This window comes from Rhinolophus ferrumequinum, chromosome 7 (genome assembly GCF_004115265.2).
Source record: "Rhinolophus ferrumequinum isolate MPI-CBG mRhiFer1 chromosome 7, mRhiFer1_v1.p, whole genome shotgun sequence".
Lineage (NCBI taxonomy): Eukaryota > Metazoa > Chordata > Mammalia > Chiroptera > Rhinolophidae > Rhinolophus > Rhinolophus ferrumequinum.
In genome coordinates, this window is record NC_046290.1 from 35,382,161 (window position 1) to 35,443,108 (window position 60,948).

Consider the following 60,948-nt stretch of genomic DNA (forward strand, 5'->3'; position numbering starts at 1 on the left):
CAGCCATACCAAAACCACTTGCAGTTCCCAGGACCCCTCATGCTCTTTCTTTCCCTGTCCCTCTTCTCCTCACTCTCTCCCTCAATCTTGTCTGCCCAACGTCTACTCTTTGTGGGGACGTTTTTCTCAGAAAGATCCTTGGTCATCACTCCCACCCACAAGGCTATACTAAGAATTCCTCCTCGGTACTTCTGGACAGCAACCCCCCTCACCCTCCCTTGGAACCAGCCTGCCCAGCTTCAATAGTCCTAGATACTCCACACTGTAAGGCAACCCATTCCATAGCTAACATCTAGAACATTCTACCACCCTCATTCCAACCGGAAATAGATTTGAAAATGCCTCCACACAACTTCCACTCAGTGTGGTCTTAGCTTTTACTCTTGAACAACCCTCAAATTATTGGAAGCTTGAGTCAGTTATCCTCTCTTCCACTTCCCCAAATCTACCTCTCCATCCTCTTCACCAGACCTCAGAGATGTGATTCAGAGAACATTCATCATCTCATAACATCCTCTAGCTTGTCTCTATTCTTCTCAACGCCTGGTACTCAAGCGTGAGTCCAACTACCACTTCCCTTGTTGTGGATCCTACAAACCTATACAGCCTCAGACTGAGTGGCTTTTTCACTTAACTGAGCCACCTGCCCAGGTCCTGTGGAGCGTCTGGTCAATCATACCCCCTCCAAGTCCTTATTATCTGACCTGCTATCATGCCAAGTCCCATCTCTCCCCATCCCCAGATTTACACAGGTGACTGATGTTATACAACAAGCCAAAGGCAGACACCAGGCGCCATCTTGAGATTTATGATTGCTAGTCTAGCACTGTTCAGCAATTCATTTGTTCACAATTCTTTTAACTGATGGCCTTCTATATGTTAATAATAACAGTAAGTGTGCCTGACATATACTGAGGGTTTACAATGTCAGGCTCTGGGCTAGCAATATACATGCATTTTCTCATTTAACTCTCACAGCAAAGTCCCTAAGGATTTTACAGATAAAGAAACTACAGTTTAGAGAGATTAAGGAATTGAACCAATAGCTCAAGAGAATGGAGGGTTAGGTTAGACAACAAAGCAATAAGATCTCAAAATACCAGACATGGCAGGTGTAGAGCCCCATATTTTTGCCCAATAATTAGGATTTTCCTAATTTTAAACCCCTAAGTACCTAACTTCACTTAAATAGAGGAGAAAGAGGACTCACACTAATGAAGTGAAGCCTCAGGGTCCAGAGTAACAGCTCACTTCTCAGCTATTCATCTTCGCAGCTGTTCAGACCCCTTCTTACAAGATGGTTGGAAGCTATACAGCTGTTGTCCCATCCACCCCCTTTTATTAACCTGAATGTGGTGTGAGAAAATGTTTTGAAGGCTTTCAAAGCTTCTGTGGGCGTTTGCTGTCTCTTTTACATTTATACAACAAGGCTGCATCTCTGCTTACTTTGATGATCTCCAGTCAATCTGATATCAGGGTTGCAAATTGTGGTAAACTCTTGTTCATTTAACACAATTCCAAGTGTTCCTTACAGTCCAAGAGTTCCTTAAAAGGTAATAATGACTTCTTTTTATAGCTAACCCATGAAATGATAAACTGGCATTGGTTGGGTTGATTCCCACATAAAGAAGAGCTCTTACGCCTCGTGGCACTCTGGTGACACTGGTCAGCTGGACTGGCAGGTAGAGAAGTTCTCAATCACATCCTTTCCCTTGTAATCACTGTATAATGAAAAGAGCTTTGTCCATCAAACCTTTCACCCACTCCTGGAGCTCAGGGGGAGCAGCGGCTGTCAGCCAACATCCTGGGCAAAGGCTTCCCATGGAAATTTCTGCTGGTTGAACTCAGAGCTCGCCTTGCTTGCTCTGAAGCAGGATCAGACATCTTGACTGCTCACTGTGTGGCTTCCCAGAAGGTTCGGAAACATGCTTGATGTGGGTATGGGACAGAGACAGGGGAATTCTTGTGGCCAGGGCGGGGGTGGGGGGGCAGAGGAGGGCTCCAAACACAACATTAGGGCTTGGCAAAGCCCAAGAACATCATGCCAAGACCTTTTCCCTTCACTTTTAAGCCCATATGCACTTCAAAGGGAACTTAGTCCTCATTTCAGGAGTGAATACACATTAGTCATCAATATCCAGTGATATTAGTGCTAAGGACTGATGTCTAAAATGTCCCATTTCTTTTGTTTTCTCCTATCCAATTTCTACATTTCCATCAGAATCTAGTTTCTTCCCACCGAGACGTTTCTATCAAGTCTTCCGTGAACACTCTAGCCCACAGTAACCACTAGCCTATGACAGCTCATTGCTAGTAAGGTGGCTCTAGACAATGGGCAGCCTTATGGCATCTTTTGAATTGTTTTAATTATTGTTTTAACTAGGTATTTCAAACCAAAATGGATTTAGTATAGGGAATGGAGTACTTACAAAACTATCGCAAGGGCTGAAGAGGAATTCAGGGGGCCACCACTGACAATTCATTTTGAGAGCATACAATTCTGACTTCCATCCAGAAATAGGGAAGATGTCGCTACTGTTGATACTGTTATCTCCCCACAACCAACACACCCACAGAGCTGAGACTAGACGTGGAATGCTGAGTCTGTCCACCACCCCTGACTTGAGCACCGATATGGCCTTCTTACCACCAAGGGAACTTTATACATATCTTCTGAATGTCAGAAATGGAGGAAGAAAGAAATGAGTGTGACCCCAGATCTCTGTATTCTAGACAGTCAGGCATGCACTAAGCACATAAAACCAAACAGCCCTCTCTGTGCTGCAGGAGATAGATTTTTAAGCCGGGTAATAGTCCACAGTTGATATCTGTCTCCTAGGCTGAACTTTTCAGTTTTTCCCACAATTTTTTTCAGTTGAAAAACTTCTATTCCTCTTTGAAGATACAGCTCAAACATTGCCCTTTCTATAAGGCTTTTCTTCATCCTGCTAAGAACCGGCCACTTCTTCCTTGGGCCCCCCATGGAAGCAGACGTAGATTTTCATCACCATGCCTGCCATATATCTTTGTAATCAAACCAGTCTCTCTGCTCAACTGTGAGTGATTTAAGGCAATTCTGTAGCACATGGATAGACACAGAATTAATGATCACTGAACGAATGGTAAGGCTGGGACTCTTACCACAGACCCAAGATTCAAGTAGGGATTTCACTGCAGCCTGTTACCTCATCCAATCGAAGAGTAACTGAGTGAGTGAGTCCTCCTCTTTTTATCTAGGCTGAAGTTATGACAATATTAGTGCATCTTAGCTCTGGTACCATTTGGATCAATTGCAAAATACTGTAGCAAATAAGTGAAAAAGGGTAGCCTGAGCAGGGAACAGCAAACAAACAAACAAAAAGTTTAGTATCTGTTAGGATTCTTTTAGTTGCAACTAAAAGAGTTAAGCTAACAGAAACTCAACTCAAATGATATAAAGAAATAAAAGGGAATATTCCATGTACTGACCAGCACAACAAAAAGGTTAGAGTGCTGGCTTCAGGCATGGTTGGATCCAGTCTATACCCTATGTCATCAGGGGTCTGTCACTTTGGCTGTTTTCCTCTGTGGCCTATATTCTCACTCTGACTCTTCTCATGTGGTAGTTAGCAAAGGTGATCTCCACAGCTGCCAACTTATAATCCACCCATTCAGCAACCTCAGTGAAAATAGTATTCCAATATTTCCCCCAAATCCAGAATTGACTCTGACATGGCCCAATCTGAGTCCCAAATACCCTCCACCCAAAGCCAGAAGGATAGAGTGCTGGCAGGAGAGCTGTACCCACCATGAAACCAAGGGACTCTGTGGTCAGGTTAACCCCACCAAAGCCCATGGGCTGAGTGTAGAAGGGAGTGGCCCTCAAAGGGAAATCAAAGTGGTGTTATCAGAAAGAGGAGTATGGATGTTGGGTAGGAAAAACAACACATGTTTTCCACAGTGGGTATCTAGTACTTTGCTATATCCAAAGTCCCACTCTTTTTTTGAAAGAGACTTTGAACTACACCAGGCCTAGTGCAAAAGCAAATGCAAAATTGCAGCTATTTGCAGGGTGTTTCTCTGTTGGGCTGCCTAAGGGGATTGGTACAAAACAGAAAAATTTGACACCATTTCTAAGTTTCCGTTGAGATTGGGGAGAGAAAGGAAAAACCCATCAGTTTCAGGTCTTGAGTAGTAAAACGAGAGTGAGAAGGAAGAGGAAAAACGCTTGGGATGTAAATGTAATGAACAACAGAAAATAATTGAAGAGGAAGTGGCTTCCTCTCATGTGTCAGTTGGGCCTTGTGAGGAACAAGAGAAGTACCTTTTCTGGAGCCTCAGCTGCTCTGCTGCCTTTCCAGCCGCCTCCTTAGGAAGAATGAGGCTTTAACAACTAGCATGGTGTCAGGGCTGGCTTCCACCCAAACTTGAACAGTGCCCCCATTGAAGGACCCCAGGGCCAGAAGGGGATGCCTCTCCCTTCTCCTGCTCCCTTCAATGGACTATTTGTGGGATGAACAAGGCCCGGGAGACACACTGCCATCTCCTACAAGGCCCCAGCAGCTGCAGGATTCCTTAGGAACTCCATGGGCCCCTGCAATCTCTCTTCGCAGAGACCAACAGGAGGGATGCCAGATTCAGAAAGGGGTCCCCAAGAGCCTCCTGGATGGGAGAGGAAAATGCTCTTCTCCCTCCCAGGCCTCTCTCCCATCTCCTGGGGAGCCATCTCTTCACCACCAAAGTTTTTGGTATCCTGCCTTGCTGTGGCTGATACCCTCTCTATTCTACCCTCCTTGATGGCTGAAAGAAAGAAGAGAGAGGAGGAATAATCATCCTCTAAAGCTGAGAGTTTGTGATTGCAGCCATATTCAAATATTCCATCTTTATTGCCCACTTCCTCTGCTGAGATAAAGTGACCTAGAGAGGGAAGTAGTAATGGCTAAAAAATTCTCATCAAATACCAAGATCACGGCTACTGTTCTTATTGATTATTTAATCCCAAAACCATGCAAAAGAACAGTAGTCAGTAATATTTTATTTCTCCTGTACCCATTAAGTAATCATTGCTATTGCTCTGGGGAAACAGGCCAGCATACAATCCAGAACAGACAGGCAAGGACGCATTTTCACTGACTTCCTACTTCCGTAGAATATAGAGACTTGCTTATATGTTTTGATTTAAGAGATGCAAGTTGACCAATGCCCAAATATCTCTTTTCAGGAGCTTGTCTTTACACATGAAAATTTCCCAATCTTCTGACATTTCCTTTGTAGGTTGAAGAAGCATGCCTATTTGGGGAAATTTAGTGAAGTATAAATTTCTCTGGGCTCCAGACATCAACTTTATAAGTAATTAATATCATGGTGGGATACAGGTGATCCTGTCTTTGCCCGAGTAACAGCTGGGATAAAGAGCAGAAAGGATAGCTCCAAAGACTAACTTTGCTGACTTGACAATGGATGGAATCTGAAGGGGGATGTAGTACAGCTTCACACATCAATCCCTCCATAACCACCTCGCCAGAAGGTTGCTCTCTGGCCTCATTCTTTAGGATCGGGAGACTCCCCTCCTCCCAGGCCAGGCCATTCCACTTCTGAACAAGTTTTACTGTTGGAGAATTCTTCTCTATATCAACCTCTAAGCGATTTCCCTGCAATGTCCAGACATTGGTCCTGGTCTTGACCAAGTGCTAGACACTTTAATTCCAGGAAACCCTGACCCGTCAGATAAATATTTCCACCCAGCAATCACTCATGCCTCCTGCTGACCTTTTCCTCTTTGAGCTAAATCATAGCTCCTGCAATTCCTACAACAATTTCCTATATGCTATAGTTGCCTGATTTTTACTGCTTGGTTAACTGTCTCCAGACAAACTCAGATTTATCTTGGATTTTTTAAAGAAATGGAACTCAGCTGAGGTTTGGCCAGGGTTAAAATACAGGCCCATTACCATCCTTGCTCAGAGGAGTCTCCCTCCATGAATGCACTCTAAGAGTTCACGTGCATCATGTGACACTGGACTCCCCCTGAACTTCCTGGTGATAAAGCTCATGAACTTCTTTTAAGCCAGTCATCTCCATTCAATTGATTTTTTAAACCTAAGATCTAATATTCATTATTTATTAAACTTTACCCCCCTTAGTTTCGGTCCATCAATCTAAGATGTAGAGATCTTTTAGGAATATTAATTCAGTTAGTAGAACCTCCCAAATTTATGTAATCTCTAAATACCCGAAATGATTTCTATATTTTCATTCAAATTATTAATAAAAGTGAAGGTAAAACTCAAAAACTAAGATAAAGAACCCTGAAACCTAATGTCAGAGACATTGCAATGCCATGTTCAAAGCCTTGTCCACACAATAAAAACAGATGTCAGAGCACTAAGAGCTCAATCCTGCTTTTTAACCCAGAGACACCTCACATAAAAGAATACCTTATTGTTGGACCTAAGGAAGTATTTTTATGTTTTCCTCAAGTTGATTTTGGATGGGGGTGGTTAGTACTGTTTTTCATACTATGCAAACATAAGATTCTATGGGTGCAGCAGAAGTAATGCCCATTTAACCTAACTTATACATTAGGCAATGGGTCTCTGATCTTTAAAGATTAGCTTTTATCAAAACAGCCTTCTTGCCAAAAACCTATGTGCTCTTTCTAAGACATATTCCCAAATCAAAGCCTACCCAATCTATATGACAATAAAAGCCACATCAAAAGTTTACCTCTGTATTTTCCTGATGTTCTTTAAACCCTGCCCAAAGAGATGCTATCTTTTATTTCCCAGGGAAAAACAGAACCACTCTATAAATTATTCACAGAAACTGGATTTAATTTCATAACCAAATCCTTGCAAAGCAGATTTGAATATTAAGGCAGCTCTCAAGGTGGAAGCTTCCCAGTTTGAATGCAGAGACTACATTTGGCAAAGTCATGTGAAAAATGCAAGCATGTCTCAATCAGATGTTTTTCCTAAGCCATTCCCCAGCTTCATGTCTAACAGAAGTTGAGTGTGACCTGAAAAATGGATTCGATAATAACATGAGAATAAATAAGTCACTTATTATTATTGTTTCTAATGGAAAAAAACTTCAGTGAAAAAAAAATAGTCCCAGCTAAGTTTAGAGTTTGAACTAGTCTAATCATGAAATGAACAACCGGGGGGTGGGGTAGGGACGGGGGACAAGTAATTCTATTACTTTTAGAGCTCAAGCCCATTGGAATATTAATCCCTTTCCTATAAGGTCCTATTACAAATAAAAAGATGGGTCATAAAAAGTTTAAAACCAAGAGTACTCTAACCAGCAAGGCTATCATTTAAAGTTGAAGAAGAGATAAAGAGCTTCCCAGATAAGAAAAAGCTAAACGAGTTCAGCACCATCAAACCAGGATTACAAGGAATCTAGAGGGACTTCCTTAAGACAAAAAAAAAAAAAAATCAAAAATATGAGTAATAAAATGTCACTAACTACATATCTATCAACAATTACTTTCAATGGAAATGGATTAAATGCTCCAATGAAAAAACAGGGTGGCTGAATGGATAAGAAAACAAGACTCTTACATGTCCTGCCTACAAGAGACTCACTTCAGATTGAAAGGCACTCACAGACTAAAAGGAAAGGGATAGGCAAAGATATTTCATGAAAATGAAAAAACAAACAAACAAAAAAGCTGACATAGCAACACTTATAGCAGACAAAATAGGCTCTAAAACATTGCTATAACAAGGGATAGAGACTTAGTAATCCCACTTCTAGGTATTTATCCAAAGAAACCCAAAATGCTACCTCAAAGGGACATATGCATCCATATGTTCATTGCAGTGTTGTTTACAATGGCCAAGATGTGGAAGCAGCCTGGGTGTTCATCGATGAATGAATGGATAAAAAAGGAATATTGCTCGTCCATGGAAGGGAGAGGGTTCTTGCCATCTGTGGTGGTGGCATGGATGGGCCTGGAGATTACTGTGCTGAGTGGAGTATGTCAGACAGAGAAAGACAGATGCAATGTGATTTCACTTATATGTGGAATCTATGAACAAAATAAACAAACAAAACAGAAACACACTCATAGATATAGAGACTTTGATGGTTGCCGGATGGGAGGGGTGTTGAGGGTGGGTGAAAAAGGGGAAGGGATTAAGAAGTACGAATTGGTAGTTACAAAGTAGTCTTGGGGATGTAAAGTAAAGCATAAGGAATATAGTCAATAATGTGGTAATAACTATGTATAGTGCCAGGTGGGTACTAGACTAGTCAGGGGGATCACTTCTTAAATTATATAAATGTCTAACCACTAAGCTGTACACCTGAAATTAATATAAAATAATACTGAATGTCAAATGTAATTGAAAAATTAAAAGGGGGAGAAAGGTGAAGGGGAATAAGAGGTTCAAATTTCCAGGTATAAAACAAATAAGTCATGCAATGTACATGCATGTAATGTACAGCATGGGGAACATAGTCAATAATACTGTGATAGCGTGGTACGGTGTCAGATGGCTGCTGGACTTATCATGGTGATCACTTCTTTAGGCAAATAAATGTTGAATGACTATGATGTACAGCTAACTGATCCGATGTGGTATGTTAGCTATTTTTTTAATAAAAATCTTTTTTTAAAAAGAAAGTTTATATTGAATCATTATGTTGTATACTTGAATCTAATATAATGTTATATGTCAATTAGTTTGCAATAAACTTTTTAAAAATAGAAACAAAAGGAAATTTACCTCTCTCCAGAAGGGGTTTACCTCTTTCCCTTTCCAAAAACCCTGTTCAAACTACCATGTACTCATCCCAATCATCGCGCAGGAAGCGTTGTAAGAAAATTTTACTTTCCTTCCTCAGTTCTAATGCCCAATACCTTCCCACCCAGGTCACTATATCTTTCCCTCATAATATCTCCCCGTCCATCATCCCCTTGGTTTTCCCTACGCTTCCTACTGGAATGACATGACCTGAGCCCTTCAGGCTTTGGAGCCACCCTTCCCTTTAATATACAAATATAATTATTGGAACTGCAGGAAGTCCAGTACCCATTTCAATATTTCAATGCTTCTCCTGGGGCGTGGTCAGTCACCTCTCCCTCCAAGCCCCTCCTCCTGGCTCCTCCTATTCAGATCTGACCCTCGTGTCCACTCCTGTGGACCTTTGTCCTTCACACATGTGCTATTCTTGTCCCTTCCTTCCACGAGTCGCTACCAAGACAAGGCTATGTTGTATGACTTACACTGAAGGTTTGGAAATTTTGGAACAGAACCATAGCACAACGTGAAATGTAACTCAGGCATCACTATGGCTGTCTACACATAAAGACTTCCATCCTGGCCAAGCTACTGCATCTGCCCTCAGAAGGAGTCCCAGACACCATTTTCTCTCTTCCTCACTCACCAAGAGAAAATTCAATCTTCTTTGACATTAAAAAAAAAAAAGGGGGGGGGGGGAAGAAGAAACAAATAAAACCACCAACCAAAAATCTATGATAATTCAGCAATCCTGAAACGCAGATATGTCTGCAGCCAGGTTTTTTTAGTAGCAATTTTTAAAAATTAAAAGGCAAAAAAATTGTTTTAATGACATAAGGATACAAACTTACTGGAGTTTTTTTGTTTTTTTTTTAAATCACAGTACACCTATACGATGTAATAGCATTCAGTTCTTTAAAGTTATTCTGCTACCTCGAAAAGAAGCAGACTCTGAGCAGATATTTGCAGCTTCTTTCAGTTGTGGGAAAATTGTTTATTATGTAATGTTAAAGAAAACTAGGATCTGAAATTGTATATAGAGTATAATTTCAATTCTGTAAAAACTCTGGAGGAAAGCATGCCAGATTATCAACAGGGATTACAGAAGTATGGGTGATTGCTATTTTATTGTTTAAGCTTCCCTGTGCTTTTTAAAGCCCACTGGATAATCACTGTCATTTATGACCATGCAGACCACTGAGATTTACTACAGAGACACCTGCCTGGCAGATGCAAGACTATTTTCAGGATGAGGTTTACCCTAATTCCGTGGGTATATCTCATTTCACAAGATTCAGCTTAAACATCACCTATGAAACCCTCTATGCCTACTCATCTTCCCTTCCCACTGGACAGTTTGTTGCTTCCTCCATCTCCAACCTATAATACTCTGTAGAAGCTTTTCAGCGCTTCTCACATCTGTATCTCAGAGTCTCAGCAAGAGACAAACAGCACCCTTATATTGAAAAGAATTTATTACAGAGATTCTACAAAGCAGGGTGTAAGGAAACCACAAAAGATAGTTCATACCCCAGGGAAAATAAGAGGGAGCTCTGTTACCACCCCTATCCTGAAAAGGCAACAGGAGGGAGTGTTTCCCAGAGCCTGGAATACAAATGGGAGAGATGCTTGACAAGAGCCACAACCATTAGCAGAGGGATGCAAACAGCCTATAGCAAACTCTCAGGAAAGCAGTCAATTCACTCTCCTCCCTCCTTCCAGTTATCTACTAGTGCTGATCATTGGCCAAATCTGCCTGGGAGCTAGGGAGCAAAAGGGCCCTTTGATGTGATCCATTGAGGGCAGCTTCCCAGGAGGAAAGCAGGGAGAGGGAGAAGGAAGATGAGTGGATCTGGAAGAACAAACCAAAGATTGAGCACAGTAACATAATTATTGATTTAAAGGCATGGCCCCCTTGTCTGCTGCCTGAGGGTCTCTGTTTCCTTTAATATTGCAAAGCATGTAGAGTTCAAGCTCGCATCCCATGCACTGCAAAGTCCCCTTCCATCTTCCACCACCCCTTCCAGCTTCTCTCTGAAGGATTTCAGAGAATGAGGCTTCTCCTGGTCTGAGGCTTGCTACATCCTGTCTGGTTCCTTCATTTACCCTCCTCTCACTAAACCACTTCCTCCCATGCTGGACACCACCCTCCTTCCTTTCTTTTTCTCAAATCAGCATAAATTCGAGGGTTATTGTACATATCAGACTTCTAATTGAAGAGTAAGGGCAGAAGAGGGTAAGCACAGTACAGCATAAGGAACAACTTCAAAACCCTTATTAGGTATCTGTTTCATAAATATGCATTACCCATTCTCTACCATGAATAATTTCTCAACTGTGCTCACCACCATCTTCCAGGGACCCCATCTTCCTCAAGGGTGTTCTCTTCTCCCTCTGATGACAACTCTCCAAAACCCTAAACTCTGTTACACTCTTCTTTGTCTAAACCGTTAGATATTTTAATGTAATAATTTTTAAAAATCAAATTGGCAATTCTTAATTTTAAAAACAAAGTTTTATTGGAACCAGGGCCAGAGTTAAGGTGAGGAAAGTGAGGCAAGGTCATACATGTGCAGGATCATACCTTCTCTTTATCAGATCCTCTCTTTAAAATTTTCATACTTCGGTCAGCATAGATTTTTGCTCCTCAACTTTGATTTTTAAATATTACAATAGTGTTTATCTTGATCACTAAGTTTGTTGGCATCCTCTTATTTCTGGACCCAAGGTCAATACCTCATATCACCCTAGTCCTGGCCCTGCCAGTGAGGGCTCATCTTTCTATATTAAATATGTCCACTAAGGTGCTTTTCCAAACTGAAAGATAAGTTCTTTTCCCAAGCAAAATTTTGCTTTCAAACTCCTGCCAATTTTGAGAATAATTTTTTCTTGCAACCCCCCCCCCCATTGGACCATGAGACCCTTCAGGACAGAAAATGATGCTTCATCTGTTTCTATATTCCTAGTACCTAGACTTAGCAGTTGAATTATAAATATATACTGAATATAAGGATCTAGTGCAAAAATTTGTAAGCAAAATCAGCTTATTAATTGTTGAATCTATTTAAGGCTTTTCTTTTATGTGTTAAAATCAAAAGTCTTAGAAAAGTAGTTGTCAAGGGCCTGAAGAGATGATTTCATCTTTTCATTTGACACATTAGGAGACTGCAGCCTACATCCATGGCTATGTTTGCAAGCAAGTTGCTCAGGGTTTATCCAGAATAATTAATATTTCTCACTGTCAGGGTGTCACCCCATATGAATAATTTTGATAGTATCCCATGGTGCAGAATAGAGTAAAATTAAAATTCTCTAGGGGGTGCAGGAAGCTCCCACATGACTACAAAGCCATTCTTTCTCCCACCAGAAATCTTGGGGTATGGAAAAGGGAGCTCAACATGTGAACAGACACAGAGATATGAAATGGGTTGGGTCAGTAGACACCCAACTCAATAACCTGAGTCAGAACAACGTTTTTCAGAATGAGATGCAGAAATACTAATGTCAAGGAAGAGCTGGATTTCTAAATCAAAGCCAGAAAACGTATTTGCCCAAGATAAAGGCATGAGTGAAAGATTTACAGAGAAAAGGACAATAGTGGTAAGGAAAGCTTGCTTCTTTACAATGAACTCATTGTGTCAAACTTGTGAGACACCCAGAAAGCTGACAAGGGTCTCTTTACCCCTGCGCCCAGGACAGTTTGGCCAAAGGACATTTAGGGTGACATGCCTCAAACAGTCAACCCTAATCTCTTATCCCGGAATAGCCCAAGAACCCGTCGAACCTGACTGGCTGCCTTTCAGAAACGCCTTTGGAATTCTTTGTTCAGTTCTGCTTGGTTTACGCTGGATCGTCTCTTCTGGCATTTCTCTGGTGACCTGATCTTTGTCCACAATGACATCCCCCAAGAGATCCGCCAATCCCCAGATTTGCTCAGTGGGTGACACTAATAAGATCCAATTAGAAGTAATACATTCAAAACAGATGAGGCACACATTCACACAAAGCCAGAGTTGCCACAAAGTCACTTCTCCCTCACAATGTCCCCCTGGCAGAAAAGAGGTCAAACTGACCTTGAAGGAGAAACATCCTTTTTAGATCAGTTACCATGGCAACGCCAAACCCTCTCTCCCCAAGGCACCTGCCCACGGGTTCGCACCTGCCAGCTAGTAGCAAGAGTGGCCCAGCAACTTTAGCTCCCTGTCACTGGGCTCATTTCACCAACAAAGGTGCCAGCAGTGCCAGTTGGCTTCATGATATGGATACCTGCCCACTAAGCATTGGCCCAGAGATCAGGGACTTTCACAAAGGCCAGCCAACAGCTGGCAGGCAGACACCGCCAGGTCATTGTCATCCTGGGCTGAATTGAAGACAAAGGCTCTGTCTGTAACATAACATCCCTCCCTCCCTCAGTGTTTTATTTTCAGCTCCAGGTCCCTTCCTATGGGAGGGCCATGTGGCTGAAGTTGCCTTTCTTGGCTTTTGTTGTTGTGACTTTAGCATTCCCCTGCTTGTGCACACTCGTGTAGAAAAGCTTCCCCAGGCCTGTGTCTCATCTTATTGCAAATCAGAAAGCTCGCCGTAAGTCACCTCAGGCCAGTGGGTTCAGATTTGGAGCTGGTAACCAGAAGCCGCGTCAAACTTCCTCCCCTGGCTCCACACCAAGGCCTCCGAGGATTTCTTGTCACATGAGGTTAGTGTAGTTTCACATCCTCTAAAGCAAAGCTCTGTCGAAACTCACTCGTCTCACATGGCTCCAGCTCAAAACAACCGCCCCACTCAGCCTCCTTCCTAACCGTTTGGAGCAGCAAGTCAGGAGACCCAGATTACAGTTTCAGCTTAGTCTACACGACACTGAGCAATCACTGGTACTATCGCTTCTTATGGAAAATTAAGAACCGATATAACTGTCACTAGGGTCCCTTTCAACTCTCCTTTAAAAAATAAATAACATCATATTCTCCACGGCTTTCTAAAGAAGCTGCTAACCAGAGAATCTCTGAAGACTAATAGAGATTATTTTCATCTAAAAAAAATAAATGGATACACACAACAACATGGATGAATCTCAAAAATATTATTTGAGTGAAAGAAGTCTCATGCAAAGTTCTAGAATAGGTAGAACTAATCTATAATAAAAAATAAAAATAAATTGAAAAGTCGTTGCCTCTGGAGGTGGGGTGGGAGCAGGAATTATCCAGGAATGGGCATGAAGGAACTTTCTGAGATGAAGATTATATTTTATATCAGGATGGGGTTTGGATCACATAGGTAAAAGCCTTTGTCAAAACTCATAGCATGCTCTGCTTAAGATAGATTGATAGAGCGATGGAGAGAGAGGTACTAATATAATTATAGCAAAATGTTCCTTGTAGAATCCAAGTGGGCATATGGGTGTTCATTGTGTAATTCCTTCAACTTTTCCATATGTTTGAAAATCTTCATAATAAAATATTGGGGGGAAATTTTGTAATAAATTACAAAATTACAAAATTACAAAATTTCTGCCCCATCCACTCCCTCCGTCTTTCTTGACATGTGATCTTTTTTCCCGTGAAATGTGTCAATGGAAATGGGAATATTCATTGATTTGAGCAGATAATGACTAATTACTTTATCACTGCCCAAGGCCTTCAAGGGAAGATACAAGTTCTGCACATCCAGAATCCATCCTTTGGCCTTGCTATCCTCAGCACAATTATTAGAAACAGATTTCCAGAGAGGAGTCTGGCCACCATCAGTGGCGGGTCTCTCTTCATACCATGTGTACCTTTGCTCTTTGATTACCAACATCCTTAACAGCCGTACAATGGACACATTCTAATTAAGGCATTTAATCCAATCCCAAATAAAGGGGACATACATTTTTTTAGAAACACTCTGGTGGTAAGTCAATTACCAAGGGTCAGATTACAAGTGTATCTTTTACTAGACTGACTACCCTGTTATCCCATAATAAATATAAATATCATAAATATCTCCCTGAAGTATTGACTTTTTTGACCACTTCCCTTTAAAACTCCCAAAACACATTCCTCCCCAATTTGATTTCTTCTCCCTGAACATCTTCAAGGCAGACACACACAAAAGAGTGCATGTTACTGTGGTCTATGCTGGAACCAGCAGAGACCTAATTCACAGCTAACTTCTTTTCGGGGGGAAAATTAAAGGAAAGAAGCAATTACCAAGAAGGCTGAGTAAATCTATTTCCTAGAGGTAGAATTCATGACTCCTGTCAGTTTTTCTCATTGGCGAGTTCATCAAACCTAACAGAAAAACACATTTACTGAGCACCTGACATGTTCAAGGACTTGAGCTATCCAAGGAATTAGATTACTAGTTTCTTTACCCCAAACCAGTATGCAATCTAATCTAATGAAGGAGATAAAATATAAGCTTCTGCAAGGCTGAACAATGAAATATCTAGATAATTGTTCCATAGATCAGTGGAAGAGTTCTCCTAGCTCCATGAGCAATGAACTGATGCCTGAATGGTGGGAGCTCTGGGAGTTTAGGGAAGGACATGTCACCTCTAACAGAGTGGGGGACAGAGGACTCTCAAGGGTGAGATTTCAGCTATGTCTGGAAAAATAGGTAGAATTTGAGGAATTCAAGATAGGGAGAGACAACCTTGGGCAGAATCATTCTTAGATGCCCTAAAAACAAACCAAAAGACCGGTAAGTAAGAGAAGTGGAAATGCACAGTTTAAAAATACTGCAGTTTCCAATGTGAATTGACCAGAATTGAGGTTAAAGACAGATTTCAGCAATTTTTTGTCACCAATTTCTCAATGGACCATTTCCTGTCCTCTTACTGTCAAGTTTAGAGCATAAAACAAACCACAAGGATACATCTCTGTTCCACACTCTGCCACAAGCAGAGTTAGTATTCATCAACAACATGTACACTACAACAATATGTACACTACATCTACAAATATGTGTGACGTAGCCTCACCCTTGGTGTGTGTGACTCCAACCTCAAAGACACCAAAAAAGAAAAGAAACGCAACAACAACAACAAAAAAGTGGGAGTTTTAATTTCAGAGGAAGGAGGGGAAAATTAAAAAGCACAATGGAAGTGAAGAATGCTCGACTTAGAAATAACCTAAGTGTCCGTTTTAGCCAAACTTCTTTATTTTACAGAAAAAGAAACTGGACCTCAGAGAGATTTCCAATTTAAATGGAAGTTATATCTGCGAGTCCGAATCTGAGACCTTTCATGGTACCACCCGAAGATAGGGTTGGAATTGACCTTATAAAGAATGTATTCGAAGTTCTTCATGTCATTGGTGAGGAAACTGAGGCTCAAAGAAATTAAATGACTACTTTGATGTCATATACCTGCTTAGTAGGACTGAGTCCCATATGTTTTGCTTCTCAGAGAGAACTCTGGTATTTTCCTTCTCTGTCTCAAACCCCATCCAGCAGCCTTCACCATTCTTCCATTCTATAGGGTGGGCAATTGATGTTTTTCATCTGTTCTTATATAAAGAACCATATCAATATGGTTCCAAGGCCCACATCTCCTTTACATCCAGATTAATACGCCCTTATATAAATTCAGGAGCTAACAGTTAGGTCTAGCCCAGTGCAAACATGGTTAGCTAGCATTCAGGCAATTTTAAATATCTATCCATGTTTTATAACCATCCAAAGTCAGTCAGCCTCAAGGAGATCAACTAGGAGCGTTCAGCATTTTCCCATGTTGTATTCTGTCTCTATTTACCAAAATAAACAAATTAGGGTACTGAAAGACTACAGTAAACAAGATATTTTTACCCATGGTTACAGTGGCTATGTTGATTTTCTGCTCTTAGTGGTAAATATACAGAGAAAATAAGATTACTGAAAATTAATCAAATGTAGGAAGCTATATAAATTCTACATGGTCCTGTAGAAAACTATTCCATTAATGATTCAGGAAAAAACTCAACCTTTAGAGCCATTTTTTTCATTCATTTAACAGTTTGACAAAAATTGCTTACTATGTGCCTGGAACTTTCTAGGTGTTAAGATACAGCTGAGAATAAAGTTCCTGCCAGAGAGAGAGAGAGAGAGAGAGAGAGAGAATAATTTGTTAGATGTTTATATGTGCCGTGCAGAAAAAGAAAGCAGGGGAAGTAAGACTGGTTGCCACATTGAAGAGGTAGGGAAGAGTGATCGCTATATATTATATTTAAGAGCCTTTCTGATAAACAGAGATGAAAGAAATGAGAAAGCAAGCTTTGAGTATATCTGAAGGACGTGCTTTCCAAGCAGAGAGCTACACAACTGCAAAGTCCTGAAGCAGGAGTGGCATATTCTTGGAACAGCAAGAAGGTCAGTGTGGCTAGAGCAGAGTAGTGAGGGGACAGTGAAAGGAGATGCTATCTGAAAGGTGGCTGAGGCCAATTGTGTAAGAATATTGGAGGGGATTTGACTTGTATTCGAAGTGAGTTGGAAAGGCAATGAAAGGTATGGGACAGAACAATGACATAATCTGATTTCCATTTAAAAGAATCACATTGCCTATGTGTTGAAAAACAATTGTAGCCTATTATTGGCTATTACAATAATTCAGGTGAGAGATAATTGTGGCTTGGACTATGATGTAGTGGTAGATGTGGTAAGAAGTAGTAAGATTCTTAGAGGTAGAACCCACAGGATTGTATGATGAATTGGATGTGGTGTATGAGAAAAAGAGAAGAATCAATGACTTCAAGATTTTCCATTTGAGCAACTGTGGGTAGAACTGCCATTTGCTAGAATGAGGAAGACTATGGGAGAAGCAGGTTTTGGTTGCAAGGGAAGGGGTGATGAATCAGGAGTTCAACCCTAACCTTATTGGGCCAGTGATTCCTATTAGATATCCAACTCATAGACACATCCTATTAGAGACGTGTCTCATGAATGTAGTTGAATATACAATAGAGTTCAGAGCAGAGATCCAGCTTGGAGACATAAATGTTGATGTTGTTCACATATGGATGATAAATGGAAAACCATGAGACCAAATGAGACCACCAAGGGAATGTAGATTCCAAAATGAAAAGAAGGTCCCTGAGACACCCCAATGTTTGGGGGTCAGCAAGATGAGGAGGAACGAGCAAAGAAGGTAGAGGAAGGGACCAGAGAGGTATATGAAGATGAGAGACCACCATTCCCAAGTCAAGTGAGTGATCAGCTGTATCGAATACTGCTGATTCTGGATGTAAGCTGAATTATACTGGGTTTCCTGCTCTCATACCTACAGCCTCCTGTTAATAATAGCAATAGCAAGAATACTAAGAATTAAGAACTACTACCTATTGAGTGTCTATCAAGTCCGGAGGATTGTGCTTTGGCAAATCTCATATGCTACCTCTGACAGGTTGGTAGTGGCTACCTCGAGCATTTTGTTGAGAAGGAGTCTGAGGCTGCCTTTTAGCTGAAGGAAAAAGATTGAGTTATGTGTGATTTCTGCCAGAGACACAGAATGAGAAATTGGCATCACATTTGCCAGGTATTCATGATCCTTGTAATAGGACTTATATACATTATCTGTAGGGCTCACAACATATCTGTGATGGTGTAATTAGCCCCACTATACAAATGCAGAGAACTAGTTCAACGACGTTTACTAACCTCTCTGTGGTGCCACAGCTTGATGTGGAAAACGGGAAAGTTGGCCCAGATCAGCTGGCCTTTGCTGCACACCACACAGTTTCTCAGTCTATCCCATCAGAAAAGTGCACAGAATTTCAAATACACAGGGGTACCTCTTCTGATTTAAACCCATGACACAGAAAGTATATAATCAAAAACATAAACTTCTAAAATAATGGTTCCTTTATACTCAAAGAAAATATGGTACAGCAGGATTCATGAACTGATTTGGAGAGATAAGTTAGCAAACTTAGAGAAAAATAAACAAAACATGAAACAAGAGGAGTCAAAATGAATCAAATAGAAGCTTTTCAACCTAGGATAGTTGAAGATGACCCAGTAAGAGCAATCATTAAAAATATGACTATTATTTTGTCTTCATCATTCCCATAGCAACCTAGTACTATTCCCTGCCAAAAAAATAACTCAGTAGGCATCAAGAATTCTCAGCCTCTCTTTTAGCACCAAGCCCTTCCCACAGTCATTTGTATTAACATTTGCAAAAGATTTATTTCCCTTTGATTCAAATAATTCCACATTCCCAAGAATATCTGGACTGGAGCATAGCCAGCGGCCTGCAGGGCCTGCAGCCGTCTCCCCGGTCCTGGGTGCCCATGAATAGCTCATTGTTAAGGACAAACCCACTGCAGAGAACAGAGAAAACACAGAAGAGGAATCAGTGTCATGCTCTGAGGACTGGTCTGGAGTTTGAGCAATGAAACTGAATGGGAGTCGCTGCACCTAAGGCCGTTACAAGGCATTGGTTGATGCCACCGGGGCAGGGCTCCTCTGATCACCATCAATAATCAACCCACTCTAAACCAAGTCCTTCCCTGTGGCTGAGCAGAGGGCTAGAGCAGGCCCCAAACTGAAAACCAGCTTCATCATCCCAAGCATCTGTTAAGCACCGATTGTATGCAGGAATAAACATACAGAGAAAAGTCCAAGGTCACCTTCAAATGGTGTGTATGGCTGGAGCAACTAGCCAAAAACCCAAGAAAACTGTGATCTCTAGACTCGTATATGATGAAGACTGGGAAATCATTATCTTGCTCTGATTTTTGCTAACCGTTTTCTGTATATATTCTGTATATATTCTGTAATATCTATCCCAGATATTAGGGCACTTTGGAGAAAGTTCCAACTGCTCACTTCAAAGTCCATTGAAATCAATGATAAAAAGTACTATAATTTTAGCGTTTCTTGGGATTAATCAACCTTTCACTAAATTCAGTTACAGAGTGACTTAAACATTTTCCTGATGTAGATTTTCCACATTTAGACCATATTTATTATTTCAGAGATATATTGATAAACCACACAATTAATGCTTGATGAGTATAATTTAGTAGCCACAAGCTTATAGTTCAGAATATGGCTATTTTCAAAAAGTTATACCTTCTGGTAATTATTCAGGTCTCTTATTATCCTTATTTGAGCTTTCACTCTCTTTTTTTATTAGTTTCAGGTGTACAAAGCAATGTAACAGTTAGACATTTATACCCCTCACAAAGTGATAACACCCCCCACCAATCCACTACCCTCTGACATCATATATAGCTGTTACAGTTCCATTGACTATATTCCCTGTACTGTACTCCACATCTTGTGGAATATATACATATATATATATATATATATATATATATATATATATATATATATGTATGTATTTAATTATAGTTGACATTCAATATTATCCTACTTTAGCTTCAGATCTATAGCGCATTGGTCAGGTATCTACACAGTCTATGAAGTGATCCCCCTGATAAGTCCAGTGCCCATCTGGCACCTTACATGATCTTTACAACATTACTGATTATATTTCCCCTACTGTATTTCATATCCCCGTGACTATATTATGACTACTAATTTGCACTTTCTAATCCCTTCACCTTCTCCCCATCCCAAACCGCCTCCCATCTAGCAACCGTCAGCTTTTTTCTCTGTATCTGTGAGTCTATTTCTGTTTAGTTTGCTCATTTATTCTTTTTAAAAGTCAAAAATTACCATATTTCAAGATAAAATTCTCATGATGCATTAGTTCTTCCAGCTCTCAGAAACCCACCAAAACCTATCAGAGAAAAGCAATGAAGTGATCCAAGAACAATAGACTAATTTAGTCATGGTGATAATTAATCTATCTGCAAAAAAAAAAAAAATAGCTATATCTACTCAAGTGCAAATATATCTGAGTTACTGCCATGGAGAAAAATAATCCTCACTTGTTAAGGCATGCCTCTGTCCTTCAACTGCCCTACTTATCATTCCACAAATAAGGCAAAAACTATATGGACTCTGAACATCTACCCTATGGACACATCTCAGTCTTCACTGAGGCCATTAATATATTACAAACACTGATGAAGGGCTATTGTTGGGGAAAGTCATTTTTCCCTTGACATTTATTATCAGTAGAAAAGTTTTTCTGTGTTAATACCCACATTCTGGCATATAATTACTGTAATAAAGTCTACTTCTCCACTCTGGGTGACTGCTGCCAGTATTATGAAATCATGGCAATGGTTGTAAAAATAAGGGAGGTCACAACCTTTCCACACACACACACACCCACTCCGCAGCTGATATTAAATAGCTTTGGTGGGAAAATGCAGACCTTTAAACTTTCTCTACCAAACTCAATGCATTCTGTATTTAACTTCTTCTTTAAAACAGTTTGTGCTGTAAGAATTCAAAAACTGCATATGGCCATGGAAAAAAAAAAAAGAAGAAGGAGCTTATACTTAATTAGCTACTAAGTCCGACTTGGACGAAGCACAATAACAACCGTTTCTTTGTGCTTAACTATTTTTAATGATATGCATTACATGCATTGGCCTGTCTACGGCCCAGACTGTTCCAGCGTCAATCCTGCTTCAGTGTTATGTTTTTGGCAAAGGATAGCATTGAGAAAAGTCTCCATTTCGATGTTTTGCCATTTTAGTAGGATAATAACTCCTCACAGCATGAATTCCCTCTAAACCTTAAACCACCATCATGTTTTTTTACCACAAGATAGTCAACATCCAACTACGTCAGATGCTGTACAAATATTCTACTTACACCTCCAGCAGTACTCAATATTTTGATTTATCCTCTCTAGACTTAAACTGCTTGAATATTCTAATCCAGATGCTTTCAGCCATTCTCTTACATAACTGTTGGATATCATTTTTCTTCTTCTACTGTATCTATCATTTTAGTGTCACACAAAGTATTTTCACAGCCCAGAGTATTTTCAAGCCCCAAGTCAAGCTAATTCAGGATCACAAAAAGGACAGATAGGCACAAAAGGGTGTATCCTGTGCATTTTTTTAATCTTCTAGTTCTTTATGCAATAGGAATTTCCTTAGGGAGGGTCTAAGGAAATACTTATTTTAAAAGTAGAAACTTGGGTTTCCAAATTAAAATAATCCTGAGCAGAGATACTGTTGGGGAGGTCAGAAAGTCTTGACCTTGAAATAAGAAATAATCAGAATTCATCGTCTTCCAAAACAACGCAGAGAATACAGAGGCAAATAAAATGCTGAAAAACAAGGTGTGTTAGGCCCACAAGAAAGCACCAGCATAGCACAGCACAGAAACAGCCACGCCCTGGGACTGCCATTACTTTCTTCCAACAGAGCAGTTCTGCTGTCACCTACTTTATTTCCTGACTTTATGCATCAGGTTTTGTTTAGGGCAGAAAAGAGCTGCTATAACCACTTTGGAAAACAGTTTGAGGTATGAGTACCCTGTGACCAGCAATTCTGCTCCTAGATATGTACCCTGGAATCATTTGCAAATATGTGCCCCAGAGTGCACATATATGAATGTTCACAGTACCGTTGTCCATAATGGCTCCAAACCAGAAGCAACCCAAATGCATATCCTTAGTACAATGGATCAATACACTGTGGTGAAGTCGTACAATTTAAAACTATACAGCCACAAAAATTAATAAACCAGACATTTGTGCCACAGATGGATAAATCTTGCAAACACAATTTTGTATGAAAAAAGGCAGGACACAAACAAAAATACAGAATTACTCCGTTTATATAAAGATTAAAAACAGGCAATATTTTTTTTTTATTAATTTATTTTTAATTTATTGGGGTGACAATTGTTAGTAAAATTACATAGATTTCAGGTGTGCAATTCTGTATCACATCATCCATAAATCACACTGTGTGTTCACCACCCAGAATCAGCTCCCCTTCCATCACCATACAAAAACAGGCAATATTAACCTAAGTTGTTTAGAGATGTGCATATAGGCAATAAAACTAGGGGGGAAGCAAATAAATTATCATAAAAAGTCTGAAGAATATTTGCTTTGTGGGGCGAGAAGGTTGCAATCAGGATTCAGGATAGAAACTAAGGGAAACTTCTGGGATGCTGCTAATGTTTTGTCTCTCATCCTTTAAAATTTTTCTATATGAATATTTTATCTTTTATTTCAAAATTGCCAAAAGCAAAGAGCACCACTCCTAAAAAAGAGAAATTTAAAAACTTACTGCTTCAATTTAGCTTCTTCATGGGAAAAATGAGGAAAATGGAAGACAAGGAGATTAAGCCAATTGCCCAGTTCTCTTCTCACCCTCCAGTGCAGCTCCTGGGTCTAGGACTCAGACACAGAGCCTTTTCTCCAGTGCTTTAGAGAGTTTAAGTTTGGGAGTCTCAGAGGGCCTGTCATTGTCCCCTCAGGCTCTTCAGTCCAGCTTACCAAGTGACCACTCCTCTCCCTCTCTCACTCCACCACCCTTCCCCCTCGTGTCCAGCCCCTGGCATCTCTCCTTGTGGGTTCGCAGCTAAGTTCCTCCTCTGCGGTCCATTGGACATATACATGTACTGTACATGCAGCCGTGGACAGATACACACGCCCACTTGTATCTTCTTTTGATTACATGTCCACCTGGCCTGTCAAACCTATGTCGACAATATCTGATAGTTAATCGACACTTTAAAACCTACTATATTTTGCATTTTACAGCTATTTAAACCCCAAGTAAAGTTTATTAACTAAAAATATTAAATCCAATGCTCACAGATTCTTTTCAACCATCCTTCCAACAAACAACGGAAATGACAGGTAAGCTATAGACTTGTACTTTGGCCAGTGGGGTTGCGTGGGGGAGTCTCTTCCTGAACTCCCACTCCTTGAGCTGTGCAGCATATATTGCTATTATAATGAAAAAAATTAATATCTTTATTATCCCCCTTCTTTAAAAAAAATCGGTTTGTAAGAAACATCTAGCCAGCAGTTTGTTTAGAAGGTAAAATTGTGAGTTAAGAAATTCCACCTGAGACATTTGTGGAAGCCATCCCATACAGACATGAATTTCAAAGACTATACAGGAGCATAATCTATTTGTTAGATTTCTCAAGTCAATGGCATTCTTGGACTTTTTTTTTTTCCAGATATAAAGACTTTTTGGCAATATTTTAGGCTCACAGCAAGATTAAGAGGAAGCTTTAGAGATTTCCCTTATATCCCATGTCCCTACACATGCACAGCCTCCCCCACTATCAACACTCCCCACCAGAGCGGTGCATGTGGTACAGGTGAGGAACTTACAGTGACACGTCATTCTCCCCCAGAGTCCACAGTTCACTGGGCTCACTCTTCCCTCCTGGTGTTGACATTCTATGGGCTTGGGTAAATGTATGATAATATGTACCCACCATTATAATATCACACAGAATAGTTTCACTGCCCTAAAAATCCTCTACGCTCTGCCCATTTATCCACCCCCCCACTTTCAGCTCCTAGCAACCACTGATCTGTTTACCATCTCCATAGTTTTGCCTTTTCCTGAATGTTGTATAAATGGAATGATTATAGCCTTTTCAGATTGGCTTCTTTAACTTAGTTATATACATTTCCGTTTCCTCCATGTCTTTTCGTAACTTGATAGCTCCCTTCTGTTCAGCACTGAATAATATTCTATTTTCTGGATGTACCACAGTTTATCCATTCACCGACTAAAGGTCTTCTTGGTTGCTTACAAGGTTTGGCAATTATGAGTAAAGCTGCTATAAACATCTGTATACAGATTTTTATCTGCATATAAGTTTTTGATACTTTGGGTAAATACAAAGAAGCGTGATTCCTAAATTGTATGGAAAGATTATGTTAAGTTTTGAAACAAACTGGTAAACTGTTTTCCAAAATGGCTGGACATTCCCACTAGCACAGAATGAGATTTCCTGTTGTCCACATCCTCGCTAACATCTAGTGCTGTCCGTGTTCTGTATTTTTGCCATTCTAATAGGTGTGTAGTTATATCTTATTGTTTTAATTTTCATTTTCCTGATAACTGATATGGAGCATCTTTTCTTGTGTTTATTAACTCCCTGTATATCTCCTTTGGTGAGGTATTTTAAGATCTTTGGCCCATTTTTAAATCAGTTGTTTGTTTACTTGTTGGAATTTCACGAGTTCTTTGTACAATTTGGATAACAGTCTTTTACCAGATATGTATTTAGCAAATATTTTTCCCAGTCTATGGTTTGTCTTCTCATAATTGACACTATCTTTCACAGAGCAGAAGTTTTTGATTTTAATGAAGTCTGCTTTTCAATTATTTATTTTATGGATTGTGGTTTTTCTTTATATCTAAAAAGCCATTGCCATCCCCAAAGTCCTCTAGGTTTTCTCCTATGTTATCTTCTAGGCGTTTCATAGTATTGCATTTTACATTAAGGTTTATGATACATTTTGAGTTAATTTTTGTAACGAATGTAAGGCCTTTGTCTAGAATAATTTTTTTTTCTCACGTGGATGTCCACTTTTCCAGCACCAATTGTTGAAAAGATTATGTTTACTCCATTGTATTGCCTTTGCTCTTTTGTCAAATATCAATTGACTATATTTATGGAGATGAATTATTGGCTCTCTATTCTGTTCCATTGCCCTATTTGTCTATTCTTTCCCCAGTCCCCCACTGTCTTGATTATTGTAGCTTTACGGTAAGTCTTAAAGGTGGGTACTGTCAGTACTTCAACTTTGCTTTTCTTCAATATTATGTTGGCTATTCTGGATCTTTTGCTTCTCCATTTAAACTTTAGAATCAGCTTGTAATATCCACAGAATAACTTGTTGGGATTATGATTGGAATTACAGAACTGACATCCTGACAATATTTTGTCTTCCTATACAAGAACATGGAATATCTTCTATTTAGTTCCTCCTTGATTTCACTCATCAGAGTTTCTTAGTTTTCTTAACATAGATCTTGTACATATTTTGTTATATTTATACCTAAGTATTTAATTTGGGGGAGTGCTAATGTAAATTGTATTGTGTTTTTAATTTTAAATTCCACTTGTTAATTACTGGTACATGGGAAAAGCATTCAACTTATTATTATTATTTTTTCATCCTTGTATCTTGCAAACTTGCTATAATCACGTATTAGTTGCAGGAGTTCCTTCGTTGATTTTTTTCAGGCTTTTTTTCTTTTTTACATAGATGATCATTTCATCTGTGAATAAAGATAGCTTTATTTATTCCTTCTCAATTTGTCTTTTCTTTTTAAATTCCTTTTCTTGTCTTCTTGCATAAGCTAGGACTTCCAATATGAAGTTGAAAAGGAATAGTGAGAGGGTACATTCTTGCCTTGTCCCTGATCTTAGTGGGAAACCTTCTAGTTTTTCACCAATAAGTATGATGTTAGCTGTAAGTTTTTTGTAGATATTCTTTATCAAGTTGAGGATTTTTCTCTCTATTCCTACTTTACTGGGAATTTTTATCATGAATGGATGTTGGATTTTGTCAAATGCTTTCTCTGAATCTATTGATATGATCATATGATTTTTCTGTTTTAGTCAATGGATGTAATGAATTATTTATTGATTTTCAAATGTTGATATAATTGATTTTCAAATGTTGAACCAGCCTTGCATAGTTGGTTGTGGTGTATAATTTTTTTAATACTTTTTTTGGATTTGATTTGGTAATATTTTGTTGAAGATTTTTACATCTATTTTCATTAGTGATATTGGTCTGTTGTTTTCTTTTCTTGTAATGCCTTTGTTTGATTTTAACATTAAGGTAATGCTTTCTTCACATAATGAATTTGGAAGTATTCCATCTGCTCTATCCTCTGAAGAAAATTGTAGGGAATTAGTAAAATTTCTTAGGTGTTTAGTAGAATTCACCAGTGAGCCCATCTGCATCTGGTGTTTTTGTTTTGGACCATTATTAACTTTGATTCAATTTATTTACTAGATACAGGTTTATTCAGTCAATTTCTTCTTGTGTGAGTTTCGGCAGATTGTGTCTTTCAAGACATTTTATCCAGGTTATCAAATTTGTGGGTACAAAGATGTCCATAGTATTCCTTTATTAACCTTTTAATTTTCATGGGATCTGTAGTGATGTACCCTTTTACATTCTTCATATTGGTTATTGGTGTCCTCTCTCTTTTTTCTTTAGTTAGCCTGGTTAGAAGTTTATCAATTTTATTGACCTTTCAGAAAACAAGCTTTTGATTATCTTGATTGTCTCTATTGATATCCTGTTTTCAGTTTCATTAATTTCTGCTCTAAGTCTTATTATTTCTTTTCTTCTGCTCAATTTGATTTTAATTTGTTCTTCTTTTTCTAGTTTCCTAAGACACATGCTTGGATTTTTGAAAATCTTAAAGAAATTGAAGGGGGAAAAAAGGAAATTTAGAATTCAGAAGACAGAATGCAAGGTGAATGAAAGGATAAAAGCAAAAACCAAGAAGTGCTTGTAATTTTATTTGTTTCTTCTAGGACATTACACCAGTAAGAAAACTGCAGAGCAGAGCTTGACCTTGCAACAGAAGTCTCAGCCACTTTAAAGATGCCAACTCCAGTCTAGTCCTACCTGTCAGAGCAATATGCATTGTAACAAATTTGCAGGGCAGTAAAAGAGGCTGGATCGTCCCTGCATGTTCGGGGTAATGGGATTTAAGCTGCCTCCCAGCTCTCACATCGCTTCTCTGAAGCACGTTGGCTTGGTTACAAAAATCCATCAAGGCATCTTTATTCCTGGACCAAAAATTTGAGGCTTGACAAAGTAAAGGTAGAAAAGCGAAGCTATCGCCAATAAGTGAGGAATTCTAAGACCATTCTTCTAAAAATGGAATTACAGAAGGAGCCAAAAATCCAAGGTAGCTTGTACCACCATGGAGCGCAAACATATAGAAGAGAAGAACAAGTGAAAAGGTGGGCAACGAAAGAAAAATATTATGTAAGAAAATCCAAATAAAGGGATAGAGTTCTTAGCTCATAGATAACTTATCTCCAAATAAACTTGCTGTCATTCTCGAAGAAACCCATATACATGTAGGAGTTTTCCAGTCATGTATAAACAACAACAAAAAATGTCATTTTAAGAAGAACTGGCCCTGGGAAAAACTGCTTTTGTCAGGAGAATAGATATATTTCCAATCTGCCACCTTATGTGTGGAAAGCCAATGTAACCAAAAACACCTGAAAAGGCCAAAATCCTCTGTGTGTCATGTTGGCATTATGCCAGTGGCAGATTAACCAAAACAGGAGGGATGATTTTTTTTTTTTTAATTGAAACAACCTCATGCACAAAGATTTGCCTCCTGGTGTGCATTTTCAATACAATGGACTCATTTAGTTACAATCCAGACAGTATCACTTCTTTAAAAATCATACCCAAGGAATTTGCTGTCTGGTCCTCCTATCTATGCCTAGCTGTCTGCTACCCATCCTTCATGACACTGTTTGAGCCCAGGAGCCCACAGTGAGAATCTCCTGTCTGAATTCCTAGGATACTAGCCACGTGTCACTCATTTGGACTCAGTTCCACAGAGCACTGCATGGGGCTTAACCACTCCCCAAGTCTGGGTGGTTTGTTTCCCCACCCAGATTCTAACGTCATGGAAAACTTACCTCTTCTGCTTTCTTATCCATCCCCTAGCACTGTGCTGAGCTCATAGTACATTCTCAAATCTCCCCCTTTGGTTCATTCACTCCATGCTGCCTTCCCCTCACAGCTCAGGATTAAATTTCCTTATAGCGCTACCCGTCATGACAGCCACATCTTCCCCTTCCTCTGTGACTTCAGTGCCTTCTCTTTCTGTTTTGCTTTAAGTAGACGGTGAACAGAAACTAAAAACAAGTCCAGATCAGTAAGTGAGCATTTTACGGAAAACAATGGCTCTCAACATTAGAATAAAGGTCATGTCACCACTAAATTTTAATATACCATGGTGGTAACAGAGTTTATAAATGGGTGATAAACACAGGCAGGATCACTATAAACAACAAACAAATGCAGGGACAAGACTGAAGCATTTAAAGTACTTTGGAACTAGGCTCTCAAAGCTTTCAACAGTACCATTTGTTCTGCTATTACGTGACATGTGGCTTCTTAAAAATACCTGCTTTGTCAAAAATTGTGATATTAAAATAGTTGTTTTAGTGGAAGGGGCAGGTGTTGAGGTTAGGATTAGGGAGTTTCAGACTTGATAACCAACAGTAGAAGGGTTTCATAGTTTTAAGTAAATGTTATCATAAACTAAAATGTATATATCCATTGATCAAAGTTGACAAAACAAACCCAAATGTTTCATTCCACATTCTCAGGAATTTTCCATTCTTCTCCACGTCCTTTGGCTTTTATTTTATGATTGTATTGGTTAAGCCCCCAATCTTAAACCAAAGAACAAAGGAATATCAGCCAAAGTGCAGAACAGCCCACCAAGAAGACGAGCAGCAGCAGCTCCCCAAGCTTTGCACGGCCATGACTTTTCTCTTCCTCCTTGGGGTCCTAGATTTTCAGTCACTCACTATAACCAAGAGCGGTTGCATAATGCAAAAATACACCTGAATCAATAGAACACCTCATATCTAATTTCCATTAGGAAAACTGCCAATGTAGGGAAAATGGTTTAACTCCAGGTTCAAAATTAAATTTGTGCTTTTCAATCTCTGACTTCCTGTGGCCACATGAGTGATGTTTCTGCAAGGGTTCTACAGTCACAGAGACATAAACCATGCCCACTCCCAACCAGCCCCTCCAGATTCATTTTCCCCCATCAATGCAGGAAATTGGTTATTACACAGTTAACAAAACCAAAAGATCTGGTATAAAAGGCCAGGTGCACTTCCTGAAGGTATAAGCACCCCATCCATAGCAAGAATGACTTTGGACGCGAGACTGAAGGGGTCTACGGCCATGCCTTCAAGAAAGTTCTTCATGTCACCTGGCTCATTGGGATATGGTTTTTTAAAGGAGTGTCATCAACAGTGAAAACTAGCAGATTCCTGTGGAAGGTGAGAATAAAAACCTAGTAAAAAACAAGTCATCTAGTATATCATCTACAGAATCCACCAAATCCATTCTAGATGACAAGATGAAACATCTTAGTTCCATGTCATCAGTTAAGACCATCAGTCCCTTTCAGTACTAACATATAGGTCTGAACTTATTTGGAATTTTGACTAAAAAGCTTATACAGCAGCTTTTCTGATGAACTCATTCTAAGTTATTCTGAGGTCCTAGGAAAGTCAAACTTGGACACTAAGTGCTCTACCTAGATGGTATAGTCCATTCTTACAACATTTCTAGGAAGATTTCAATAGCCCAACTTCACAGATGAGATAACCAAGCCTTTGGGAGGTTAACTTGCTCAAGAACATGTGCCTGGTAAACCTGGTGAAATCAGGATTCAAACCCAGGCCCTCTGATATAGATCCATGGGCTTAATAACTACCTGACACCACTTCTCCTGTATAAGCCACAAGGACGAAGGGTAGAAAGGATGATTGGTGATTTTTGGTGCCCATATCACATACCCTCAGCCCATCTCTGATTTTAGCTACAGTTTAGGCAGAAAGTTCCATGAATCACAGGCCAGTTTTCTGCTTTCCTGCCTCAGGAGCTCCGCTGAAAGTGCAGGAGCCCACTCAGCCCTTGGTCACGCCGGCTCAGAAATCCTCAACCAATGGGTGCATGGGAACCAAGGGAGAAATGCCTCGGCCTTCCAAAGGACAACCCTGGAGATACCCCCTGTGCTTCTCAGAATACCAGCATAATCAAGCTCCCATTGCCCACAACAGCAACCATGATAACGCACCCTCATATTGGCTTTTTTTCCTTCTTGCCATTGTCTTCCACTCCCACCCTCACCCTTCTTGGGTTCATTTCCCAAAAACACTACTTGTACCTGAGATATTCTCTCAGGCCTGTTTTGGGGGGTCACCAAAATAAGATAGCTTATGACTCCCCAATGTATTATTCAGGGACTCTTAGATCACACACAAAATTTCAATGATCTTATACTTCATTGGCCCTAAATGAAATTCATCAAGGAATACATTCCAGAAGGAGCTACTGTCACTGTAGGACAGTGGAGACACAAACATGGGACAGTTCCCCCGTGTTACCGTTTACCAGGGTGTGCACAGCTAGATCTGCGTTCCCACCTAGATTTACAGAGAAAAGGCCTGTTTATCTGGGAAGGCTCATTCTACTCACTAGTTTGTACAGAAGGCTTGGCATAATTCTGTATTCAATTATTGACAGCTCCAGTCCTTCATACTATTTATATGTGTTTGTGTCCAATCCAGACAGGTCTTGAAGTACAATTGACAGGTTCTCTTCACCCAAGTAAAATTTTGTAAGCCCAACCCCTTTCTCATTACAAGACCTTATGGGCATACCTATGACCCTAGGGATGACAGTCCATAGAAACCCCTGGGGGTATCTTTAAAGAAGGAGTAGGGACAGGATAAGAAGGGACACAAAGTTCATTCAGTCCAACCCTATCTTTCCACAGATGGGAAAACTGAATTGTTCAGAGAGCTTTGAAGCTGGGCACCATGCTTTCCAGCCAATAAGAACTGGAAAGACAGCCTAGGCCTCCCCACACAGGGCTGCCTTCTCCATGGAAAGCCAATTGCTGACAAAGGCCAGCCTAGAAAATGATTCATAGTTCTTGTCTCGAGCTGCTCTAGAATCAATATGGTATACTACCTTTTACAAATAGTATAGGCTCCCAGGCTGCCTGTGTGAATAGTAAGGAAAAAGCCAGTCTCTCAGAAGCATACCAGGCAGTCCGCGGTGGAGGCAACAGTTATATAACTATCTCAGGTTGCAGTTTTAGAACTGATTCTGGTTGATAGCTGTCACTGTGAGGTGTCATTAATTTGGAGAAACTACATGTCTATCTAAGAACTGATAAATTGCTTCTTTTTTTCTGTATTTCTCTAAATACTTCATTTTTCAAGAGAGCAATAGCAATAATGTATTATGTGATTACTATGCTAAATGCTTTAAATGTGTTATACATTCCCTATGTCACAGGTATAATTCTCATCCTCTTTAATCCTTATAGGTGTACTATAAACTCAGAGTATTAACTTAACATTCGAGAAAAATAAAATCTACAAGTATATTTACAATTCCCCATATAAACGAGACTGTAAACATTCATTTAGAGTCCTGTGACAGTAATGTTATTTTGGTTAAAGGCCTGTTTTCGGTATACTGATCATTATTAGAGAATGTTTGCTTTGATAAATATACGTAACTTGAAATTTACCATCTTAACCAATTAACACTTAACCAGCAGTGTCAAGTATACTAACATTTTTGTGCAATCGATTTCCAGAACTTTCTCATCGTGCAAAACTGAAACTCTGTACCCATTAAACAAAAACTCCCCGTTTCCCTCTCTCCCAACCCCTAGCAGTCATCATTCTGTTTTCTGTTTCTATGATTGACTATTCTAGAAACTTCATACGAATGGAATCATACAGTATTTGTCTTTTTGTGACTGGCGTATTTCACTTAGCATAATGTCCTCAAGGTTTATCCATGTTGTAGATATGTCAAAATTTCCTTCCTTTTTAAGGCTGAATAATATTCCTTTGTGTAATATATACCATGTTTTGTTTATCAATTCACCTGTGGATGGACACTTGGGTTGCTTCCACATCTTGGCTACTGTGAATAATGCTGCTATGACTATGGGTGTACTAGAAAATTGCTTTTAATTAAAATAAATTGACTAAATTCTGTAGTGTCCCTTCCAACTTATCCTCTTACATTCCTGTTCGCAAAAGCTAACCTCAGTCCCTCTTATTCAGTTATCCATAGTCACAATAAGCTTTATTAACTTATTGGCCAAATAGTCATGACGAGGTGTAGCCATTCATCTCACACCACAGATGAAAATGTAATCTGCCTAGGAGGATATAGGCTCACAGAGGGCTGGACTTGCAAAGCACATTTTATGAAATGGTGGCAAAGTTTTTTAGGGAGATAACATAAGCATAGTGATTATGAGTATGGGTCTAGAATCAGAATCCCAGCTCCAGCACTTACCAGCTGGGTGACATTGAGAAAGTTATGTAACCTCTTTAAAACAGGGGCAGTGATAATAATAGTACTTACACCTGAGAGTCACAGTGAGGAACAAATGAAATAATCCACATAAAGAATTCAGCATAGTATCTAGCATACAGTAAGAGCTTCATAGATGTCAGCCTTTTGCTGTGGTTATAAGTCACCGGTGCCAACCGGCTCGATTGCAGGCGAGGCCCTTGAAGTAGTTGAAGTAGTTTACACTCTTGGCTTTATAGCCACGGAGTTCTGGACAGATGAGCAAGGACCCTTCGTCTGACATGAAAACCCTAGTGATCAACTATTCGCTATCTTTTTAATCACAAAAGTTGGGTTTGTTTCAAAATTTTGATTAAAAAAAAATACAGGCTTAAAAAAATAAAAGAAACAGGAACTAAAAACTTTATTAAATCTGAGCAAAACTAAATAAACATCACAGACACGTTTCTACAGAGAAAATCCTTGACCTTATACATCTTAACTCTTGCTTAAAACATGTTTGGTTTTCTTTTGCTTTTGTATCACAACGTGGATAATCACAGCCATCAGGCAAAGATGACCGCATTTTAAATAATGATCCATGCTTTCCCTTGGCCTTTTCACACACTATACCAAGTTTCTCTCCCCTCAGCCTTTCTGCCCTTGTAATTCTGATTTACCTAGAGTTTAACACATGTGGCATTTCATTGGACAACAGTCCAAGGCTTCAGGGGAGCTAGGGGGTCACATTAGAATAGAATCCAGAACTTTCAGCCTGCCTGCTGAGCTCTTTCCCTCAATTATCTCTCTGCTGAGCAACTCCCAGTCCGAAAGGAGCCTCCTGTCGCAGGTGTACTCTATAAGTCCCTGGATAATAATACTTTTCAAGTACATGGTGTGCATCCTCTAGCAGTCTTCAACAATTTAAGGAACTTACATAGCCTTCCTTCTTTAATCAGATTTACATTTCACAATATTCGGGGTTCACAATGCAAAGCAACATTAAAGATTTCTTTCTTTCTCAGGCCACCCAGCTTTGCTCCTGTTCACGACTGATACCCTCAGCCTAAGAACCATCCAGCACACGAGTGGTTCGCACACGGGGAGCTGTGTTATAAAACCGTGCCTGCCTGGATGTCACCCCAGACCCTCTGAAACTGAATTTCTGAGGATGGAGCACAAGGTTCAGCAGTTCTCAGAAGTTTGACAGCTGACTATACTGGACAGTGAGGGTGAGAGCCTCTGCTCTAACCAAAATAGGACGTCAGGGTACAGCATCTGGCACTGCGCTCCACAGGCAAAAATTCCTTCATTAGCTCACCTAGAAATCAAACCTGCAAAGTCATTTCTACCTGGGGCTATTGACTGCCTGATCCCTCATTTTAGCCAACATCACACCCTGCACATCTTATCTGGCTGCACTGTTTCCGTCAGTCTGCCGTGACTCTATGCCCACACAATTCAACTTGACTGCAGAGTCAGCAAAGTTGGAAAGAACCATGTACTGTCATGCCTCTACGAGATACCCGCCGGGCTCCCTATGAGCAGCAGGACGAGTACACGTGAAATGGTCAAGACCCAAAAAGCAGGCAGACCACTGAAATGGACATCATTTTAAAAAGATGGAGATCATTTAAAAGGCAGATCACTGAAGGTATTCAACAGCAGGGCTGAAAGGAGACAAACATACAGGAGGTCCATCCTAGTACAATCAGAGAGGCAGGCAAAATCCAGGACGGAGACTGAATATAGAAGCAAGGTGGAGAAGCAAAGGGGCACAGTGGGTACATAACCGGGCTCTGGTAATAAACGCCTGGATTGAACCCTGGCTCTGATCCGTGATTAGTTGCAAAAAAAAAAAAAAAAAAAACATTCTAAGTCTGTTTTCTCACCTGCCAAATGCAAATAATACGATCTTTCTTGTAAGGTTGCTAAATAAGACAGTGAGTGTAAGTACCAGCACAGTAGTTAGTGTGCAATTAAATGGTAGCAATGTTATTTTAAGAAAAGGAGGCAGTTCCTGGAATCCAAGACAGAGGTTTAGTCAAAAGTAAGTAAGGCAAAAGGCCACTTACAGCCTGAGCAGGCCCTGCAGTAGAGCTAAGAAGCCAGGCCACTACGAAGGTAGCAGACTAGAACCCTTGGTTCTAGTTTCTTTGTAAAAACAGGTTGGCTCCAGAATTTTGGGCAGACTGGGCAGTTGTGGCCTTAGTTGCAAATGTTAGAGGCCTGGAGGCGAAGGGAGCCAAGCCAACCATTCCAATGATTGGCTTGGCACAGGTTCAAAGCCAAGATCACTCCCTGGGACTCCTAGAGGCCAATTTCCTTCCAATCCACAGGTCCTTCCCATCCTTCCCAGTGTGGCCCTTATGTTCAGGAATTATTTTTTCCTTTATCATTATTTTTAAATAACTCCTAGTGTTTTCTTTCTCCAGGATCTCATGTTGGCCCAACCAGTGGCCTCCCTCCTATCCTCCAGCTCTCTAGTTAGCTTAGTTTCTGTAGCATTTCCCCCATTTTGCTCAGTCTCCCCTCCAGCCTTCATTCTAGGCCCTTTATAGAGGCCCACGGAGTCTCCAGAGACCAAAAGAAGTCTTTCTTCCCTACCCTTTCTCCCCCACCCCACCCGGTCCCACACCCTGCCCACCCCCAACCAGCCAGGGTCTTATTAGCCTCCAACTCCATCCTATAAAGCCTTCATTTAGGAATTCTCATGCATATTTTCATGTTAATAACACCCACCATCTTCCCTGGAAAGTTCCCATTAGCTTTTTGTTAAGCACTCAAAATACAGTAAGACTTCACATTAATGTCCTAACACAGAAAGCTCTGTCCTGCTAGCTCTTCAGTTCACTGTCATTAGGGGGAAGGGAAGCCCTCGACCATACTGTGAAAACCAAATCAAATCAGGAAGTGGATAAATGGGGACATTTTTCTAAACGTGTTTGTTTCTAATCGTCCCTCCTCTTCCCTACAACAAACCCCCTCCCTCACCCAGTCTTGTGAAGCTGATAAACCCATCTGATTAGACCAACACTCTGGGGAAATTCTGCTGCTGCTTCTCATTTCAGCAGAGAGATATTTGAAGTCGGTTCCCAGCACAGACCAATAGAGCTGTTCTCTTTTAGGGCAAAGCTTGAACGTTAACCCTGTCCAGCCATTTCACAAATTCAGTTATATGTCAGTTAGAGATCTGTGATAAGGGGGGCCAAGCAAGAGGGCCCACATGGAGCCAGAGAAAGGCGTCAGTGTGGCTGAAGAGCAACAGGCCCAGGTGTAGAAGGCCAAGAGGTAATTACCCGCCTGGCAGAAAGTATTCCTATTTGGGCCTGCAGGGTTCTGTCTTCTGCTTATTTCCTGCACTCATGCAGAAGAACCGAGGGGAAAAAAATTGAATAATGACACTGTGGTCAGCTGCAGTCTCAGGTTAGCCAGTATTGGAAGAACATTCCCATTTTATAAAGATACCAACTCTTAGAATATTTTCAGAGCTGGAAGAAACCTTCGGAATAATCTCTCTAACAGCTTCATTTTAGAGACGAAAAAACTGAGATCTTGAGACGTAAATGGATCCATCAAAAATCATCAGAGCACTGGATTAAGAAACTGTGGTACATTTATACAATGGAGTATTATGCAGCCATAAGGAAGAAAGAAATCTTACCATTTGCAACAACATGGATGGATCTAGAGAACATTATGTTAAGTGAAATAAGTCAGACAGAGAAAGATCAGTTCCATATGATCTCACTTATTTGCGGATTCTAAAGAAAAGAATAAGTGAATGAACTAATCAGAAACTGTTTGGGAGACAATGAGGAAAAACTGAGGGTTGCTAGATGGGCGGGGGGAGTGGGGGGTGGGGGGGTGGGTGAGGGGATTGGAGGGCAGTCGGTGACCACAGGATGGCCACGGGGTTTGAAAATTAATCTGGGGAACGTAATTTGGTGGTTACCAGAGCGTAAGGGGGTTGGGGGGTGGGGGATGAGGGTGAGGGGGATCAAATGTATGGTGATGGAAGGGGAGCTGACTCTGGGTGGTGAACACACAGTGTGATTTATGGATGATGTGATACAGAATTGCACAACTGAAATCTATGTAATTCTACTAACAATTGTCACCCCAATAAATTAAAAAAAAAAAAAAAAAAATCATCAGAGCAGAATAGGAACCAGCTTCTCTCCTCCTGTACTCTATTCACTATTCCATAAATATCTTCACCTTGGCTATTTACAAAATGCATTTTTTTTAATGTAAATGTATGACAGGGACTGAAAGGAAACATATGAGTGGATTTTTTTTCTTTGAAAAGTATTTGTAATGCCACAATCTTTTAAGAAGTAATATAGATACCTGAATTGTTCTTAGAGAATAAGAAGTTCTGTGCTCGCTTCGGCAGCACATATACTAAAATTGGAACGATACAGAGAAGATTAGCATGGCCCCTGCGCAAGGATGAGAATAAGAAAGTTCTAAGGATCAAAGAAGAGATTTGGTTGAAGAAAAGAAAAAAAAGAGCCAGGTGGGATGGAGAAAACCACGATGGGAAGTTTAAACAGTATTGAGATTGAATACAGGATCAAGGAGGGGGAAAAAGAGGCTGAAAAAGGATATCCATGGAAGAAGGATATGAGAGATCAGAGGGGAAGAAACACCCTAGAAAATCCTGAGAAAATATTTTTAATGGTAAAGTGTGAAAATTCTTAATGTTAGAGACTTAAAATACTGTAAGTAATGGAAAAGGACAATGAGAAAATGACTTCTGTTAAGCAGATGATTTACATAATTTCTCATTCAATTCTCACAAAAATATCCCATGAGAGGTTATCATTACACCCATTTTACGTATGAGAAACTGTGTTTCAGAGAAGTTAACTTGCCTAACTGTCATAAAACTAAAATGTACTAAAACCAAGATTCTATTCAGGATTGACACCAAAATCCATCTAACAATCTAGGTCACGACCTTCCTTTCCACTGGGCACAGTCACATAAGCTATGGTAGACAGGTAAAACGTTTTCTTTTAGCTACATTTAAAAAATAGCATTGACATGTTATATTAATGCATCTAACATCACAAGCTGCACGTGCTCTGTTCTACATACTTTTACATTAGGCCAGAAGAATTACCTCCAAGAATTACAGGAACTTGCACTTAGGGTTTAGGCCAATTACAAAGTGATCGATGTGGGAGATCCTTTAATTTGCCCAACTGATAAAAAGAAGATTGTATCAAGGATTCAACTCTCCATTTTAAAATAAGACAATGTGAGTCCTCACCTAGAAACCATATTTGTTTTTCTACCGCATTTCAATTCAGATTAGTTTTCAGAAATCCTAGTACATATTCAGTTTCAATTCCTTCATTCTTAAATTTTTGTTAATTAAAGTTTAATCATATTTGCATTATAATTTTGCTCTAAAAATTCTAATAGTTCCTTTACTAAAATATATCACTAGATAGTTATATGTTGGGGAAATGCCAAAGAATAGATTAAAAGTTCAGGTTCCCTTGCTAGTGTATTCTATTCCAAGGAAATTGGTTGGACATCTGATAATAACTTCTTTAGGAGGTACATTTTGCTTTCTTTTATGATTACAACAGAGCTGGAAATTTAATTTTTATGATCTCTTATAAAGTTTCTTCTTTTGTTCTATAGATCATTTCCTAATCCTCCATCTCCCCCACCAAAAAAAATGTAATATCAAAATAACTGAACTGATGCCATTTTTTAAAGTCCTAACATGAGAAAATAATTTTAACAGTTATCAAAAGTTGATTTGAATAGATTTTAACAGACTTTGTGGATTTCAACAGATTGGTTATCATTTTGAATAACAGTGGAAAAGATGGGGAAGGAAACGGAGAGGATAAGAAGAACATCAGTAAGAAAGAAGTTTCCTCTGAAAGACAATTTTTTGTTAAAATTTTTAACCCAGGATTGAATTCACTTTTTATTTTCACATTATATTATAAACAACATGTTTTGAGGTATTATTTTTAGATGTTTTTAATTTGTCTAGTCTAATATACAACCTAAGAAAATTCCACTTAGGGTGTGACAATGCTTAAAAACAAAACAAAACAAAACCTTTTTCCTGTTCTGTTTAATGTGGGTGGATCAAAGAATGTCTACGTAGATAAGAGAGCTTCAGACTTTGGGCAGTTCTAGTTACTGAGAATGAAAAAAAAAAAAGGGTTCTTACAGTCATGGCTGTAAATAGTTTCTTGCCCAAAAAGGCAAGAGAATTTTCCAAACAACTGTTGGTAAATGTTCAATTCAGTTTGCTACATTTCACATCTTCTCAGTCTTCAAGGCTACAAATTTGAAACATATTTGGGTAGGAAGGTTTTGAAACTCAAGTTCCATTTATTCTTGGCCAAGCCTAGCAGTCTGGTGCCTGGGATTGGGACAGGGAGGGGGTCAAACTGTTGAAATAGCTTCTGATGATTTCAGCATCACTTAAGCTCCCCAGAGAAGAAGTTTAAAAAAAAAAAATTAAGTATGGGTCTAAAGTATAACAAAAAGAGGTGATTTCATTTGTTTTGTTCTGATTTGTATTTCAGCAGCCAATGTCCAAGGTGTTCTGATTCTGTAGTTTGAGTCCCACCTTTCTTCTTGGGTAAAATCTTTGGTTGGTTGGTTGGTTGGTTGGTTGGTTGGTTGGTTAGTTTTGTTTTTATTCTGAGCACATTGCTGCTTTGAAAGAAATTTAGTAAGGGTGAAAGAAAGAACAGATTTTGAGTTATCTATTAGTTATCTATTGCTATATAACAAACTACTCCCAAAAACTTCCAGTTTTAAGTAATAAGCATGTATTATCATCTCACACAATTTTTGAGGGTGAGGAATCCAGAAACAGCTTACCTGGGGGTTCTGGCTCAGAACTACTCTTAAAGTCACAGTCCATCTGTTGGCCAGGGCTGCAGTTCCCTCAAGGCTCAGGATATACTGAAAGGACACTCACGTGGTTGGTGACAGGCTTCAGGTCCTTGCTGCCTATTGGCTAGAAACTTCACATCCTTACCATGTGAAGCCTCCATAAGGCTGCTTACAACAGGCCTTGCTTCCCCCAGAGTAAGTGACTGTGGAGGAGAGGGAGAGAGAAACAGAGAGAGAGAGACGGGGGGGGGGGGGGGAGAGAGAGAGAGAGAGACAGAGAGACAGAGAGAGATCATGCCCAAGTTGAAAGTCAGTCTTTTTATAACCTCATCTTCAAAGTGACATTCTGTCACTTCTGCTGTATCTTATTAGTCACACAGACCACATCGGCACATGCAAATATGAGTACCAGGAGATGGAATTGTTGGGGGCCATCTTGGAGTCTGGCTACCACAGAAGGCAACTAATAATACCAGACATAGACCCCTTAATTTATATTTTATATACCATTATTGAGATTTCACAAAGCCACAGTACCTGGGACACTCGATAAATATTGAATGAGTGGGTTGAGAAATGAATGCTTCAAACTATCAGGCCATGCTGCTATCTTCCAGCCAACAATTAGTAGCATTTTATTAGGATTTCAGCACTTATTTCTGCAATTAATTGAATATTTTATGGGACTGATTTTCAAATGATGCTCCAAAGGTTTCCAGGTGGAGCCCCGAGAAGGTACCTCCTCAACTCTTCTTGGGTCCATCAGAACAACTCCCCTGACATCTATTTTTACATGTTGGGCTTCCTTCGAAAAACAGTTATTTTGCTAAAAAATAAAGGTTTGAAACTCATCATTTTATTGCATTTTGCATAGGTTATTTTATACAAAAATAATAGAAAATGGAAGAATGAAAGTGTGGATAGTGCCAAAAAGTATTAGTCTCTAGATGTAGCACAAGTAGAGAAATAGAAATCCTCAGGGAAGCCAAAAGCAGTAAACCCTTACTGTCAATTCAGACATTGGGTTCAAGATGGTTGACTTTGGATTCAATTATACAAAATGTACACTCACACAAAAACAACAAGAAAAAATATGTAAAAATCTTGAAATATGCAATTCAGGATTGTGTCTTAAAAGAAAGGTAAAATTAGAAATTTACTATATTTTTTTCTAGCTCTTGAGGAACGAGGACCTCCTCAGAACATATGAGTCTATCTTTTGGATTTTGTGTCTGACTTTCCTATTAGTTTTTGGGTACAAAACATAGAGAAGAAAATATTGCCTGCCTGCATGCACCAAAATTTATCTTGATTTATCATCCCATATATAAAATTCACCACATTTCAAGGGCTAACCAGACTCTAGCCAAACACTGAAAGTAATTCTGGGGGCCCTTAAAAGTCATTGGGCCCTTCTCCTCACCTTCAGCCAAACAGAATATTTGAATTTCTATCAAAGTAGCCCTTCTTCACCCAAGTTCTCAAAAAGCATAAATCTCTCAAGTAGCCATGAAATTGTGAAGGAAAGAGAAATTTGTGCTAGTTTGCTAAGAGAGAACACATTCATATAACTTTTATTATAGCATATTATTATAATTGCTACGTTTTATTATTAGTTATTGCTGTCAGTCTCTTATTGTGCCTAATTTGTAAATTAAACTTTATCATAGATATGTATGTATAGGAAAAAACATAGTAAATATAGGGTTCAGTACTATCTGTAGTTTCAGGCAACTGGGAGTTTTGGAATGTATTCCCCCAGGATAAGGGGGACTGCTGTACTTTGCAGCCCTGATAAACTAATACAGTGCACTAGTCCCTTACTGCTCTAATCCGGTGTCCCAATGCCTCTAGGTAAATTAACTCCTGTACCATCCTGAGTCAACCACTAAAGTCAACATGCTTTGAGTCAACATGCTTTCTGTTGTCCTCAGCAGGGCTCATAGGTTGGCACCAGCCTTACAGACAAGTTTCATTTTGCCGGTTTATTTATTTATTTTTATTTTATTTTGGCTCCACATGTAAAAGTGGGAGATTTCCCCTTAAAACCTGGATGCCCAGCTTCTCTTGGAAAATCAGAAAACCTGGTAGCAAGCTCAGACTCAGTAGGAGTCTGATCCTCCTTTCTGCACATTATGTTATCTGCCTTGAATTGTAGTTATTTTTACTCCTGCTTTTCCCTCTTACAACCTTAAGTCTCACTCACCTATTCATCCCCTACCACAGTGGTTCTCAAACCTCAGCAGGCATAAGAATCACCTAGAAAGCTTGCTGAAACCCACCTCACTGGGCCCCACCCCAGAGTTTCTCATTCAGCACGTCTGGGGTGAGGCCAGTGATTTGCATTTCTAGGATTTCCCAGGTGGTGTTGCAGCTGCTGGTCCCAGGACCACACTTTTGAGAACAACTGCTTTACAACACGGTGTGGGACCTTGCACTTAGCACATGCTCAGTCAGTTGTTGGATTATCATTGTTACTGCAGAGAAATTGATAGCACACAAATGCCTTTTGCAAATTTCACTTTCACCACTCACTAGGACTTTATACAAGTTACTTAATCTCCTTGCACATCTATATCCTTGCCTGCATAATGAGAAAAATAATAGAATCAGTGCACTTCAAATGGCTGTTATCACTCTTAAATGAGATAATACATGTAAAATACTGCATCTGAAGTGCTCAGCAAATATTGGCTATTATTACTATTTATTAATTCTCTCCTTTCCTAGTCTGTGCATTTGAAGCCAGAGTCTTCCTTTCATTTTTCTTTACGTAGCCACCCTAACCTCAGGACCCTCCCCAATATCTAAAGCTATGCCTCACACATAATAGGTACTGAATAAATATTTCCTGAATGAATAAAGAAAGAAACAAACTAAAACACATTCGAATTGTATGGGTCAAACACGTCAAATAGGACTTCCAATCTCAGTCAACACTTTTATAGAGACCTTTTAATTACAACACAAAGCTGAATTACAATGGGTATTCTACATTAGAGTATAAACTCAGGGATGATTCGTAAATCTAATAATTCCCCGAAGAGGTATTAACAGCTAGCCTTTAGGCACACTTTCTCAGTGCCAGGCACTGTTCTCTGTCCTCTGTGTGTATTCACCCATTGAATGAGGCCTAGAGTAATGTTAAAACTCAGGTCAATAGATCAGTTAGAAATTACGTTTGGCTACTCCTGACAGAAAACCCCCAAATAGTGACCTAAACACACAAAGGTATTTTCTCTCATAATATATATATATACACACACACACACACACACACATATATATACACATATATATATATAATACGTTATACATTACTATATGTATGTAATACATTATACATTATTATATATGTATATATATATATATATATATATATATATATATAGAGAGAGAGAGAGAGAGAGAGAGAGAGAGAGAGATTGAGAGAGAGAGAGAGAGAGAGAGAGAGAGAGAGAGCTTGCAGGGACTGAGGCACCTTCCATCTTTCTGCTCCACATCTCAGCACATGGCTCTCTTCAAGGTCACCTCAGCCTAGGATGGCTAATGGGGGCACTAGCCTCATACCATCTTTATAGCCAGCAGGTAGACGGGAACGACTATGGGCAAAAGTGTCTCCCTTTCTTTTAAGAAGACTTCCTGGAAGTACCACAGAATACTCTGCCCAAGTTCAGTCAGCCAAAGCCTGGCCACACAGCCACATCTATCTCAAGGGAAAGGGGATCTTTGAGCTGAGCACATCACTGCACCAGGAGAGCAAGCTTCTTACTAAGGAGAGAGCCTGTGTAGTCTGGGGGATTAGACATGTCTACACCAGCTAGTGTCTGTCTGTCTTTCTGTCTCTCTCTCTCTCTCTCTCGCTCTCTCTCTCTACCATCGAACAACAAATCTCATATTTGGAACACGTTTCAATATTTGTTAAGTAAGCCACTGTGAGTGTAGTTTTCACTCACACATTTTTGATGAGGCAAAACATGAAACTTAACCATATCTCAGCCTTGGGGAAAGCAGCTGGCCGGGCAGCAGGGCTGCGTGTATGTGGAGTGTAAATTTGGATCACACACATTGTGGTGATGCTGGCAGTTGGGATAAAAATAAGTATCTCCCAACACCCTCTGCATTGTGATTATAGTATACAAACCTTGAGCACAAGGGTGGTGAAAGCAAAAAGCTGGAGAATAAATATACTGTTACACTTTCTTCAAGGGAAGCTGCTGGGATCTGAAAAACCAGGACACATCGTTTAGCAGGAATCTCTCTCTCTCTCTCTCTCCCCGCCTCCCTCTCCCCTGTCTCTCTCTCTCCTCCCTCTCCTCTCCTCTCTCTCTCTCTCTCTCTCTCTCTCTCTCTCTCTCTCTCTCTCTCTCTCCCTTTCCCTCTCCCTCCCTCTCTCTTTACCCCCTCCCCCTTCCTGCTATCTAAGATGTGCCAGGACTGACATTTTACTTAACTTTTGCAAACTAAATTGTAAAGCACCTATATGCTAACCTCCAAAGAGAGCTTCCTACATTGAAACACTCCAAGCAATCAGCTAACCTGGATTTGCCGTTCCTCCCTGGTTGGAGCTTTGCAAGACAGACAAAAACTCCTTTATAAAGAAGCTCTGAAAGAACTGAACTCCGAAACGATAGGGTCTCTGTGTTCTTTGTGTAGGTAGGCAATTTCCCAGCAAGGTTTCGGGTTTTTCAGTTAGCTTTTGTAATTACAATAAAAGAGAGATAGTAACCTTTATAGTGAGTGGCAGCAGCACCCTAACTCTAAGCTGTGTGAAAACAGATCACGTTACCTGGAGCCTCACATTGCAGCTGGGGGTTATTGTGCAAAATTGGGTTCTGTTGTAGGCATCCAAGCAGCCTTTCTTTATCCAGGCAGGTCATTGCACCTGTGCGAAGCTGGGGCTTTTTTTGTGTTTTTTTTTCATTAAGGGAAACACTCCCCTTCCTCCCAATTCACTTGATACTTAAATTCACTGCTAAGTGGATTTGTGAGGAGAGCTATGGGGGGACAGGCTGGGAAGGAAGAAATCTTGCAGGATGCATAAGAAAGTGTCCACAGGCTAAGTAAACTGCTGAGTGAGCCACCTCAGGGGCGAAACTGTTCTGTGATTCCTTTGGGTGCTGTGTGTGACTTACTAAAGCAGATGGTAAGGTAACTCCTGAGTTAGATTACTTTAATCAAGCCACCTGACCAAAAGTATTTGGAAACTGCTGGTTAACACCTGGGCTTTCCTGTGATGAGAATGGATGCTATTAAATTAAGAACTCTTTCCAGCTCTGAAGACTTCCTTTTTCAACTTGGTTCATGAAACATAAGTATTGCAGACAATTATATCCTATCCAATAAATACCAATATTAAAAATCACTTTCTAATAAAAAACAGTCCTTCAATTTGAACTCCTGCTGGTAGAAGAATTTCAAGGGCATCGTTCTGATCTACCACTGTTAATTGACCTTCACTTCACAATGGAGGGGTTGGATCTGTGTGGAAGAGGAAGTGGATCGTAGAAATTCAGTGCCAGTAAAGGCTGCTCAGTTGACATGAGATCTAGAAAATGTGAGTGAGAAACGCAATAGTTCAATCAACAGCGATTTATTGAGTGCCAGCTGCATACCACTGTAAGACACTGTTCTAGTGTGAGATATTTTTCTAGTGTGAGATACTTTTCTAGGAACTAAACAGACCAGATTCCTGCTCTGGTAGTCTTCATGTTCAATCAATGTTTCTTGCACAGGACATACAGGCACAAAGATCAATAATTCACAGTCATTAATACTCCTCAGGTCTCATATTCTAGCAGAGATACCAATGCCACATTAGAGTTTTAACAGGATATTATCGGGGCTCGAGGAGGTGTGTATGTGCGTGAAGTAGTCTGAGACTAATGAGCTTGCAAGATAAAGACTAAATTGGCACAAATTAGGAAGTGATAAACAGTTGTAGAAGGAAGCATAGTAAGGTAAGGCCAACGGGAAGAGAGTTTGGGACTAAGCTAATTTTAAATTGGGAGTTTTGGGCTCTTAGTCCCAGGTCTCTGCCATAACCTATAAATTACTGCTGGACCCAATCAGGCCATTCACTGGAGACCAGAACCCAACAAGTCTGCAGCCCAAATGTCTAAAAGTAGGGTGTAAGGGCTATCAGGATATTTTAGGCATGTATGTGTCCTACTCTATCTTTCAGATTTCTTAGGGACTAAAAAGTATGTAATTCAGAGCCACTGTAGAAGTATTTTGTTTAGCCTACAAATTAGTTGAAAAAATACTTTTTGTGCCAACATCTAAAAATCAAAAGATTTTACATTTAAAATAAAAATTCCCAGCTTCTTTAAAAGAAATCCAATAAGGAACTATCAGAAAGAGAAATGAAGAAAATAATCCCATTTACAATTGCATTAAAAAAAAAAAAACCTAGGAATAAATTGTACCAAGGAAGTAAAAGACCTGTACCCAGAAAATTATAAAAACTGAAGAGAGAAATGAAAGAAGATACAAATAAATGGAAATATATACGAAGGATCATGGGTAGGAACAATTAATACAGTTAAAATGTCCAAATTACCTAAAACAATATATAGATTCAACACAATCCCTATCAAAATACCAATGGCATTTTTCACAGAACTAGAACAAATAATCTTAAAATTTATATGGAACCATAAAAGACCCTTGAATAGCCATGGCAATCATGAGCAATAAGAACAAAGCTGGAGGTATCATGCTACCTGATATATCAAATTATACTACAAGGCCATATTAATCAAAACAGCGTGGTATCAGCATAAAAACAGACACATAGATCCATGGAACAGAATAAGGAACCCAGAAATAAATCTATACCTATATGATCACTTAATCTGTGACAAAGGAAACAAGAATTTACACTGAAGTAAAGACAGTCTGTTCAATAAATGGCACTGGGAAAACTGGACATATACATGTAAAACAATGAAACTGGACCAACTTCTTATGTCATATAAAAGAATAAACTCAAAATGGATTAAAGTCTTAAACGTAAGATCCGAAACCATTAACACTCCTAGAAAAAAAACATAGGCAGTAAACTCTCAGACATTACCTTTAGTAATATTTTCATGCTTTATCTCCTCAGACAAGGGAAATAAAAGAAAAAAAAACTATATGATTATATAATTTTTATTTTTCATTATGTTTAAGTGGTGTATCACAGTAATTGATCTGTGGATATTGAACCAATCTTGCATACCAAAAATAAATCCCACTTGATCATGGTGTATGATCTTTTTTAATGTATTGCCAAATTCAGTTTGCTAATATTTTATTGAGGATTTTTGCATCTATGTTCATCAGCGATATCAGCCTACAGTTTTATTTTTTTATGTAATGTCTTTGGTTTTGAAATCAGGGTAATGGTGGCCTCATAGAACGAGTTTGGGAGCCTACCCTCTTCTTGAAATTTTTGGAATAGTTTGAGAAGAATAAGTGTTAATTCTTTTTTTGAATGTTTGGTAAAATTCACTTGTGAAGTCATATGGTGCAGGACTTTTGTTTGTTGGGAGCTTGTTGATCACTGATTCAATTTCATTAGTAGTAATTCGTTGGTTCAGATATTCTGTTTCTTCTTGATTCATCCTTGGAAGATTGTATACTTCTAGGAATTTATCCATTTCTTCCAGATTGTCCAATTTGTTGTCGTATAATTGCTCATATGTTTTCTTAAAATCATTTGTATTTCTGTGGTGTCTATTGTCACCTCTCCTGTTCACTTCTGATTTTATTTATTTGGGTCCCCTCTCTGTTTTTCTTGATGAATCTGGTTAAAGGTTTATCAATTTTTTTTTTATCTGTTCAAAGAACCAGATCTTGGTTTCACTGGTCTTTTGTATTGTTTTTTTTTTTTAGTCTCTATTTTGTTTATTTCTGCTCTGATCTTTGTTATTTCCTTCGTTCTACTCTCTTTCAGCTGATAATTTTTTGTTTTTTGAGGTAGGCCTGTGTTGCTATGGATTTTCTGATTAGGACTGCTTTAGCTGTGTCCCGTAGATTTTGGGTCATTGTGTTTTCATTTTCATTTGTCTCGAGGTATCTTGATTTCTTCCTTGATCTGATTGTTGACTCATTCATGGTTTAGTAGCATGTTATTTAGCCTCCATGTGTTTGTGTGTTTTTCAGGGGATTTTTGTAATTTATTTCTAGTTTCATACCACTGTGGTCAGAGAAGCTCTTGATATGATGTCAATCTTCTTAATTAACTGATACTTGTTTGAGGGCCTAACATGTGGTCTATCTTGGAAAATGTTCCATGTGTACCTGAAAAGAATGTATATCCTGCTGCATTCAGGTGAAATGCTCTAAAAATATCACTTAAATGCATCTGGTCTAGTGTGCCATTTAAGGCTACTGTTTCCTTGTTGACTTTCTGTCTGGAAGATCTGTCCATTGGAGTCAATGGGGTGTTAAAGTCCCCTACTATGATTGTGTTACTGTCAATCTCTGCCTTTATGTCAGTCAATATTTTTAAATATATTTAGGTGTTCCTATTTCGGGTGCATAGATGTATACTAGGATTATGTCCTCTTGTTGGATTGACCCCTTTATCATCATGTAATGTCCTTATTTGTCTCTTATTGTAGACTTTGTATTAAAGTCTGTTTTGTCTAAGTACTGCTACCCCAACTTTTTTTTTTTTTTCATTTCTATTTGAGTGAAATATCTTTTTCCATCCCTTTACTTTCAGTCAGTTTGTCTTTCAATCTGAGGTAGGTCTCTTGTAGACAGCATGTAAATGAGTTTTGTTTTCTTATCCATTCAGCTACCCTACGTCTTTTGATTGGAGCATTTAATCCATTTACATTTAAAGTGATAATTGATAGGTACACAGTTATTGCCATTTTAATATTCATTATTTTTTATTTTCTTTTGTTTGTTTGTTTTTCTCTTTCCTCTCCTTAAGGAAGTCCCTTTAACATTTCTTGTAATACTGACTTGGTGATAATGAATTCCTTGAGCTTTTCTCTCTCCTTCTGGGAAGCTCTTTCTCTCTCCTTCAGTTTTGAATGATAGCCTTGCTGGGTAGAGTAGTCTTGGTTGTAGGCCCTTGTTTTTCATCACTTTGAATAGTTCCTGCCACTCCCTTCTGGCCTACGAAGTTTCTATTGAGAAGTCAGCTGGCAGTCTTATGGGAGCTCCCTTGTAAGTGACTACTTGTCTTTCTCCTGCTGCTTTTAGGATTCTCTCCTTGTCTTTAACCTTTTCCATTTTAATTATAATGTGTCTTGGTGTGGGCTGTTTGGGCTCATCTTGTTTGGGACTCTGCACTTTCTGGCCTTATATGTCTATTTCCATCACCAGTAATGGAAGTTTTCAGTCATTTCTTCAAATAGGTTCTTGATACCTTGTTCCCTCTTTTCTCTTTCTGGTACTCCTATGATGTGAATGTTGTTATGTTTGATGTTGTTCCAGAGGTCCCTTAACTATCTTCATTTTTTAAAACTCTTTTTTCCTTTTCTGTTCCAATTGGATGTTTTCTGCTACTTTGTCTGCTGCCTTGTTGCTGATCAATCCTCTGTTTCATCTAATTGCTGTTCATCCTTGTAGTATATCCGTCATTTCAGTATTGTATTCATTATTTCTTACTGGTTCCTTTTTATGGTTTCTATGTCCTTTTTTATGCTTACTATCTCTTTGTTGAAGTTTCTCACTAAGTTCCTTAAGCATTCTTATAACCAGTGTTTTAAACTCTATCTCTGGTAAGCTGTTGTCTCCATTTCATTTAGTTCTTTTTCTGGAGTTTTCTCTTGTTCTTTTACTAGGGACATTTCTTTGTGTCTTCATTCTGGCTACCTCTCTGTGTTTGCATCTATGTGTTAGGTAGATCTCCTGTGTCTCTCAGTGTTTGCTGGGTGACCTTATGTAGCGGGTGTCCTGTGTGGTCCAGTAGTGCAGTCTCCCTGATCACCTGTGTGTGTTCTAGGAATTCCCCTTGTGTGTGTTGTATGTATTTTTTTGTGGTAGCTGAGCCTTGATTCCTTTTGGCGTGTCAGTGGTGGGACTGACTCTCAGGCTGACTGGCTATGTGGATTGGCTATGCCCACAGTGTATCAGCTGCTGTGTGGGGCTGACCATTCAGAGGGTGATTCACCCAGTGGGCTCTTGTACCTGTTGAGGCTATCCTTTGTTCCACTTGTGGGGCTAATCAGGTAGTGCTCTGGTGTGGTCTGAGGCCATCCTCTGGGTGTGTTGTTTCTGGTATCTCTTTGGAGGAACTCCCCTGCAGGCCAATTTCAGCCTTGCCTCTGACTGGCTCAGAGCTACCTGGTAGGAGCTACAAAGCTATATGCAGTTTGTTCCTGCCTGCACTGGATCTGGAGGCATATGGTGGGTAGCCTTGCTGTGAACCAAGGCCGGCTGCCACCAGTATTGAGTCTGGGGCAGCTTAGCAAAAGGCTCAGGGCCTTTTTATGCCTGTTGCCACCTGCTGACTGCTCATAAGTCTCAGCCACCCAAAGAGCCTCCTTAGGTGTGCAGGCCAGGCTGGTTAACATGGTGTTTACAGTGCCCCCCAGTGATGCCACCTAGATTGGGCTGGGTGGGGTCCCAGGAAGTCACAAGGTGGGGCCAGTGGTTTTACAAAGTTAATGTGCCAGTGCTAAGCTTGTGGCCACCCCACAAAATGCCCAGAGAGTACCACAGCCAGCCACTGCTCACCTTGGGCCAGCAGATCAAGAGAGGCTACAGTGCAAGCTGTGGCTGACCGTCTACCACTGAAAGTTCCTCAGGCCCCCATGGGCAATCCACTGCTGTAAAAGACTTCTGCAGCTTGCAGGGTGAGGCCTGCCACCCAGGAGCCAAGAGTGATTCCACAGTGCAGCACTAGCTGAGCGGGGCAGGGTCCCAGAGAGTCACCCGGATGGTGCATGTGCAGATTTTACCAAACCAGAGGGGCATCAGATTTGGCCCTTTGAGGGAAGGTTTAACACAGGAAAGATGGCACCCATTTATAGTCTACACATGAGGCAGGCTCCACACAAGGATAATGATGGCTGTCCCTCCAGCCTTTGCCCTGAAGCCACACAACTCAGACTTTCCCTGTATGTCTCTGGCACCTATTAAGCTGCCTCCCCTCTGCTGAAGCCCAGGGTGAGTACTTGCAAGTGAGCAAGTCTGTGTGTAGGCCCTTTAAGAGGATGTCTTGGTTTCTAGCCCCCTTCTGTCTCCCCAGAACCCTCACTGATTTTCAGTGTCAGATGTTGTGGGGATTCCTCTTCCTGGCACAGGACCCCTGGGCTGGGGAGCCCGATGTGGGTTGGGACCCCTCACTTTCAGAGGGTGCTCTACCACTGAGGTGTCCCTTCCAGTGCTCAACCATTACCTGTGGGTTTGGGGTCAGCCCATTTTACCTCTCCACCCTCCTACCAATCTCAACATGGCCTCTTCTTTATGTCCTTAGTTATAAGGGTTCTGTTCAGCTAGTTTTCAGATGATTCTCTAGGTTGACTGTTCTATAACTTAGTTGTAATTTTAATGTGGTCCTGGGATGCAGCAGGCATAGTGTTACCTATTCCACTATCTTGGATCTTCCTATTCCGATGTATTTAATATGCAGAGGGCATTTGTGTTAAAGAACTTAAGGCACAAGTATGAAATAAATGATGGTAAAAACTGGAACAGTGCACAGAAAATGGAGATCCAGTCTTCCAAAAGCCCGCTTTTTAAATAAATTTTTAGAAAGATATCTATTTTGAATTTTTATATTCATTCCATTAGAGAGGTAACCAAAATCCAATTTAATATTAGGAACCTAATTACATTTTAATTTTAGTGACTTTGTGGAATAGGTAAGACCATCTCCGTTCCACATACAGAGAAGTAAGGCATGATTAATATCCTTGCTTATAATATGGTCAATAATTACTAGAGACAAGACAAGGTTATCATGACTCCAGTTCTAGCATCTTTAAAAGTTAGTGCTTTAAAACTTCCTCTGAAGCACCTGTAGAAAAAGTAGAGTGAAAGAAAACCTGGGTGGAGGAAGTGATGGGTACAGAGATTTAGAGATCCAGGAAGCAATTTCAAGCACCCAGCTCTAGATACAAAATTTCTTCATGATTTCATGTTATCTATGAAATGCATACCAATTTACATTATCATAAAATATCTATTTTCTCTCAATTTTGATCAAATACAGAAACACACTACAGGAAGATGTGCTGTGTGTACTGCCCAACTTTGCTTGCCATCCCCCCAAACACACTGAGCATCCCAGTTTTGAAAAACAAAGCCAAAAGCCCTGCAGAATTTCACTAGCAGACTAGCAGAACGAGAGCCAGCAGGAAACTGAAAACTCAGCAGTGCTACAGACCATAATATTCTACACCAAATGCATAATTATTAAGACATATAAAGTGATTCAAATACTATCTATATTACAAACAAGCAAGCATATATTACAAAATAGTATTCAAGTGTCAAACATTCATTTTATTTACTTTAGTGTAATTTGCAAAATGTTTTGCACATATGGAGATAAAATAGCACAGTCCAAGAAAATTGGGGATGGTGAGATCTTTTACCATCCAAACCAAAGCTATTGTCATTAATCACAAATCAGAGGACTGCTGAGGACAAGTTTTTCTTTACTGAATAATAATTTGTTTTCATTAAGTATAAAATACAACGTTACTGTTTTGGAATGTATCACATAGATCTTTCCAAGGGTTGGTGTCTCTGCACTCTTCTGATGATAAGCTGTTACAGATGTGTTTCTGGGGTACTGTGGATCACATGATGAAACTACCTCTGCCTTGCCTTGTCTTTCAGTTTTTGTATAATTGGGTTTGTTACTTATCAGCTTGTGGCTCATCTATCATGGAGAGGCCCTATTCCCTTACTTTTCTGAAAGAACTATATTTATATTGCACCTGATATTTTACCTAATCTCCAAGTAGAAGAATGAACTTGGCATGCATCTTTCCTCAAATCATTCATCACTCTTGCAAATGGCTGGCACAAGTCCACATTATTTCCCTCACATTCCAACACATGTTGTTCCAAGACATCTTTTCATGTACTATATAGGAAAGAGCTGCACGCATGAAAAAAAAAAAAAAAAAAAAAAAAACAGCCAAGGAATCTAACGTTCTGTCCAAAGACCTGTGAAGGAGATGCTGATGTTAGTTCACTTGAAATAAAGTCTTCTAGAAATGAATCTGGATGTGCATTGCCAGAGGACTAAAAAGAGGGTTGTGGAACTGTCCTTCTAGGACCCATTTCAAGGGAAAGGAGGAAAAAATGGCTTGTTTCATCTGCAGGCCATTTGAGGAAATATCTGACAGGGCAGTTCTCTTTAAACACGTCGTTGTGGCCTCTCACAAAAGAAAAGCTGCCTTTTTCCCTCCCTTCTCTTCAGCCACCTCCTATTCCCATCTTTAGAAGGATTGATTGTGCAAATCACTGCAGTCCCCACTTGCTTAAGTCAGGCTGTCATTATTTCTCTCCTCCATTGCTGGAATGACCTTCGAATTCATCTGCCTACCTTTGGCATTTCTTCCCTCCAATCTACCCTTCCCACCAGCCACCAGAGCAAACTTAGTAAAGCACAGATCTGGTCCCATCCCTGTCCGCATTAAAAGTCTTGGAGGCTCTCATCTACCTTTCTCTCCCATCTCTGGTGTTTGCACTCTGCTTCTTGCACTCTGCACCCTGCTCTTCATCACGCCCATGCACCTGCTGGTCTCCAAATGGAAAATCTTTGCCTTCTCTCTGCCTGTCTGAGTTCTACTCATCCTCAGGATTCAGTTCTCTCTCTCAAACATTCCTTCAATTCCACTCAGAACATCCCAAACTTATCTCTAATTTAGCAAGTATATTATAATTATTTTTTTTACCACCTCCACGCAGGCCCCCACCGGCCCTCAGAGGATAAGAACTAGGTCTTCATTATCTTTCATGTCCCCTCCACCCCAGGGAGCATTGACTCCCCTGCACATCTAGTCTGCCCTGCTTTGAAAAACAGCCAAGGAAGGAAGCGAGAGAGGAGCAGGAGATGCTTGAAATGAACCCGATGAAGCAACACGGGGGACCTGCCCTCCACAGCTGCAGCAGAAAGCAGGTGGGCTGAAGGCATGCAGCTCAGGGCACACAATGTGTCTTCTGCAGGCACATAGATTTCAATAACCTTGGGAACTCAGAGTCAGAATGCATCCAGAGACCCCCTGGTCCAGCCTCCCACCCCAGCACAGGGATGCTTTCACAGGATCGCTGACACATGAGCCACTTCTCCTCCCTACCAGAAAGCTCGGTGCTTGCATTTGTGCCAAACATAAACTGATCTGATTTAAATAACAATAATATTTTAAAATTAAATAATAACACCATCTAGTGCTTATATATACCAGGTACTGCACTAAAAACTTGGCATTGCACCATTTAATCTTCATGAGTGCCTTATGGGATAATACAATCACAGTCATCTCTGTCTTCTGTTTTCCCAGAAATAGCCAAGAGACATCTTCTTTATGTCTTATTGGCCAGAAACTGGGTCACACCTACCACTTCTACACCAATCACTGGGAAAAAGAATAGAATTGCCAATGACTGATTTAGACAACCATGAGTCAATCTCTGGACTGGACCTCTTGTTTCTTGGTCAAAACCAGGTTGCTATCACCAAGAAAAAAAGTGAATAGCTCCTGGGTATGCAACCAACAGTGTGTCATCAGTAAGCATTCATTTGTTTGCCTGCTATGTACTCAGCTTGTGCTCCTAATTAAACTGTACAAACCACCAAAAGAACAAATGATCTTTTTTTTTTTTTTTTTTTTTTTGCCCTTGAGGCCCTGTTTACTTGGCCTCTTTAGACTGAAGGCAACCTCTGCTAGGCCCTGCCAAGTTACCGAACCATAGCCTTTAGGGCTTCTTCCCGGCTGCGCTCACTCTGAGTGGTTTCACGTATTCTCCCCCAAATGTATTTGATCTTCCTTGCCGTAGTCACATCCTTGCATTGCATTTGAAGTGTTCCATACTCTGTATTGCTTCTCTGCTTTCAAGCAGTGATAACTAAAGGTTTGCACAAAGATTAGTGATCTAAAGTCCATGTTTAGAATCTCTGAATACCCCACCTACCCAAGGGCAGAATCAGTTTGCCATTTCCCCCCCCTCCATTGAGGGCCTACTGTGCTTTCATAAAATTCTTTTCATTTATTCTCACAGAAACAAAATTCATGAAATATAGGATTCAGATAAAGGAAAGAGAGATCAAGACAGATTATGTGATTTGTACAAAACTATCAGCTAGAAATAGAAAACAGTTACCGCTTATTGAGCATATGCTACATATGAGCCGAGCACCGTCCTAAATACTGCACGTAAATCCATTTCTTTAATTCTCTTAACCACCCGGTGAGGTAAGCACTCACTCACAATAAACACTTTCTAAGTATCTTCTACCTGCCATTTTATAGATAAGAAATCTGCAGCTTCAAAAGCTAAGTAACGTCAAGTTCACCCAGCAAGAAAGTAATAGGTATTATTTAAAGCTGGGTCTGTCTAATTCCAAAAGCTTTGTAGTGAAGCCCCAACCCTACCTTTACATTGCAGAAATTTGAACCCAGCCCCCCCTTAATCCTGGGCCATTCCATAAGCCTCAAATCAGGAATGAATACTCTGATGTTTTATTCTAACCACTTGTCCAAATAGTTCATGATTGATCTAAGTGTCTAAAATGAAGCTGGGAATTTATCATAAAATATTTAGCAAATTAGTAACTCCCCTTCTTCATTTTGAGAGTGGAGAGGCAAAAGCTAGCGAGCTAACCCTTACTGAATTTAAAGAAAGGGGTTCCTGGGGGAGGTATGCTACCAACATTTACCCCATTTCTGCTCTGCCCTCAAGCCACAAATTAAACATTAACACTTAGATTAAGCAAAATCATGCAGCTGCCCATCTTACCAACTATAAATTCTGTTATCTGTTCTCTGTATGAGAAATACTACGACCAAGGGCTCTGCTATAAACCTATTAAGAACTCTTATTCCTTGTCAGCCCCAGATTAGAACTTGCCAGGAAAGAGATTTAACAATTGGTAACTGCTTCAGTTTTGCCCCTGAAGGAAGCCTTCTTGCCCTGATTCTTTTTTTTGTGTAGCCTTGATCTGGGAGCCTCCTACTCAGAAACCAACTGAAGTGCTATCTGTAGAAATATGCTGTTCAAAGAATCTTTCCTTGCCTATGTCCAGCACTGTTAGACCCTTACAAGTAATAGGAGGTTTTAGAGAGACCTTTCTTTGTTTGTTTACTTTTGTTAATTTGCTGTTTTGCTTTAGGTACCTAAAACATGCCACAGGTCAAAATACTACCAAATCCTTTCCCAAAATGAAATTATTTGCATGAAGGAGTGAGGTTTCAGAAATAAAACACAATATTTGAGCTCACATACTAACTCTATGGCTCTGTAGGACTGGTCTCTAGTAGCTGGCAAACCATGTTTTAGGAACCATGCGTTTTGATCAACACAACTATACAAACAATCCACCAAGTTAAACAAGATGGGTATGATAATCCCAGTTACCAAGATATTTCAGAAGGTCCAAAGGACTGTGTAAAACAAATGATTAAAGAAAACAATATAATAAAGTAATATTTACAGGTTTCTTTCATTTGGATACCAAAACACACACACACACACACACACACACACACACACACACACACACACAGAATATGACTTACAAAGTTCATGTGGATGGGACAGAAAGCATGATGTAGATTTTTAAGGACTTTCACACAAATGAAGATACTGAAATCTTCCAAATTTTGAGCCCCAACTCTCTCTTCATGAAACAAAATTTTCATAGCCTAGAGACTTGCCTCTAAGGTTGCTTTTAGGTCTAAAAACTTGCTTTTCATCTCACTTCCCATGCTTTTTACAGGTCCATCTATTATGGCATTAATTATATTTCATTGTTCTGTACTTAGCAGGGACATTTTCTTTTGTTTCCTATCACTAGACATGAAGGTAAAGCCAGCTTTTAACTCAGATAGTAGCCCAGGACGTGGTTTATGCTGGAAATGTAGTAAATGTTCATTAAAATGAGATGGGGGTGGATGAATTTATTCATTTCTAAGCCTCAATCCAAATTTTGAATGTTATTGCTCTAAGAAAGTTTTTAATATCATTGTGATTCTAGAAATTCCCAGGAAGCTATCATTCAACTATTACTTAAAAAAGGCAGGGGTCAATAATATTTGGGATAAGACTCTTGGACATTTATCTAACATTTGTTGAATATAATTATAAGATGTGTACAATCTTGCTTTAGTCAGATGAATGGACTGATTTTTAAGTGATGTTTCTATGGTGTTATCCCAATTATTCTTCATATATTTCTTCCCCATCAAAAGTAGGTAAATCACAAGTACCATTAAATCATTGTTTCTCATAATTCATTCCATGGGCCCCTGTATCTGAACCACCCAGAGCACGTATCATAAATACAGCTTCCTGAGCCTCCTGCAGCCCTGCTGAATTAGACTCTCCAGAGGTGGACCCTGGAAGCTGCATGTTTAACAAACACTATAGGTGATTCTGATGCACACTCAAGTGTGAGAGCCCTGCTCAGGACCCATAAATTAAGATCAAAGGGTAAACAAGAGGAGTGTGGGGCTGTCTTGAAGCAATTAAGTGGGCTGAAACTCCACTTAAGTCACAAGATTACTTGAATCGAGCACCCCAGGGAAGCACCTTGATTTCTGAAACCACTAAGCTGTGCTTTGACTCAGAGGTCTAGCCACCATTTGTAATTACATGATCTTCTGGTTTCACTCTGCTTTATCTGTGAATTGACTCATCTCGTTTTATGACAGTTCATATACTTTTATATTTAGAAAACACTATAACCCCCACCTCTCTTCCACGGTCCCCCATACTTTTATCAAATCTCACATCTCTGCCTTCTTATAAAGAAAAAGAAGGGAGACCCCTAAACCGGCCACCTCCCTTACAGCATGTCACTCAGGCTTCTGCTCAGTGGCAGGGTGCTCTTCTCTGAATCAGAAATAACAAAACCACCTTATTTAAGGAGAACAGAAACTCCATGATGTTACCAAAAAGATGGGTATTTTAAAGATTTTTAAGTGACTGCACAGATATTCTGAGTATATTGGCAAATGCAGGCTTTTTGGTGAAACAAAAATACTTTGACAATTATAATAATGGTGCCATTTAGGTGGTTCTTCCCCTGGAGAATACCCCTATTCCAATGAGAGAGAACTTAGGAGTTGCAAAGAATCTGATGGGATGACCTTTCCAGAAGAAACCATCTAGTGTGGATGTTCACTAGTCTCCTGCATATGCCTTTTTCGGCAATGAATGGACATAACTGAGACACAGAACTAAAGGAGTTAAAAGGAGACAGAGGGTTTTTTTCTAAATGATTAGAAATAAGGTGCTATTACAGAGTGGGATACTCAAAAAAAAAAGGTAAAGAATGAATGAATGAATGAAGTGTCCCTTCAAAAGAAAGACAAAACAAAAAATGTATAGAAGGAAGGAACAAAAGGAAGAGGGAGGAAAAGAGAAGGAAGTCCCTAATTCCATTACCTTGAAGACACCATTGTAAGAGGAAATGGGGAAAAAGATAGATTTCAAGAAAGAGTGTGATATACTGGAAGAGCCCAAGAGAGGGACAGTCTGTTCATTTCTCCATTTCTAATGGATTGGAAGAGCAAGCAGATTCTTCATGCCCTGGAAGAAAGGCTCTGAGAAGCAGCTTATGCCAAGAATGTATGGCTCTTTAAATTTTGCTTTTCAACCTCTAGCTAGCAGCCACATTAATGAAGGAATTTATCAACTTAATCATGTTAATCCCTCCATCCAACACAGAATGGAATGAGTATCTTCTTTCCAAGAGAGATAGGCGTCCTCAACCTTCCCAATGCTCAGATCCTGTCTATAGTGGATCACCTCCAGTCTCCAGATGAAAAAAAAATAAAAATAAAAGCTGAGTGAATAACCTACTGAGTGGGAAAGAAGATTGTTGTTGGAAAAAAGCACCCATCTCCCTGGGTCATTGGCCACATCTATCTGGCCGTCCAGACGAGAGCTGAGGTAAGCCCATCCCTTCATTAAGCAACATTTTCTACAGGTAGTTGTATAATTGAGTCATTCCATGGAGTCAAAAGGGGGTGGGGGGGCAGAAAAAGTCAGATGAGACATATTATGTGTCACTGTCCTCCTTTCCCCTTGACCCAGTCCTCCAAGAGAAAAAGAAGCTTAAAATGTGAATAATATAAAAACCTTGGAGTCGAGACAGATTTCTAGTCCGGAAACAAAAGCATGACTGCTGTAATTGAAAATTGTTCTCTAACACAGAGGAAACACAGCCCAGCGCTGCCAACGGACAGCCCCAGCTGACCGCAGGACTTAACATTATTGAGTGCTTACTATACTAGCTAAGCATATACATGCATTATCTCTTTTAAAAATCGTATTTGGAACGAACATTCTTACTTTCACGCCTATAACACAAAATCTATGATAAAGCTTATTATTTTCAAAGAAATTATTTCACCAAATGATAGCTATTTTATCAGCTGTTTTGTAAACCCTGATTTTTTTTTTTAATCTTGGCTCAGAAAACAAGCCAACAGAACATAACACAGTCCTCTAAACCCAACCTTGAAGTTGTCATTGTCTCAATCTCATGCTCTTGTTTGCAAAGCCAGCCTTTACATAAAGGCCAACCTCAGTGGGTGTGGCTGGCATGTCCAGACAGGAGATGTGCACATTTCTTTTGGAGATCAGCATTTGGGACAACCTCAGAGCAGTGTGGTTAGTGTCCTAGATCTCTGGATGAAACTGAGTTTCTAAGTAAGCTGAATAAGAGAATATGTGGGAGCAAAAAAAAAACGAAGAACCTGACCACAGTTTAACATGAAACGACTGTGAAGTCTGGAAGCCAGGAGGCAGAAGCCACATAGTGTGACAGTGTAGACCTGAAAGAGTCCCATTTGGGTGTTTCCAGTGTGCCCATTGGTGTACTGGGAAAACTAGGAAAGCCTATGGCAGCGCCACATAATACCAGCTCAGGACAACTGCCCCCAAAGCGGCCCATGAGCAGCTTACACATTCTGCAATCTGAAACAAATACTACTCACAAATGCAATGCCAGTTAGGACGTTTTGCTAGGAGCAAACGTGATCCTTCTTGCGATTAGTTCAGAAACTTACCTTCCAGAGATTAAAGGAAATCAGCTCTGGCGATGCCGGAGGCTGTTTGCAGAAAGAAAAATGCCCAAGCTTTGGAGAGAAAGTTGTACATACACTTGACCCAGTTACAATCTTCCTTGTTCCTTCTTCCCCGCCGGTTCAGGAGCCTCTTTCCTGACTTGAAAGTATTTTTTCCTTGGCAATGGGATTTTTCATTTTAGAGTTAGGTTACATTCAGTTTAATTTTCTTTTATCCTATAATGTTTTTTTTTTCTTTAAAGAAATTCTGTGGAAATAAAAGTTGCCATTATAGAATATACAGAAAAATACAAAGAAAATTAAAATCACACCTAATCTTACCACCTGGATGATCGCTGTTGACCTTTTTCTTTATTAATTTCAATTTAAAAAATTTTTCTTTGCGTTTGTTCCAAAATCGTTTTGTGATCTGCTTTTTTTTTCACTTATTATAATGCCATCTTATTCTCAAGCCATTCAATATTCTTTGAAGACATATTTTTTCAAATGACTACATAATTACTATTCTTTTTCAGGCTTTGACATTCTGAGTGCAGTACATTAAATGGATATGAATTTTCCCTTGTAATGTAACTTTGAGCCATTTGTACTTGATTGCACTCATTTTAATGTACTTCCCTAATGTGTTTCAAGATCAGTCACTTTAAGTGCTGCCAATTAAATTTAAAACACCAAGACTAAGAACATGAGGAAAGATTTATTGATGGTATAAACTACTAAAGAAACCTAAACCAGCTGTATTTCTCAGAACAGCCATTTATAACTATGATAAAATGAAGCTCACCTCCTCTGATAAGAGGTTGCTTGTTTCTTATGATTTTAGGTGTTCCAATAGGCTGGCTTAGTTATGTTGTCACCTGTGATGACACTGTGTCCTCAGCTATCAGCCATTCTCTTGGCAAACATCAGAAATCTTTTATACAGTTAGTTGGTACTGGTATGCCTCCTATTATTGTGCTTTGCTTTACTGTACTTCACAGATGTTGCATTTTTTATAAATTGAAAGCAAGACCCTCCACCAGCAAAAAGATTACAGCTCACTTTATTGCAATACTTGCTTTAGTGTGCCAGTCTGGAACTGAACCCACAATATCTCCAAGGTATGCCTGTCTTTGTTAGCGTCACGCCATCTGGTCATTTCGAAAACTCTGGATAATTGACTGCATGA

At 39.7% G+C, this 60,948-nt stretch overlaps 1 non-coding gene across 1 annotated transcript; it reads left to right on the plus strand.

The window, feature by feature from the left end:
* Positions 1-37,056: 37,056 nt before the first annotated feature.
* On the plus strand, positions 37,057-37,167 carry LOC117025407 (U6 spliceosomal RNA). Its single transcript, XR_004423610.1, has one exon. It is a non-coding gene; the product is annotated as a U6 spliceosomal RNA (small nuclear RNA).
* The last annotated feature ends 23,781 nt before the right edge of the window (positions 37,168-60,948 follow it).